General features: G+C 36.9%; 2 long non-coding RNA genes and 1 pseudogene across 2 annotated transcripts; 1 reads left to right on the forward strand and 2 right to left on the reverse strand.

Moving 5' to 3' along the window:
• Positions 1-29,370: 29,370 nt before the first annotated feature.
• On the reverse strand, positions 29,371-30,646 carry LOC111367421. Its single transcript, XR_002697813.1, has 3 exons — positions 30,255-30,646; positions 30,116-30,141; positions 29,371-29,681 (listed from the first exon to the last, which is right to left on the reverse strand). It is a non-coding gene; the product is annotated as an uncharacterized LOC111367421 (long non-coding RNA).
• Positions 30,647-30,698: 52 nt separating this feature from the next.
• LOC111366712 lies at positions 30,699-37,503 on the reverse strand (annotated as a pseudogene).
• Positions 37,504-56,763: 19,260 nt separating this feature from the next.
• Positions 56,764-57,786, forward strand: LOC111366471. The gene is made up of 3 exons (XR_002697658.1): positions 56,764-56,971; positions 57,160-57,332; positions 57,740-57,786. It is a non-coding gene; the product is annotated as an uncharacterized LOC111366471 (long non-coding RNA).
• Positions 57,787-63,225: the final 5,439 nt, after the last annotated feature.

The following is a 63,225-nucleotide window of genomic DNA, read 5'->3' on the forward strand; positions in this document are numbered from 1 at the left end:
AAGGTAAAAAACACCCAAGTAGAGTACATAATAAAAACAAACAATCAAGAGCAAACAAATATGTGATGAAATTATAACATAGGCACAGAACAACATATTAACACCAAGTTAATCAATAAAAGGCCAACGCATATGCAACAAATATATAAATGACGCCACGACTTGGGAGGTGGTGATTTAGTAGTAGTGGGTGGCAAAGTGGCTTTGTTACCTATTCCGTTAAGGACCGTGGATTTTTTGGTACATCACATCCATGCATTTACGATTCATGTCATGGTATTGATACTCCTGAAAGGTGTTCTATTTGCTCGTAGCTCCCGTTTGATACCGGATAAAGCAAATCTTGATTTTTGTTTTCCTTGTGATGGACCTAGAAGAGGGGGTACATGTTAAGAATTGGCTTGGGATCATGTCTCCTATTCGGGGCTAAAATCTTGGAAATGAAAAATTACAAAATAGAATAAGACTTGATATTATTAGAAATGCCCAAAAAATATCATATTCGTAAAAGCAAAAACATAGACGCACTCCTACGAACGTGGAAAATATACCGGATAGGTCGATTTGAATTGAAATTGTTAAGTCATCCATAACTGTTTAGTCAAAACAAGAATTCATTTTGACCAATCTCACCATGCTTATTATATCTCATTCCGTGTTGCTCACACCTCGAGAATACATTCCCTGTCATTGCCCACTTTGCTTCTAGATGGATCACTCAACTCATGTTTAACTAGTAAATCACAATTAGATACAAAGTCCTCAGGATTCCTATGTCACCACATCACTTCTTCTACCTAAGTTTATAATGGTCTCCATCTAATAGAAGTGATAGAAGTGTCTCTCTAACACTCTACCTAGCCAGGGCCTTTCACAGATAAAGGACTCTAACATTTAATCACCTCTCTATTCGTGATCTAAATGGCAAACTCCACATCCCTAGTACATACCACTAATGTATTCCAAGGCATTTATACTTCATATCACCAATAGACACATAATGCACTTACTGCTAATGGATCCCAACCAACTATGCATGCAAATGATTACATCAAATAATCAAATAGCTCTCAAATTTATACAAATGTACACATCAACCACATTGAAATGCAACATTTAATATTGTAACATAATTAAGCAATTACACACATGCAGAAATGATTACACACAAATGTACATGGAGTAACTAAGTTTACTTTTATGAACCTCACTGGGGTTCATCATTCGACCCTATAGCCACATTCGTCCCACCTCCCATCTTAAATTTCTACTTATCCTTCTTCTTGGGATAGTCTCCAATAAAGTTCCCAGCTTTACCACTACTGTAACATCATCTACCACTGGATTTGTCCCAACCCTTGCCTTTCTTCTTACCACATTTATCACTTGAGTCACTACTATCTTGAGCCTTGTCCAAACTCATCTGCTTAAACTTCGTTATGTTCTTTATCATATGTAGATCACTACTCTTATATTCTTTTTCATCCTTAATTTTCATTTCTTTACTCTTAAGGGAATTTATGATAATCACGAGTGTTAAGGTATCCTTACAATACTTAATCGCATTCTTAACCTCCCTATATAAATTAGGCTTAGATTTTATCAAAATAATGGTCTTATATGTTTCAGATAGCTTCTCATCACAGTTAACAATATCCTGAATAAATTTGTTAAAAATATATGAGTTGACATTAAGAACCTTTGAAAAAATATCTTTGAAAACTGAAAAATCTTTCTAGTAGGTACAATTTATTAGGAGTAGATTTGAGCAAAGATAAGTCTTCCAATTTTTTTCAAAGTTCTTTTGTGGTATCAAGTTTACCAACTTTTCTAAAAATGATATCTGACAAGTGTAAAATATTTGAAATGTAAGTAAGCTCATTGGCTTTTTCTTTTTGTTCTTTTGAAAAATTAGCAGAAAAATTCCTTCAATGTCCTTTGAAACTTTTGTTGGACCAAAATATCTCTTATCTATTGTAGCCATATTGAAAAATCACCTTTTTCGTTAAAAATTCTCAAATCAAAATTGTGACATTTATACGAATAAAAAAAAATGCTCAGAATCACAATTAAGCTAAACATAGTAGTCCTAGGGTTATAGACAAGATACACCATTCTAGATTCTCGAGGTTTTGTAAGATTCACAATCTTAGATCAATGGAATATTCAAACGGGTAAGGTTTAGATATTCTAGTGGAATTAACGGTGTAACAGAGAGATAATTTAACCAAACGATTTCACACACTGTATATCATAAAGATAATAAACTGATTTTTATCAAAATACATACTTTCATCACGTAAAAGCAAGTAATTTCTAATTTCCAGCACAAGCAATGTTTACCTCACATGGTAACCCCCAATCCCTTACACATTGAAGCATTAATATTGAAATTTAATCGAGAAAAGCCAATTTACCATAGCGAATCAAATCTAAAGGTACGTAAAATCAAGATATGTGAATCTGTTGTTTTAGGGCCACCACTATTTGCCCTAAAATTTCAGTAAATGTACTGACGTGATTGACCAAAGATCGCAAGACGAGGGTCCAGGGGCAAAACAGTCCATAATTCACTATATAACTTGAAACATAAAGTTATCGATATCAGCACGTTTAGAATGATAAAAACGAGCAATCTGTTCAAAGGGAGCTCCTCAAAATTGTCGCCTCTGACCGTCAATGCCTTAATGCATTACCTTGAAGAAGTGTCACTATTGCCTTAACGCGTCGCCTAGGAAGAAGTGTATTTGCCTACTGAGTGTGGGTATGGCCTTCGTTTCTCCGACCAAATGTAATTATAAAGATTGAACACAAACAGATTTTTCAAGGTCAGTTTGAAACCAAAACTGATCGACACCATAAAAAACCAACACAAAATCACCTACAACTTTATTCACTCCGATTTCTTTTATTATTCACAAAAGAATGCACAAACAAAGGTATTATTGCAACTACATAGGTAGCATCCATAAAGACTGAAGAAAGCCAGAAAAAGAAGAAGCTAAGCCAAACAGTAGCATGAAGCAGAAGAGAAGAACGTAGCTAGGTTATCTCTCAAGGGTTTTGCAATTCAAACGGTCACAATGGGCAAACCAATATATATTAGTTGGGGGGTAGATTTAAGTTTAATGAAACAGGCCCAATTAAGGTCAATAGGCAATTAATAAGTGGGCTAGGTACGAAAGTCGTCCAAGGAGTTAGGAGTCAAGCCACAAGCAACTCTAAATGAATCAAGCTACTTTCGATGGTCCACACTTGTTACAGGTTCGAGTTGTTTCATTTGAGATGTTGATAATTTAGAGATAGATTTAATTAAGTATCTAAATACATAAATGTAGGACGATGATAATTAATTTCTTTGAATAAAGAACTTGTCTTAAAGAAATGAATTCAGCCTTGAATGAATGGTCGTGACTAATGCCAAATTATGCACACGGTTTTGATCACTTTCCCAAGGTAGAGATGAGCAATATTGACCCAAATCAAGTAATCGTTCGCTTTGTTCATCATCGATTAAAGATAGAATTAGGCAACCAACCCATACAATAAAGGAAAAATTGCAGTAGCAATCACTAACCTCTTCAATTTTTGCAGAATTTACCCTATTTTCAATTTGAGCTAGCAACGCTCCTTTCAGGAGTTCAATTAATTGATCAAAAAAATGATTTTCAACTCATTATTAATTATTTTTATAAGGATAAAATAATAACTTTATCTCTTTCTATATAAAAATAATTAAATAAAAAAACATAATCATTTTTCACCCCTACCCTACCTTATCCCCATCCAAACTCCACCCCTACCCAAAACCAAAGCCGGCTACTTATTGCCGCCTANTCATTTTTCACCCCTACCCTACCTTATCCCCATCCAAACTCCACCCCTACCCAAAACCAAAGCCGGCTACTTATTGCCGCCTACAGCCCGTTGATGCCACCAAATCCACAGCTGCCACCACCTCCGCTACCATCTTCACCACTGTCAAATGGAACCCAAATGAAAAATCAAAATCGAACTGTTTAATCTGGAAAGTAGATCCATCTCAAGCTACAACCCCACCACCACAAAGTCGACAAGGAGGGTGATGATTCTGGATTGGTAACCCCGAACTAGACCTAAATTTGCCCACGATGCTCAACCTCGACCTAAGACGCCCGAGTTGATCTTAATGTGTTACGCCAGTTTGAGGTTAGGGTTTCCCTAAGGTCGGGGTTATCTATAATCCAACCCTGCCCACCGACTTAATCTCCAAAAAATAAAAATAGACCCCACCTAAGTCTACTCCTTCCCTGATTAGAACTCTAACAGTATACTTCTAATCAAACTCCAACACCTAGTCCTAAGGGGAAAAGGACTCTTTCAATAATAGAATCCTTCTACAGCTCCCCCACCAACACCTATAAATACTTGGCCAAGGCTCAACATCAAGGTACGTTTTCATTATCTTCAGTTTATAACCTCACGCACTAAATTCTTTATCTGACTTAAGCATCGGAGGGGCGACAAGCACACACCTCATTGCCTTTGTTGCAAATATTCACAGACCGATTGTGTTCATCAAAGTGAAGTTGTACCATCAAGCTTGAGACCTCTCAGGTGATATTTTTTGGTAGCATCATTGGCGCCGTCTGTGGGAAGCGCTACCAAAAGCCATGGTGAATACACGATCAGGTCTTCCACCAGCAAGCTCATCCGCTCCAAATCCTCTCCCTGGAGATCATCCTGTCCCTCAAGAGGAATCATCAGAGATGGTAGCACCGCCACCGGCTGTCATTACCACCGGAGCTTTTGAAGAGCTCTGCCAACAAGTTACCACATTGACTTAGTTATTAAGCCAAAGAAACTCACACCCATCACATACACCAACACCGGATGGCGATCTTATGGCAGCTGCTCAAGCTCGAGCTCCACAAAACATACTTGATAATGGAGTTGGAACCTCGGGTGTACCTCCTATGACCGCAGCATCACGGACAGTAACGATAGAGTCAGGGGAGCTTGCCAGAATCATCCAAGAAGGTATTGCCGCAGGCCTAGCATAGAAATCAAAGGGGACAACAGGCTTTACCCCTAGCACTCCCTTTACTCTTGAAGTACTGCCCTACCCCCTTCCGGATAGGTTCAAGTATCCCAAGACCACTGACCCTATCAACCACCTCAATATGTATACCGATATCATGAACCTACAGGTCGCACCTGGCGCTGTAATATGCAAAGCCTTCCCTCAAACTCTTACAAGCGCAGCTAGAGATTGGTTCTCCACATTAGGGCCAAACTCTATCGCCTCATTCGCAGACTTGGCCGATAAATTCTCCGCTTTTTTCGCAAGCAGCAAGCGAATTAGGAAAATAGCGGCATCACTTATGCAGATGCGCCAGGGACCTAATGAAACATTACGCAATTTCATGACCAGATTCAATAAAGAAAGACTTCAGATTCCGGATCTACATATTATAGCTGCGGTCTCAGCTTTGATATACACTATAAGATGCGAAGCATTTAAGATGTCTTTGTCAAAACCCCCCCCCCAAAGTCAGTAACTGACCTCCTAACTCGAGCTGAGAAATACATCAATATGGAAGAAACTCTAACCCCAAGAAAGGACATTTCACCTTTACTAAGGCCAGATAATAAGAGACCGCGTGAACCCAATCAACGAGACGACAATCCTCGGGTCAAGCAAAGACAAAACCCCTGATCGAAAACTTTTACTCCGTTGAATACATCAAGGTCCAACATCCTGATGGAGATCAAGGACCTCAAAGAGCTTAAGTGGCCTCCCAGAATGCGATCATTACCTGAAAACAGAGACAGAACCAAGTATTGTGACTTCCACCGGGACCACGGACATACCACTAGGGGTTGTTTGGCTCTGAAGCAACAAATTGAGGCCCTCATCAGGAGGGGTTTTTTTGGGCTCTTACACTAGCCATGAAAAACGCCTGAGGAACAAGCAGAATAACATAAAGGAAGGGTGTGGTAGTGAACCACCAACGGCAGGCTCTATTAACGTTATTATCGGAGGAACAGCTTCAGGAGGAGACACCAACAGTGGACGTAAGAAGTATGCCAAATAGCTTCCAGTCTCTTCCAACACGGATCTTGCTCATACGGAAGATATCACCTTCGAGTCCAAGGATTTGGAAGGAATATACTTCCCCATGATGACGCCCTAGTCATATCAGCTATCATAGCTAACTTCGAGGTTAAGAGAATTCTTGTGGATAACGGAAGTGCAGCTAATGTACTGTCTCATAAAGCTTTAGTTTAGATGGATATCTCAGTAGAACAACTCAAGCCTGTTAAAACACTCCTCCAAGGATTTGGTGGCGAGGTCATCACCCCTGAAGGTATTGTTGGATTACCCATGACTTTGGGATCTGAAGATCGACAGGTAACCCATATCGTAACTTTCGAAGTTGTCCGAAATCCGATGGCCTACAACACCATTCTGGGAAGACCATTGCTAAATAAAATCAGAGCTGTTATCTTAACTTTTCACCTGGCGATGAAGTTCCCTACATATAGTGGAGTTGGAATCGTCCGAGGAAACCAAACCATGGCACGCCAGTGCTATGTGACTAGTGTCCGAAAAATAAAGGGCGACGTCATGCAGCTTTCAGAGCTCGAGCTCGAGCTTGAAAATCGTGGGAGACTCGCCCCGGTAGAGGAGCTGGTCGAGGTCGAGCTCGAGCCTGGTAAGAAGGTGACAGTAGGGCGTGACCTTGATTCAACCATCATGGCTAAACTCATAAGTTGTCTCTCCCAAAACCAAGACGTATTCGCATGGACAGTTGAAGACATGCCCAGAATTGACCTCGAGGTTGCAGTACACAGGCTCAATGTAAACCCAGGAGCCAAACCTGTCAAACAAAGGAAAAGACAGTTCGCACCCGAACGGCGCGCAGTCATACGAGAAGAGATTGCCAAGCTCCTTAATACACAATTCATCCGAGAAGTGCAATATCCTGATTGGCTCGCCAATGTAGTTCTCGTGAAAAAGGCCAATGGAAAGTGGCAAGTTTGCATTGACTTCACTGATTTGAACAAAGCATGTCCGAAAGATAGCTATCCCTTCTCCTAGATTGACAGTCTCGTTGACAGCACTTCGGGTCACAAATTGTACAGCTTTTTGGACGCATTCTTAGGGTACCACCAAATACCAATGGCCACAGAAGATCAAGAGAAGACCTCATTCATGACAGATTCCGCCATCTATTGTTATAAGGCCATGCCATTCGGCTTAAAGAACGAAGGGGCTACATATCAGAGGCTAATCAACAAGGTCTTTGCTAATTTAATTGGAAAAACCATTGAGGCTTACGTAGATGACATGGTGGTCAAAAGTAAACAAGTGGATGATCATATCACTGATCTTGAAGAAATGTTTTCCACTCTATGGAAATACAACATAAAGCTCAACCAAACAAAATATGCCTTTGGGGTAGCATCAGGAAAGTTTCTAGGTTTCATGATCACAAATAGAGGAATAGAAGCCAACCCAGACAAGATCCAAGCCCTAATATCTATGGAATCTCCAAAGAGCAAAAAGGACATCCAAAAGCTTATAGGTCGGGTAGCAGCATTGAACAGATTTGTCTCTCGGGCAGCGGATAGATGTTTCCCCTTTTTCAAAGTTTTGAGAGGCCACAAGAGCTTTGAATGGAATGATGAATGCGATCTAGTCTTCCAACAGCTTAAGGAAACTTTAGCTGTACCTCCAGTTCTTGCCAAACTAGAGCCTGGTGATACTTTGTTCCTTTACTTGGCTATTTCTCGAAATGCTGTAAGTGGGGTACTAGTAAAGGAAAAAGGAAAGGTGCAACAACCCATCTACTATGTCAGTAAAGTACTTCTTAACACCGAGACTCGATATAACCTTGCAGAACAGTTAGCTCTTACCTTGATAGTAACTGCTAGAAAGTTGCGGCAATATGTTCAATCTCACCCCATAATAGTTCTCACCAATCAACCACTCAAGCAAATACTTCAGAGGCCAGATGTCTTAGGAAGGTTATTAAAATGGGCGATCGAGCTTGGCAAGTTCGACATAGAATTCAAGCCTCGACCTTCCATCAAAGCACGGGCACTAGCCGACTTTATAACTGAACTCACTCCAAAGACAGAAAGGCCCGAAGTAAAAAACCCGAGCATGACCTCAAAAGCTTGGGAAATATTTGTTGATGGGGCATCGAACAGCTCGGGCTCGGGGGCCGGGATAATTATCATCAGCCCGGACAAGACCACTGAAGTTCAATGTACGCTTAGGTTTAAGTTTGAAGCAACTAACAATGTAGCGAAATATGAAGTTGTGGTCATTGCTCTCGAACTTGCCAGGAATTTGGAATTAGAGCACATCAGAGTCTTCAGTGACTCACAGCTCGTTGTTGGACAGATTGAAGGATCCTTTGAAAGAAAAGATGAGCTTGTACTGTCTAAAAGTGCATGACCTTTAAAGACAGTTCACAAGTTGTGAAATATTGAAAATAGTAAGAGCAGATAACTCCAAAGCTGACACACTATCCAGACTCGTTTTCATGAGGATAGATGGACTCGACAAAACAGCGCACATCAAGATTGTCACAGAGCCTAGCATAAACACAAAGCCGAGCATCATGGACATTGACCATGAGCCTTCCTGGATTGATCCAATAGTTGAGTATATAAGTGATGGAGACCTACCTCCTGACCTCGCGCCGCAAGAAGTATTCGGGCCAAAGCTGCTAGGTATTGCATGATTATAGGGGTGCTGTTTCGACGAAGTCTCACACTCCCCTCTCTGAGATGCCTCAAGCCTTCCGAGTCTCTCCAAGCCCTGATTGAGGTTCACGAGGGAATATGCGAAAATCACCAGGGAGCCAGGGCCTTGGCCTACAAATTAATAAGGTATGGATACTACTGGCCAACTATAAAAAAAGATGCAGCTGAATATGTCAAAAGATGCGACAAGTGTCAGAGGTTTGGTAATGCTATACATGCCCCTATAGAAGAGTTGACCTCTATCCGTTATTCAGCACCATTTGAACAATGGGGAGTTGACATCCTTAGGCCTTTCCTAATGGCCCGAGGACAATTAAAATTTGCTGTGGTAGCAGTTGAGTACTTCACAAAGTGGGTAAAAGCCGAACCCCTAGCAAAAATATCAGAGGCCAAGCTCAGATCATTTATATGGAAGTCGATTATATGTAGGTTTGGAATACCAAAAGTAATTATAACAGACAATGGAAGGCAGTTCGACAATTCACAATTCAGAAACTTCTGTGTCAATCTCAGTATCGACCATTGTCTGACGTCAGTATCGCACCCTCAAAGCAATGGCCTCGCTGAGGTGACAAATAGGATCATACTTCAGGACCTTCGCACCAGGATCAGAAATGCCAGAGGTGACTGGCCCGATGAGTTGCCCTCCATACTATGGGCATATAGAACTTCTCATAAAACAGAAACAGGCGAGACTCCTTTCATGTTAGCTTTCGGCTTAGAGGCCACTATCCCCATCGAAGTCAGTCTCTCCACTTTAAGGAGAGTTGAACTCGACATGGAAGACCGAACAACCGAACATCTTGACTTACTTGAAGAAGTAAGAGAGCAAGCTTCACTGAGAGCTGCTAGTTACCAAAATAAAATGGCAAAGTACTTTAACACTAAAGTCAAGTCCCGAGAATTTAAGAGTGGCGATTTGGTTCTAAGAAGACCAGAGGTAGCTGGACACCCTCCAGGTAAACTTGGACCGGTTTGGGAAGGGCCATTCAAAGTCATACGAAGGATCAAAGGAGGAGAATATATCCTTAGAGATGCTTCAGGAAATTCACTCTCGAGGCCTTGGAATGTGGATAACCTAAAAATATATTACAAGTAGAATAGCAATAGCATCACACAAGAGCTTGCACGCCCGCCTTATTTTCATTTTTTAGTAGCTTGGGTCTATGAACCCTTGAGCATTTTTTGCCTTCAAGTAGCTCGGGGCTATGAACACTTGAGCATTTTTTGCTTTCAAGTAGTTCGGGCTAAGTACCCTTGAGCACCTAATAATATTCAAAGTTTTCTTTTCTTAGCACTATTTAAACTTTGGCGTAACGACGTGCTTGGGGCATGCAGCCAACTCTTCGACATTAGTGTAACGACGTGCTACGGTCATGCAACTAATAAACTTTGGCGTAACGACGTGCTTCGAGCATGCAGCCAACTCTTCAACATTAGTGTAATTACGTGCAATGGGCATGCAACTAATAAACTTTGGCATAATGACGTGCTTCGGGCATGCAACCACTTTAACATTAGTGTAATGACGTGCTACGGGCATGCAACTAATAACTCTGGCATAATGACGTGCTTCGGGCATGTAGCCAACTCTTCAACATTAACGACGTGCTATAGGCATGCAGTATAATACAACCCGAGGTCACGAACCCCAAACTATTTTGCATTTAAAATCAATATCGACCAAGTTCGGGGTCGGGCCTGTCCACATGATAAAGATCGAACCCGACCCCGTCTGCAACCTGGAAACAAACTCAAAAACCTAAAGTTTATACAAGTAAAAGCTCGAACTCATCATCTGAATTGACTTACAGGCCTTTAAGTTCGACCTCGATGACTACATCAAGAATCGAGCTAAGACATGCCTGTGTTTAAGGTGAAAATGTTGATTGAATTGAGCCCCGTGCCTTTCACACAAGACACCTTGAGCTAAAAAGGCCCCAATTATAGCAACTAAAAAGCTCAAACTCATCATCTGGTTCGACCCGCAGGCCCAATGACTACATCAAGAATCGAGCTCGTGCATAGCACCAAAGCGTTGATCGAGTCCAAAAGCGTTGTGTTTGTGTGGTGCATTGAAAACACACAAACACATGTGCACGTACATTCATTGATTAAATTAAAAACAGTATTGTGCACGAACATTCATTGATTAAATTAAAAACAGTAGTGTGCACGAACATTCATCAATTAAAAACAAAGTAATGTGCGCGAACACTGCTCGATGAAATTAATAACAAAAGTATCAGCCCAGTTCAGGCAATATTACAAAATTTTTTAAAACAAAGTTAAAGTCCTAATCGATATCTACAACCCTGACATTGTTCCCTTGATCGCCAGTCCCGGCGTCATCTCCATCACCATCATCATTTTCCTCTTCACCATCGTCCTTGACCTCAGAAGCCGAAAGTTCGAGCTTCCCTGCAAGCTTGTTCACTGTCTTCAAATTCTAGGGACTTTAAATCCTCAGGCATCTTCGTACGAAGATAAGAACGGGCAAGGCGAAGCCCGTAATGGTAAGAGCCCGACCCGTACTGTCCCAACAGGGTCCCAAACTCGTCGGACTTCTTGAAGTCTTCAACAACCTGAGCTCGAGCCTCATCACGAGCCTTTGCCAGCTCTTCCCCAAAGCTCCTCTGGGACTGGAGAAGCTCGAGCTTAAGTTCCTCGACCTCAGCCTTGAATGTCTCCAGATCCTCTCGGGACTTCTTGTGGTTAGCCTCAGTAGTCTTGAGAGCCTTTTTCTACGTCACGAGCTCGCTTTTTAGCTCACTCTTTTTCCTTTAAAACCTCCTCCATTTTGTTCGAGATGTTGATACCATTCAAAGTAAGACCTCACGCTACACTCAGCGTCTGTACAAAGAAGGAAAGGAAGTCCGAAGTCAGTTCGATCAAAGAAGATATAAATAAAAAATACAGTTAAGGTCAGTATCTTACCCTTAAGGTCAAAGCCTCCAGTGTCTTGACCCCTTCATTAATGTTGACCTCCTTCTCGAACCTTTCGACAAGGTCCTTCACCAGGGCACACTCCATGTATTCCTCGAGGGCATGATCTGAAATAGGCTCGAAGCCTGAATCCGCGACACCATAACAGCCCCAAGCTCAATCTTGATATTTCGACTTCATATGAGGCGTTGAGGTCGGGCTCCTTGACATCGAAGGTTGACCCCTAGGAGGCGCCGAGCTCTTAAGATCCACTTCAGGCACCTTAACATCGGCGTGCCTGGCCCTCTTCTTCCCCTTTTTTGAGGCCGGGGCTTTGGACATCGGCCCCTTGGCCTTATGATGGACATTGGCCAGCAAATTGGAAGGATCAAAAGACATCTCTAGATCTGTAAGAAACAAATCGCAAGGTATTATCATGATCTCGACGTCAAGAATACGACAATAGAGCTTAAAAAGTAAAAGACATACCCTCGAGGCCTTTTACATTTGCAAGGTCGAGGGTGTCATCCTCGAGCAAATAATTGATCTTCTTTGCCAAGGGGTCATGGTTAACTAACCTTAATCTGTCCCTCTCTAGAACCTCAAAATACCCCTGACCCTCATTAAACCTATCCTTACTAGGGATCTCCCACCTCGGGCTAAAAGGATGGTCGGGATCCTGGGGCTTTACAAAGAAAAATCCCTCTTTCCAACCCCGAAGAGAGCTCGGGGTATCAGGCGTTCTAAACCCTCCCTTGGTTGACAAATACACAAAACAGTTGAACCCCGACGAGTACTTCATATCATATACCATTCTCAGAAGGTCGAGCCTAGGCTCGATATCGAGGCATCTACATAATATAAAGAAATAAACCAACAGCCTCCAACCGTTAGGGGCCAACTGGCCCGGACACATATAGAACGAAGTTAAAAAGTGGATAAAAAAGGGGTGAAGAGGCCACCGCATCCCAGCCTTAAGGGCATCCCTAAAAAACATCATCTCCCCCTCTCGAGCTCCTAAGATATCATCGGTACTCTCAGGAACCCTAACATCACAAATGGGCATCACCCCGAACTCTCTAGCTATCTTAATAATTACATGTTCTTTATAAGTGGTCGGGTTCTTTGGATAAGTCAATACCTCTCCTGGAGAATGCGAGCTAACAGGAAAGGCCAGGGTGACAAGATCTCGACCTTGATCACTCGGAGTCTCGACAGCCATACTAGGGGCAGTAGGGTTCTCATTATCCCTCGAACTCTTAGAAGGCCTACTACTGTCACTATTACTCGACCCCTTACTGCTACTACTATTACCATTACTGCTACTGCTCGACATTACTCTACTCAAATAATTAAAAACTTAAAGGCTTGAACTCTTACCTTAATGGAGATCGCTCACAACCCACTATCCTTGAACTCGAGCTTCTTTTACAGAGAGTGAAGAGTAAAAAGTGAAAAAGTGAAAATGAATAGTGGGATATTTATAGGGGTCATGGGCATACCAACAGTCACTTAATCTAAAACCCTTAAAATAAGACACGTGGCAAAGATCCAAGTTCGAGCTCTGACAACCAGCCACATGACAGACACGTGACATAGTATATCTCCAACAGGCAAATGACAGGTGTCGAGGTCGATATCAAGCTATGACATCCTTTTTGCATCTCAGTCCGAGATCGTAGACCCTACATGATCTACAGCTTAGATGCACGGGAGGCCTATGATGATTCCGGATTGGTAACCCTAAACTAGACCTGAATTTGCCCACGATGCTCGACCTCGACCTAAGACCCCCGAGTTGATCTTAGTGTGTTACGCCGGTTTGAGGTCGGGGTTTCCCTAAGGTCGGGGTTATCTATAGTCCAACCCTGCCCACCGACTTAATCTCCAAAAAATAAAAATAGACCCCACCTAAGTCTACTCTTTCCCTGATTAGAACTCTAACAGTATACTTCTAATCAAACTCCAACACCTAGTCCTAAGGGGAAAATAACTCTTTCAATAATAGAATCCTTCTACAGCTCCCCCACCAACACTTATAAATACTTGGCCAAAGCTCAACATCAAGGTACGTTTTCATTATCTTCAGTTTATAGCCTCACGCACTAAATTTTCTATCTAACTTAAGCATCAGAGGGTCGATGAGCACACACCTCGTTGCCTTTGTTGCAGGTATTCACAGACCGATTGTGTTCATCAAAGTGAAGTTGGACCATACCTCGTTGCCTTTGTTGCAGGTATTCACAGATCGATTGTATTCATCAAAGTGAAGTTGGACCATCAAGCTCGAGATCTCTCAGGTGATATTTTTTGGTAGCATCAGAGGGTAATTGGTTTTCCAGCACTACCTTGCCTCAATGAATTTGCAGAAATTGAAGCCTAGATAAGTTTAGATGACGAAACCACCACACCATCACCATCACCAGGTCGAGGAAGAGGCTAAATGCATTTCAAATCTGGAGACAAGCACCACCTCCAACTTTAGCGGGAATTCAAATCTCGAGAAAGAACAAAATGCCTCAGAATAATTGAAGCTACTTTGGATAATGTCTCACCATGAATTAGAGCATCTAGGTGAGGCGAACTAGTTGGCAGCAGTGCACGATCATGGGTTTCACTGGAGTTGCTGAATTTTGTTGTTGGGCTGCCCGCTTCTATGGCCTTAAGGGCTGGAATGAGGCTGTTGGCTATAAGATAAAATTTCGATGAATTGGATGCTTGACAGTAGCAATAGCCACGATTTTTTTGGTTTGGGGTGGGGTGATGGGTGGAAGATGAGGAGTTTTATTCTCTTTTTTATTATTTAATTTAATTTTAAATTGATTTTAGAGATAATATACAAACTTACCATTTTATCCCTCTCAATTTGGTAAAAAATAGTTAATGTCCAATTTTCTTAGTCAACTAACAATCAAAGGGATTGTTTCATCCTGTTGGACCCAAGGTGTATATTTATGAAATGTTAGAGAGCTTTACTGAGACAAATTGAAGGTTAAGGCAAAATCTTCAAAAATTAAAAAAATTAAGGATCGTTGCTGCAATTTTTTCAACAATATTGTAATGAGCTCAATTTAGACAAGGTACATTTAGAAGATACTAGTTCGAAATTTTCAGAGAAATACAAGTATAAAATCCAAATTTGAACCATTAGTCAAAGATAAGTGCCTATGAACCAAAAAAAACACAAACATGGATAAAAAGGAATAATATTTCAAAATAAGCTATAAAAGTTTTTATAAGCCAATAAAGTAATAAGGAGAAATTATACGAAACAAAATTAATTAAGTTTTATATTTAATTATGCACGCTAGGCATATTATGAGAGTGACCACGACCACTTAAGAACTATTATAGTTCCTCTATCTCACAAAAATGTGCTTGTTTTCCTTTTTCATATGTTTCAAAATATAAGTTACTTTCGTTGTTGATTTATATTTGATTTCTTAGTTTTCAAATACGCCCTTATTAATGTGTCCTTGTTATTAATAAATATGAATTACTAGTATTTAATTGGAGACTATTCCTCCTACCAAGTTAATCTAACACTCTAGATCTATTAAATCATTAGAGGAGTGTGTTTGGATCTAATAACTTGGTGGCCTCTCTAAAGTACTAATAAAATTTGACGTTTTGATGAACCATTGAAAAAATTATTTTGTTAGATAACAAATATAATTACCATTTCGATACAATGATGAACAATGTAGATTAGAAGGCGAAAAATCGCAAGTCATTTGTCTTGTCATAGATAATTAACAGTTATATTTGGTACGTTATATTACATATTGTTAAAAGATATAACGGACAATTTAAATTTATTTATTTATTATTAATATTGACTAATCTACTCACCGAACAAGTAAAAAATGTCATGACATTTATAATGAGCCAAATGACCATGCTTTGACTTGCAATTGTTTGGTAAGATTTGGTGCAGTTAGTTGCATTGAGGACAAAACATTTGGTGAATTTGGTGGAAATAATTAATAAACTAATAATAGACGTTTTGACTATAGTCAAACCTAGTCAAAGGAAAAGTCTATATGTACATAATTATTGCACATAATGTTGTCCATAAAGTGATGTGCAATCATCCGATTGTTGATGTGAAAGCGTGAGATTTGAATTAAAGGTTGGATCCAGTGCTACATGTAATTATGGACACCATTATATAGACAATTATATACATGTAGCACTTCCCAAGATCCTAATAGTTTCATTAACATATAGTCCTTAAAAAATAAGAGATGATTGGTGTAAATTGTACAGTGTAGGTTCACAAATTTTTTTACAGGCGACGTACTTGACAATTTTGCATTGAAAGATGGTTAAAAAATAAAATGAGCCAAATAGGTGCTACGCTGTAAAACTTCTGCGGACTATTCTAAAAGAAATTGTGAGAATAAAAAAGAGAAAATTGAAAGGGTAAAAGAGAGTTGAGATTGTAAGTGGTTACATATTTGACTATGGGAAGTACTACAACGCAGCACCTATTTGGTGAGATTGAATTGAACTTGGGGTAGGGCCTTTACTTAGGAAGAGTCAATTGGTGAAGAGGCAACTTTCGATAAGACTGAACTAAACTGGGAAGAGTCCCTTGCATAAGGACGAGCCCATTTGTGAAGAGGCAGCCTTTGAGGATTTTCGCACCTCTTCCTTCGAGGTTGTTTTACTTATGTGAAAGGGATGATTCTCCCATACAAACACTTCTTCCATAGTATTTGATCCATCCATTAAAAGGGTATGACTCGTAGGTTTCAATCTTCTGAGGCTAATTTACTTGTAGGGGATTTACTATGCTGTGCAAAGGTTTTTTTTTCATGGTGTTTGATCAATCCATATACGGGTTCGCCTAGTAGGTTTCAAGGTAGACCCCATATAGGTGCTTCATACCTCTTCTTCTAAGTCTATTTTACTTCCTTGTCTATTTTACTTCCTCGTAGAGGATTTACTTTTCTATATAAATGCTTCTTCCATGTTGTTTAATCTGTGGGGGTTACCCTCATAGGTTTCAATGTGAGGCTCATATGGGTACTTCACACCTATACTTCCGAAGGTGGTTTACTTCTTTGCAGGGAGTTTAATATTTTATGCAAGGGCTTCATCCATGATGTTTGATCCATCTACGTAGGGTTTGCCTTGTAGGTTTTGAGGTGGGCCCATATAGGTACTTACACCTCTCCTTTCGAGATTGTTTTACTTTCTTATAGGCAATTTACTCTTCCACGTAAGGGCTTCCTCCATGGTGTTTGATCAATCTATGTAGGGGTTCGTTTCAAGGTGGGCCCCATATGGGTGCTTCACACCTCTCATTCTAAAGGTTTAAGGGGTTTACTTTTTTATACTAGGGCATTCTCCATGGTGTTTAATCCATCTATGTGGGGGTTCGCCTCGTTAGCTTCAAGGTGGGCCCTATATCGGTGTTTTGTACCTCTGATTTCGATGCTGTTTCACTTTTTTGCAAAGGGATTTATTCTTCCATAAAAGGCTTCCTCAATGTTCGATCCAATGTTTCACTCTTCTCCTTTCAAGGTTTTCTTTACTTCCTTGTAAAGGGTTTACTCTTCCATACAATGGCTTTCTCCATAATGTTTCCTCCATCAATGTCGGGGCCTACCTCGTAGGTTTTAAGGTGGACCCCAAATAGGTACTTCACACCTCTCATTTCGAAGTTGTTTTACTTCATTGTATGAGCTTTACTCTTTCATGAATGGGTTTGTCCATGTTGTTTGGTCCATCCATGGAAGGGTTTGTTTCATAGGTTTCAAGGTGGGTTTTATTTTGATGCATTGTACCTCTCATTCCGAGGCTATACTACTTCCTTGTAGGGGGTTTACTTTTCCATGAAGAGGTTTCTTTCGTGGTGTTTGATCCATCCATGTAAGGGGTATGATTTGTAGGTTTCAAGGTGGGCCCTATTTGAATGCATCATACCTCTCATTCTGAAATAATTTACTTCTTTGTAGAGAATGGCTCTTACATACAAATACATCTTTCATGGTGTTTGATCTATCCATAGAAGGGGCATGCCTCATAAGTTTCAACAGTTTAAGGCTATAATACTTGCAAGCGATTTACTCTTTTATGCAAAGGCATTCTTTATGGTCTTTAATCCCTTTATGTGAGAGTTTGTTTCGCAGGTTTCAAGGTAGGCCTCATTTGGGTGCATCATACCTCTTTTTCTAAGGCTAATTTACTTCTTTGCAGGGGTTAGCTTAAAGGGTTCTTCCATAGTATATGAACCATTCATAGAAGTGGTATGCCTTGTAGGTTTCAAGGTGGACCCTATTTGGGTGCATCGCACCTCTCCTTTCATGGGTAATTTATTTCTTTGTATTAGGTGGCTCTTTCATGTAAAGTCTTCTTCCATGGTGCATGATCCATCCGTGGAAGGGGTATTGCATAGTTGAAGCGTTGATCCATAGATAAGATGAGGCCTTGCATGGCAGAGAAGTTGATGCATAAGTGATATGAGGCCTTCCATGGTAATGCACTGATGCATAGGCGAGATGAAGCCTTGCATGGCAGAAGTCCTTATGTATAGGCAAAATGAGGCCTCAAAGGGCAAAACACTGATGCATATGCAAGATGAAGCCTCACATGGCAGACGACTTCATGCATAAGCGAAATGAGGCCTTACATGGCGGAGGCACTATACATAGGCAATATGAAGCCTTGTATGGTGGAGGTGGTGATGTATAGACGAGATGAGGCCTTATATGGAAAAATCCCTAATTTAGAGGCGATATGAGGCCTTACGTGGTGGAGGCGCTAATGTATAGGTGAGATGATGGCTTGCATGGAAAAAGTCATGATGCATAAGTGAGATGACGCCTTGCATGTCGGAAGGTTTGATGTATGGGCAAGATGAAACCCTGCATAGTGGAGGCCCTGATTTATTGGCGAGATAAGGCTTTGCATGTACTTCATGGATGAAGCCTTTGAAAGTAGATGAAATATTTGTGCAGAGACGAAGTCTCGAGTTTGAGGGACGAGGTCTCTTATTTCATCAAATATGACCCATTCTTTAGGGTTCTTTCCTTCTTTAGAGGTTGTTCCCTTTAGAGGCCTTCTCATTTTTTAGGGATTATCTATTCATGGCCTTTTATTTAGAGGCTTCTGTTTTATCAGGGCCTATCCCTTTTAGGTCTTTCAGCTTATGGCCTCTGCTTTAAAGGCTTCTATTTTTTAGGGCCTCCCCCTTTCAAAGGTTCTTTTAGCTCATGGCCTCTTTTTCATAGACCTTTCCTTTTCAAGGGTTGTTATCTTTTTTGGGTTGTTGTATTGATTGCCTCTTTTTCAGGGGTTGTGTGTATTTTCTTGCATTTGGAGGATTGCATAAGGATAATTTGCTAGAAATCTCCTAATATAGACTACTATTTTCACTATCTCTTATATGGAGAGTATAGGGACCCTTCCACTTCAACGATGCACATGTTGAAGTTAGCAATGCATGACTTTGGTCTAGAGGATATCTTTTTCAGGGACATCTCTTGACTTCCTTGAGTGTTTATTTTCATCACTAGCACTCATTTTAATTGGACACCTTTTTTATTCAAAGAGGGGATCTCTTGAATGAATTTTGACCTCAAAACTCTCATTTTGAAGGAGTGTGAACACCTAAGATGCTAAGTTGAACTTCAAATCTTCTATATTTGAGACTTTCACTTGTTCTTTATTCAAGAATAAAGTCTTTTCTTTATTTTTTTTTCAAAAGGAAAGTTGAAGCACTTTTCCTATAGGTTTTTTCATAGGGATGCTCGTGGTTATAATTTCGTTTCCCACAGGCTGCACCAATCTATTGACCTCATTTTCTAGAGGAAGACATGGCTAACACATCTTGGATCTTCTTCAAAGCCAAGCTTTTCCTGCACATTAGAACTAACCTCGAGAGCATTTGGCCAATTTTCGACGGTAAGAGCTGCTTTAAAGGCTTCTATTTTTTAGGGCCTCCCCCTTTCAAAGGTTCTTTTAGCTCATGGCCTCTTTTTCATAGACCTTTCCTCTTCAAGGGTTGTTATCTTTTTTGGGTTGTTGTATTGATTGCCTCTTTTTCAGTGGTTGTGTGTATTTTCTTGCATTTGGAGGATTGCATAAGGATAATTTGCTAGAAATCTCCTAATATAGACTACTATTTTCACTATCTCTTATATGGAGAGTATAGGGACCCTTCCACTTAAACGATGCACATGTTGAAGTTAGCAATGCATGACTTTGGTCTAGAGGATATCTTTTTCAGGGACATCTCTTGACTTCCTTGAGTGTTTATTTTCATCACTAGCACTCATTTTAATTGGACACCTTTTTTATTCAAAGAGGGGGTCTCTTGAATGAATTTTGACCTCAAAACTCTCATTTTGAAGGAGTGTGAACACCTAAGATGCTAAGTTGAACTTCAAATCTTCTATATTTGAGACTTTCACTTGTTCTTTATTCAAGAATAAAGTCTTTTCTTTATTTTTTTTTTCAAAAGGAAAGTTGAAGCACTTTTCCTATAGGTTTTTTCATAGGGATGCTTGTGGTTATAATTTCGTTTCCCACAGGCTGCACCAATCTATTGACCTCATTTTCTAGAGGAAGACATGGCTAACACATCTTGGATCTTCTTCAAAGCCAAGCTTTTCCTGCACATTAGAACAAACCTCGAGAGCATTTGGCCAATTTTCGACGGTAAGATAGATGGTTATGCACACTCCAATGATCAAGCCGCTTTACTAAAAGTAATATTTGGATTTATGACGTGCTCAAGACATAAGCCACTTAAGTAAAATCGAGTTTGAATTCGGGGATTGTAGAGAGCAAAACAGAGATTGCAAAAGTTGTATGTTGATAGCATAAACTTGCATTACCTTTGAATGTCACAATATGTTGACTTTTATAGTAAAGTGAATAAGTACGATCCTTTAGATGAAGAGACATGTTGCCTCATCCTAGTGGTTGAGGCACCTTTTCATAAACATCAATGGTCAGTCCTAAGCTCAGGCGCATTTAATATTATGACATTTTGCAGCCCTAGGCCTAACACATAGGGGCTAGACTTGACATGTTGATTTGATAGAGTGACTGTTACAGTTTGTTGTCAACCATTAATTGGATGATTGAATTGATAAAAAAATTCACATGCTACCCAATTAGCTTTGGTACATGCAACAGAGGATTATGAATATAAAAATCATTACTTTCTAACTAATTCAATTTGATTGTTAGAGATTTGTGCTGATAATGTGTTATAAACTAAAGAGAATATAGAAAAGCCACTAAATTTATGTGTTTTTATTAAGAATCACCCCATATTTATAGGAAAAATTAGGGCTATAAAGAATGCAACAATTATAATGACTAGGGTTGTAGGGGTATAAAAATCATTTATAAATACTACTATATTTACAAACAGATGATAATTTTTTGCATCTATAAATGCCTTGGCGTCCTGACATATTTAAACTAAGTGTTTTAAATCGGTTTTCATTTTGGGGATTGAAATCTTATTTCTTTAGCACTTTCAACTTAGCATTCTTAATGCGTTTGTGGTAGTGACTTGAGTTCTAAATTTTTCAAATTATATTTTAAAAAAAAAATCATTGATTTATATAAAACATTTAGCTTTTATACAAAAACTTGTCACATGACAAAGTGAAATAATTGAAAATCTTTTTGAGATTTTTTTTATTATTAAAAATTAAAATATATAATAAAATATTTTTTGGAACCATCAACAAAGCAAAATTTTAGACTATCACATACCCATCTATAGTCGGGCTTGATATAGAAGAAGTTAAACGAGAGTTTTCAAGACCCAAAGTATTCATGTTAATCTACATGTTTCTTGAGTTTTCGGTGGCCTCTCTTTATTATCTCATGCTTCGAAGTAGTGAGTGGAGTTCCAATAACATTCTTATGCATGAGAAACAAAAAAATATTTACAAAAGTAAGAAATATTGAACAATGATATGAGCATTCCACTATAAATTTACTAAATTTCAGAGAATGGAGCTCAAACAAGAGGCTCTTAGCTCTAGTTGCCTATTTACGGAAACGAGTTTGCTATAAGTACAGATTTTTTTTTTTACAAAAATCATACAAATCAACAATTGGCATATTTTCATTGGAAGATGATAAAAATACAAAAGAAAAGCAGTCATACAGGTGATGTGTTGTACAAATTCTATTTTTTTTTCCTGTACCTGCAGAATTATTCTTACGGAAAAGACAATTGAGGAATGAATTAGTCTTCATAGATATGAATATCCCAATGCAAAAGTTGTATGTTGATAGCATAAACTTGCATTACCTTTGAATGTCACAATATGTTGACTTTTATAGTAAAGTGAATAAGTACGATCCGTTAGATGAAGAGACATGTTGCCTCATCCTATTGGTTGAGGCACCTTTTCATAAACATCAATGGTCAGTCCTAAGCTCAGGCCCATTTAATGTTATGACATTTTGCAGCCCTAGGCCTAACACATAGGGGCTAGACTTGACATGTTGATTTGATAGAGTGACTGTTACAGTTTGTTGTCAACCATTAATTGGATGATTGAATTGATAAAAAAATTCACATGCTACCAATTAGCTTTGGTACATGCAACAGAGGATTATGAATATAAAAATCATTACTTTCTAAGTAATTCAATTTGATTGTTAGAGATTTGTGCTGATAATGTGTTATAAACTAAAGAGAATATAGAAAAGCCACTAAATTTATGTGTTTTTATTAAGAATCACCCCATATTTATAGGAAAAATTAGGGCTATAAGGAATGCAACAATTATAATGACTAGGGTTGTAGGGGTATAAAAATCATTTATAAATACTACTATATTTACAAACAGATGATAATTTTTTGCATCTATAAATGCCTTGGCGTCCTGACATATTTAAACTAAGTGTTTTAAATCGGTTTTCATTTTGGGGATTGAAATCTTATTTCTTTAGCACTTTCAACTTAGCATTCTTAATGCGTTTGTGGTAGTGACTTGAGTTCTAAATTTTTCAAATTATATTTTAAAAAAAAAATCATTGATTTATATAAAACATTTAGCTTTTATACAAAAACTTGTCACATGACAAAGTGAAATAATTGAAAACCTTTTTGAGATTTTTTTTATTATCCAAAATTAAAATATATAATAAAATATTTTTTGGAACCATCAACAAAGCAAAATTTTAGACTATCACATACCCATCTATAGTCGGGCTTGATATAGAAGAAGTTAAACGAGAGTTTTCAAGACCCAAAGTATTCATGTTAATCTACATGTTTCTTGAGTTTTCGGTGGCCTCTCTTTATTATCTCATGCTTCGAAGTAGTGAGTGGAGTTCCAATAACATTCTTATGCATGAGAAACAAAAAAATATTTACAAAAGTAAGAAATATTGAACAATGATATGAGCATTCCACTATAAATTTACTAAATTTCAGAGAATGGAGCTCAAACAAGAGGCTCTTAGCTCTAGTTGCCTATTTACGGAAACGAGTTTGCTATAAGTACAGATTTTTTTTTTTACAAAAATCATACAAATCAACAATTGGCATATTTTCATTGGAAGATGATAAAAATACAAAAGAAAAGCAGTCATACAGGTGATGTGTTGTACAAATTCTATTTTTTTTTCCTGTACCTGCAGAATTATTCTTACGGAAAAGACAATTGAGGAATGAATTAGTCTTCATAGATATGAATATCCCAATTTTTTTTTTTAATTTTTGGTTAGAAGCCATTTTTATAATTGATTAATTTTCATGTAATAAACAAAAGTAGTATAACATATTCAATGAAAGAAAGTGAAGAAAGAACAAAAAAAATTAAAAATTCATAGTTGTGAAGCATTGTAGTATTGGATCGAGATTCAAATCTTGATCCCACTACAAGGCTTTCTTTAAAAATATGTAAAGCAAAATTCAAAAACTCAAAACGATAGTAGAAATTACTAGTTTCAGAGTTTAGGTGGACAATATATATATAAAAGCAAAATTCAAATTGGACTCCGAAAATTTTGGACAGTTAGTATGTAGAATCGTCAGGTCTAAATTTAATTATAGAATCGTTCGGGTTCTATTCCATTTGGTTTAGTTCGGTTTGATTCGGTTTTTTGGATTCGTATTATAATTAAATTTTTTAATATTTACAAAACTACATTAATTCAACTAATGGCATGTTTAATCTTAGCTATTATAAAATAATGTAGTCTAATCTTAAGTATTTTTGCGTTTCTCTAGTTCTTCATAGATTTGATTGTTAAAATCATCGAACTCACAATAATTAAGAAAGGCACTGCCAAGTTTCAATTCGGTTTCTCCATAACGGTAAAAGCAGCACTATAGTAGAATAATAGATTTGAGTAAAACATCTGTCAATTCGATTAAGTTGGGTTTGAACTGAAAATTAAAAATAAGAAAAATCATATTTTTGGATTTGAGCTATATTAACTAGTTAGTAAATTTATTTTAAAAAAATAAAATAATTTGACTTATTTTAAAAAAATAAATTTAAAAAATTAGGGAGATTCAATTCTTATTTGGTTTTTCGATTCTTGATCTAGAACCGAAAACCAAATCAAATCCGTTGGTTCTTGATTTATATACCCGTTCGTGTATTTAATTTAAGAAGAACCGCTCGATTTGGTTCAGTTTGATTTGGATCCGATTCGAAAGTTTTGTCCAGCCCATAAGGTAAAAAAAGTTTTATCATGAACCTTGATATTTGGTTCTTTACAAACACGTTTGTAAATATGAACTTGAATCATTTAAATTATATTTGGAACCCTGCTCTCCTACTCCCAAAAAAGAGAGACTTGATGGAAATCACCTTGGTCCAACCAAGAAAGACATGGAAATTTTAGGTTTAATATTATTATTTATTTATTTATTTATTATTATTATTATTATTATTATTATTATTATTATTATTTTTTTTTTTTTTTTTTACGATATTTCTAGTTACCCATCAAACATTCAACTGATAGAGACATACTTGTGTATGTTATCCCATATTATTTTAGGGGCCAAAGGATTCTTGACGCTCTCAGCTAGCCGAAACTACAATAAAGTATAGTGGAAATGTATCTAAATGACCCTACTCAACAAAAATTCACAAGGATCGTCTTTATTTGTATGTAAAATACAAAAAAGAGAATAGTATTCAGAAGCACTAACTAAAAGCAAATCAATATTCGTGTGACTTCCTATCTACAGAAGGGTGTCTATTAGATATCTATAATCACCTGCTCGCATTGTAAATGAATCACAGTCACCTATCTGAGTCCATCTCAAGCACTGTCTTTTACTTTTGTGCAGTTGGTTCATCATCTCCAGTGTTGGAAATAATACTATGATTAAGGATATTACTCCTCAATCACAATCTACCCATAGCATGCCAATGCCAATCACATAATTGAAGGAGGCTCATTTACATGGTTTCCATTTCATTGTAAATTATTGATTTGTATTCCATTTATACTATCTTGTAAAGCTCTATATAATGCAATACGATACACCACTGAAATTAAGGTGGATTTTAATCATTCTTATGGTATCAGAGCTAAGTGGTTTAACATACATACCACATATCCTGTTCTTCTTATTCTTCCCTTCATGGCTTCTGAAACTTCTGCCACCCTTCTTCCTTTCAATACCTTAATCCACATGATCACCATTAAACTTTCCTCCTCAAATTATCTTCTCTGGAAAGCCCAACTCCTCCCTCTTCTTGAAAGTCAAGAATTATTAGGACATGTTGATGGCACCCTTGTGCAGCCCCCAAAACTTGACGCTACCACTTCTCTCACGCCAAGTGACAAATACCTAGCATGGAAAGCTATTGATCGGCGTCTCCTCAGTTTGTTACTTTCCTCATTCACAAAGGAAGCCATGGCTGAGGTAGTTGGCCTCTCCACCGCACGAGACGTGTGGTTGGCACTAGAAAATGCATTTAGCCATCGTTCTAAAGCTCGAGAACTACGCCTTAAGGATGACTATCGTTCTAAAGCTCGAGAACTACGCCTTAAGGATGACTTGCAATTAATGAAACGCGGCAATAGATCGGTTGTTGAGTATGCCCGTTCCTTCAAAGTAATATGTGATCAACTACATGCAATTGGTTGTCCAGTTCATGGTAATGACAAGGTGCACTGGTTTCTCCGCGGGCTCGGTACTGATTTCTCTAGTTTCTCCACAGCACAAATGACCCAAACTTCTTTGCCCTCATTTGCAGATTTAGTCTCAAAGGCTGAAAGTTTTGAAATTTTTCAGAAATCCCTTGACTTATCTTCTCCAGCAGCGACAGCCTTTACTGTCACAAAAAATTCCACCCATCGTGGTGGCTCTTCTCGTAGTCATCGGGGTCGCTTCGGTGGGTGTGGCAGCAGTTCATCTGGTCGTGGACAAGGACGCTCCAACTACAGCCAATGGCGTTGTCCACCAAGATGCCAGATTTGCAAGATGGATGGCCACTTTGCCGATCGGCGCCTTCAACGCTATGATCGGAATGAGACACCAGTTCACCTTGCTGAAGCCTTCATGAGATCTTGTTCTCTAAATGAAGATGTGGGCTCTGACTGGTATTTGGATACAGGGGCTTCAGCCCATATGACCATGGATCACTCTAAATTGGATCAGGCCCCAAATTACATGGGTGAGGATTGTGTGGTTGTTGGGAATGGTGCCTCACTACCCATTACCCATACTGGTAAAATTTTCCCTACCCCAAATCTACATCTTCTTGATGTCCTAGCTGTACCTCGCCTTACCAGGAATTTACTTTCCATCAGTAAATTAACATCAGATTTTCCTTTATCCGTTACCTTTACTAATAACATATTCACTGTACAGAATCTCAAAACAGGAAGGGTGGTGGCAACCGGCAAGCGTGATGGAGGCTTATATGTGCTTGAGCGAAGTCATTCTACTTTTATATCTGTTCTTAAAAATAAATCGCTTCGTGCGTCCTATGATTTATGGCATGCATGATTTGGACATGTCAGTCATTCTGTTATTTCTCTATTAATAAAAAAGGCCAGCTTTATCTTACATCTTTGTTGCCTTCTCCAACTTTATGTGGCACATGTCAAATTGCTAAAAGTCATCGCTTGCCTTATTCTCGAAATGAACATAGGTCATCGAAAACACTTGATCTTATCCATTGCGACATTTTGGGTCCGTCTCCAGTCAAATCTAATTTAGGATTTGTCTATTATGTCATTTTTATCGATGATTATTCTCGTTTCACGTGGCTCTGAAATCTGACTTTTATAATGTTTTTATTCAATTTCAAAAATTTGTGGAAAATCAATACTCCACTCGAATTAAAATTTTCCAAAGTGACGGTGGTGGTGAATTTACCAGTAATTTCTTCCAAGATCATCTCCGCTGTAGTGGCATTCTTGGAGGTAAATCACCTTTTGAGATTTTGTATGGTAACCCTCCGAACTATGAAAACTTTCACCCTTTTGGTTGTCGTGTGTATCCTTGCTTACGAGATTATATGCCTAACAAATTTTCTCCTCATAGCATCTCATGTATTTTCTTAGGTTACAGTCCTTCTCACAAAGGGTTTCGTTGCCTCGAGCCTTCCACCTCTAGGCTCTATATTACTCGCCATGCTCAATTTGATGAAACTCATTTTCCTTCCATTGCTACCTCTCAAGCTCAACCCATATCCTCCCTTAACTTTTCCAATTTTCTAGAACCTAGCCTAACCCATGCAGATCCACCTCCCCCACTCCCTGACACTCATTCTTCACAACTCACTCAATCCAGTTCTAATCCATGTATTATGTGTACTGATCCAGTGATTGAGTCTTTGCAGGATCCTCATTCTCTTGCAGGTGCCTCTTTACAGACCTCGGTTCCAAGTTCATCTCCTCTTGAACCTGGTGCAGATCCCACACCTACTGCAGTGGTCCCGTTGGCCACTCATCCTATGCTTACAAGCGCTAAAGCTGGCATTTTCAAGACTCGATATCCAGCCAATCTTAGTTTCTTGGGCTCTTCTGGTCTTCTTTCTAATCTTTTTGCATCGACTGAGCCCAAAGGTTTCAAATCTGCTGTTAAAAATCCTGCTTGGCCTGCTGTTAAAAATGAAGAAATTCATGCATTACAGAATAATCGCACCTGGGTTTTGGTACCTCGCCCTGCCAACACCAACATTGTGGGCTCCAAATGGGTATTCCGAACCAAATACTTACCTGATGGATCTGTTGAGTGCCTTAAAGCCCACCTTGTTGCCAAAGGTTATACACAGGTCCCTGGTCTTGACTATACTGATACTTTTAGTCTCGTAATTAAGGCTACTACTGTTCGGGTTGTACTCTCTCTCGCTTTTACACAAAAATTGCCCCTTCATCAACTTGATGTCAAAAATGCATTCCTCAATGGTACTCTTACTGATCAAATTTATATGGAACAGCCTCTAGGATATATTGATCCTCGCTTTATCATCAAATGTAACTAATGACAACTTGTTTTCTCCGCAGTCGTGCACACACGAACATACGTTCGCAACTACCTGCACATACATTGCCTGACCAGGGTTTCGATTTTATGGATCATTTTATGATAATCTGAGGCAAAAGGCAGCTTAAATTCTAAAACAGGGCATGCGGAAAAACTTAGTAATCCCTTAGCTTCACCATGTTAAGCCCCATTGATAGTGCCAATGCCAATCACGTAATTGAAGGAGGCTAATTTACACGGTTTCCATTTCATTGTAAATTATTGATTTGTATTCCATTTATACTATCTTGTAAAGCTCTATATAATGCAATACGATACACCACTGAAATTAAGGCGGATTTTAATCATTCTTATCCAAGACCTGCCATCATCAAATGTAACTAATGACAACTTGTTTTCTCCTCAGTCGTGCACACACGAACATACGTTCGCAACTACCTGCACATACATTGCCTGACCAGGGTTTCGATTTTATGGATCATTTTATGATAATCTGAGGCAAAAGGCAGCTTAAATTCTAAAACAGGCCATGCGGAAAAACTTAGTAATCCCTTAGCTTCACCATGTTAAGCCCCATTGATAGTGAAATTCAATGTAATCTATCAGAGGTGGCATAATGTATTTCCGTTATGCATTTGTACCTATCATGTTAAGTCAAAACTATAAAAACAACCACAACCATGTCTTTCAGCATAAACTTTTGTAAAATGGTTGTCCCTGGAGTCGAGCAGAGAACGAAAAAAGTGTTCCTCCTTTCAATCAATAAAGAAATAGTCAACTGTACTGCAACCAGACCAAGAATACTTCCATTCAGAGGATCTAATAATGATTGCATGATACTAGAAATTAGAATATGAGCATTTATACATGTTACTCTTATTGAAAATGTGGTTTTTGTATGTTAAGCAGAAGTATGATGAATATTCCCCGAGATGAAATGATGATTCATCTATAATCAGGACGATGTGAGATCAAGGCCAATGATGCATAAACAAGAGAAACATAATTAATTGGGATTGAAAGACATAAGGGTAAAAGGTTAAGTAGAAGTACATCTTCCTGCAACTTCAACCGTTTACCAGAAATAGCATTCATCAGAAGCAGCAAAAGGCATGATATGGCGAAAATTAGCATAAATGTGAAGAATGCTTCAACAGTCTATTACGATTGATGCCCAAGGTAAGAAACAAGAGGAAAATAACAGTTTAAAAAGATGGAATGATCGAAGATCAAGGAAACTAATTCATTAATTAGTTGGACACTTCAAAAATTCCCGACTTAATTTCTGCAAGTCTGCACATGTAGTTTGAGAGAAAATTCTGAATGAGTCGGAATGCAAAATAATAATACTAATTATAATTATAAATGGAGAAATGAGGTTGCTTGTTAAGTTCTCTTGCCCCTATTTGCCTATTTAGTATTAGTAAAGTTTACAATAACAAAGTCCTCTTGGAGTTTTCTTTCCAGGAATGCAGATTTCTACTGGCATTTTTGTGATCGCTGTTTTCTGCTTCTGCTGCGTTATAGGAGAAATGGCTTTCTGCACCGTAAACACAATGATTCATGTTATAACACGAAAAAAATTAAGAACTTTGCCTTTACTATGAGAATTTTTGGGTAAGATTAAAAATGTATTCTTGTAAGTAAATAAGTTTTCAAATAAATAATTCCTTTTATTGGTCACATTTAAAACAGTTTACTTCCAAAATAAGTAACTTTTGCATAGAACTAAGAAAAAAGTAACATATCCAAACACCTTCGTTAATTAAGTTACTTAAAGTAGCTTTTATGTTTCCTTAGGCTAAGCCAAACATGCTCTTTATGATAATCACAAGAGAGAGGATATATAACATATAAGTAAAACCAATGAGTTCTATCTTAATCCAATATTGAAAATAAACAATTGGAAATGCTTAATAAAATACCATGAAAAATGTTTTTTCTTGAGGGAAAGATTGAGGGTGATAGAGGTACCTGGTTCCTCTGCATTTCCTTCATTTCTGTCAGCAGAATAGAAGACCAGCAAATATTTGTGTAAATCAGGTTTTATATTATTTAAGAAGAACACGAAGATACGGAAGTGGATATGGAGAGAAATCACATTAACGCTTACCAGTTTCATTCGCAATTCTTGGTTTTCTTCCTTCAGTTTTGCAACTTCTTCTTCCAACTCCGTAGTGTATGCCTCGAAAATGCCAAAACGAAAATGGTTTAATGGAAGTTAAATATGTGCTTTCAACATTATCAAATTTGACTAATGAATATAAATTTACGGTTGGGAAGCTTGTTAAATTTGTGCAAAAATTGCAGGAGTAAAACAAATTGTTACTCTCTTAAAGCACATACTACATTACCTCGTAGCAAATGGAAGCTTTAAACTTCTCAAGACATGTATTCACATCTTGTCACACTAGATCTCTATCACATTACCATTCTGAAGCATAAGATATCCATTCTTTTGTAAAGTTCGAGGGATGCAACATGATAAAAGCAGAATGTCAATGATCATCATAATCTGAAAAGGGACAAGTAAATGAAAATTATTCTCTTAACCTAGCTATTTACTTATTTTATTATCTTTCTCTCTGCAATTAGATTTATCTCTACCTTAGTGAATAGCATTCTTGAACATGTCCATTTTGTATTCTAAGTTTCAAGGAAACAACAAATTGAACCAGCTCATTTTTCTGCTTCTGGTAGCTCCAGGAAAACTATTACCAAACCTTTGCCTAATTCCACGTCTATCTACCTGTCAAGAGAAATGGGGAAAAAGAAAAGGTAAGATGCACTCCTAGAAGGAAAACTCAGAATTGTACAGTCAATAGTTGTCTGGTAATCCTGCATAACCAGAGAGACAACAAATTGCTTAGAATGGATTTTCGGAGCTTTCCATTACATTTTCTGTTAAATCTCATATTCGGAATTCTTAAAACTACTATTTCGACCTGTGTCATCAAAATAAGCATGTACAAGCCATAACTGCATCATATTGACAATTTGAAAATATAAACCTACTTCTTGTACAAATACATTGAGATATTTACCTGCTTTCAAGCCCGCGATCTTGCTGCTGACTCTCTGTTCTTGATCATTCTCTTCTGCCGCCTTTCTACAACTTTATTCATAGCACCAGTTCTCCTACCCCTTAAACCACCATTAAACATATTCGGTACCAGTGACATAGAAGACGCATCTCCATTACTCTTCGCAAGCCCCATCTGATGAAACTGTTGGTTAAAATTTTAAAAGTTTGTATGAAACAGATTTTCCATGAATGATTTGCAGAAACAGTAAAGCAGAAAATAATTTGCAGAAACAGTAAAGCAGAAAATAATTTGCAGAAAATAATTTGCAGAAACAGTAAAGCAGTAAATAATTTGCAGAAACAGTAAAGCAGAAAATTATGTTCGAAAAATTATGGAAAGAAAGAAGTCCAAAATTCGGAAAGGGGATGATCGAGGCGAGAACTAGGCTCTCTGTCCTTAAGACGTTTTTACCCCGTCACACGGTGCTTACGGTATGTGGTAAAGCGTCTCCCAAGATACAACGATCACACTTGCAGAAGCAGCACTTCGACTGCAAGACAACGAACCAGAAAGAATGAAACTACTCTCTGCAGACTGATGCAAGGAAGAAGAGATGTATAATGTATGTATGCAGGAAATCGTGTGTATACTTGTGTTGTATGAGGACTATTCAAATAGAGGAAGAAAGTTGACGGTTTTGGGCAGTTTCCCTCACGCCACTTAATGCACAGTTTCTTCGAACTGATGGGTCGGTTTGTAAACTGTCAAAGGGAGGGAAAAAATTAAATTCAATTTTTTTTTTAAACCGAAAATAAATAAAAAAATTGAATTAATTTCTAGACATTGTCTAAGACTCCCCCCTTTCAAAGACTATTGGTACCCCTTGGGGTCCAAACTCATTTCCAAACTTGAAGCTTATTAAGTGGTTCAAGGTTGTGTTTGCAACCTATGTGGGATTGGAACATTTTTCCAATTCTTTCCCATTTATCCTCTTATTTATTATCCAACTTTCAACCATAATTTCTCATTCATATTGAAATGGGTTTTCACAATTATATATTCTACACTCATCTACTCGGAACGTAGAATTTAATTGAACATTAATCTTGATACATCGAACATCGGGTCCCACTTAAAATTGTGGTCAAAATTGACCCAATAGACCCACCATTTCCAACAATCCCCCACATGAATGGAAATTATCATGACTATGCAATGCAGACACGAACAGAGAGTACATGCGAAAGGATTATTGCATCAGGAGAGGTAGCTTTTGGCCTTGAACCTGCCTTAGTGGAATACTATCGAGTTTACTTGGCTAATCAGTGAACTGATGTCTTGAACTGTTCAGCCGTTGGTGTAAACCAAGGCAACAGTATCCACACAATAACCTTTCTATACAATTCTTAGGTTCTCATAGTTGTGTTCATTTTGGCCCTGAACGATTCTTGGGATTCATAAGTGCTTTAGAGAATTTCAAGCCCCAAATTCTCATAGAAGCGGCCCCACTTCACACTTATATAGGTGATCTCCTATTAAGAGTATTCTGCTATACCCCACTTGGTTTATCCAAGCTATAGGAATCATTAAAAGTTACAACTTATCCTTTTACTTTCTGCAGACAGCACTTTTTATAAAGGGATGGTTAAGTGCTTAACTGAGTCTTAATAACTTAGTTGTCCCATTGAACCAAGATCTTGGGATCTCCAGTCAACAAGGTTGGGTTACCATCATTAAGATTCATGCGTGTTTGGCTTTAATCCCATTCCCTTTGATAGATAATATACTTGATCTCTTGGTAGACCTTTTGTGAGCGGATCCGCGAGATTCTCCTTTGATTTCACATAATCAATGGAGATAATACCATTTGAGATCAACTGCTTTATGGTATTGTGTCTACGACGTATATGTCTAGACTTACCATTATACATGCAATTTTGTGCCCTTGCAATAGCAGACTGATTGTCACAGTGAATACTAATTGCAGGCACCGGCTTAGGCCAACACGGGATATCCTCTAAGAAGTTACGTAGCCATTCTGCTTCTTCTCTAGCTTTATCTAATGCAATAAACTCCGATTCCATTGTTGATCGAGCTATGCAGGTTTGCTTTGAGGATTTCCAAGACACTGCCGCACCACCAAGTGTAAATATATAACCACTTGTGGATTTGGAATCTTTCATATCAGATATCCAATTTGCATCACAATATCCTTCTAATACTGCTGGATATCTCATATAATGTAATCCAAATTTTAAGGTATGTTTTAAGTATCGAAGTACCCTATTCAATGCCTTCCAGTGATCATTGCTTGGATTACATGTGAACCTACTCAATTTATTAACTGTGAATGCAATGTCAGGACGTGTGCAGTTCATTAAGTACATCAGACTTCCGATAACCTGAGAATATCTTAATTGATGTACAGGTTCACTTCTATTTTTTGCTAAGTGTAGACTTGTGTCTACTGGAGTTTTGACTGGACTTTCATCAAAGACTCCAAATCTCTTTAGTACAGACTCAACATAATGAGATTGTGAAAGAACGAGGCCATCTGGTGTTTTAGAAATTTTAATTCCAAGAATTACATCTGCTACACCCATGTCCTTCATGTCAAAATGTTTTGTTAGCATTTTCTTAGTGGAGACAATGATATCATGATTGCTACCCAGGATTAGCATATCATCCACATATAGACATACTAAGACATATGCTGTCGGTGTACTCTTATTATACACACATTTATCACACTCGTTAATTTTAAAACCATTTGACAGCATTGTTTTGTCAAACTTTTGGTGCCACTGCTTTTGCGCCTGTTTTAGTCCATATAAAGATTTAACGAGTCTGCAAACCTTTTTCTCTTGTCCATGAACGACAAATCCTTCAGGTTGCTCCATGTATATTTCTTCTTCTAACTCACCATTTAGAAAAGCTGTTTTAACATCCATTTGATGAATTTCGAGATTATGTAGCGCAGCAATTGCAATAAGGATTCTTATCGAAGTAATCCTCGTTACTGGTGAGTAAGTGTCAAAGAAATCAAGACCTTCCTTTTGTCTATATCCTTTTGCTACCAAACGAGCTTTGTATTTATCAATAGATCCATCCGATTTTAACTTTTTCTTGAAAATCCACTTGCAACCTAGAGGTTTATTTCCAGGTGGGAGATCAACCAACTCCCAAGTATGATTTTGCATTATCGATTCAATTTCACTATTGATAGCTTCTTTCCAAAAAGGAGCCTCTGATGTTGACATTGCTTTACTGAATGTCTTTGGTTCATTTTCGATCATGTACGTTATAAATTCTGAACCGAAGGACGTAGACTTCCTATCCCTTTTACTGCGTCTGAGTTCTTCTTCATTTTCATCATCATTTGCAGTATCGTAAGTTCTTTTCATTGAACTTGCATCATTTTTGTCTTTACGAGGAAAGACATCTTCAAAGAAACTTGCATTCCTTGATTCAATTATTGTATCTTCATGTATATCCGTAATCTCGGATTTATGCACAAGAAAGCGATATGCACTACTGTTATGAGCATATCCAATAAATATGCAATCTACAGTTTTTGGTCCTATTTTTATTTGTTTAGGTTTTGGCACTTCTACCTTTGCCAAACACCCCCACACTTTTAAGTATTTATATGAAGGTTTATGACCTTTCCATAACTCGTAAGGTGTTTCATCCTTTACTTTGTGTGGTATTTTATTAAGAATGTGATTTGCCGAGAGGATAGCCTCCCCCCACAAATTCTGTGGTAGGCCAGAACTAATCAACATAGCATTCATCATTTCCTTAAGTGTGCGGTTCTTTCGTTCCGCAATACCATTGGATTGAGGTGAGTAAGGAGCCGTTGTTTGATGAATGATGCCTTGTTGAGAACAAAATTCTTCAAACGGCGCTCCATATTCTCCACCTCTATCACTTCGAACAATTTTTATTGTTTTGCTAAGTTGATTTTCAACTTCATTCTTAAAATGTTTAAACATTTCCAAAGCCTCGTCTTTGCTTTTTAATAGATAAACATAACAGTACCGAGTGCAATCGTCAATGAAAGTGATGAAGTACTTTTTCCCACCTTTAGTTTGTACGAATTTCAAATCACATATATCGCTGTGAATTAATTCTAAAGGTAAGGTATTTCTATCAACTGAAGGAAATGGTCTTTTGGCTAATTTAGCCTCAACACAAGTTTCACATTTGTGATTAGGATCGAAACTCAGAGAAGGTAGCAAATTTAACTTCATTAATTTGCGAACAGATTTAAAGTTTGCGTGTCCTAATCTTTTATGCCATAAACAAGAAGAATCAACAATATACGCAGAAGTAGAAGCTTCATTCATCTTGTTCAATTTAGGTACAATAGTAAGGACGTTCATCTTGAACATCCCATCGGACATGTAACCTTTCCCAACGTACATCCCATTTTTAGTTAGTACAAATTTGTCAGATACAAATACTAACTTAAACCCATTCTTGCTAAGGAGAGAACCAGAAACAAGATTTTTCCGAATGTCTGGCACATGCAACACATTGTTGAGGACGAGTTCCTTGCCAGATGTCATCTTCAAGGTCACCTTTCCTTGTCCTTCAACCTTTGAACTTGAGGAATTTCCCATGAACAATTGTTCTCCACTGATAGTTTTGTAATCAGAAAACACATTCTTTTCAGCACAAATGTGGCGAGTGGCACCAGTGTCCACCCACCATTCTCTGGGATTTCCAACACTATTACATTCAGATATTACAGCAGATAGGTGCATTTCTTGAACACCTTCAGACAGATTTTTAGTTTCGACAACATGTGCACGGTCATTTTGCTTTTTAGGCTTGCGACAGTCAATTGCACGATGTCCAGGTTTACCACAGTTGAAGCAGTCCCCTTTGAACTTCTTGTTCTTCAGGTTTTCTTTTTTCTTTGGAGCAAAGTTTGAGTGCTTCCTTTTCATGTTCTTCTTTGAACTTGATTCAACAATGTTTGCCTTAGCTTCCATGCTTGGTCCCCCGTTCCTCCTTTCAGATTTCTTAGTATCTTCTTCGATCCTCAAACGCACAATCAACTCCTCCATGTTCATTTCCTTACGTTTATGTTTGAAGTAATTTTTGAAATCTCTCCATGAAGGCGGGAGTTTTTCAATTACTGCTGCTACTTGGAATGACTCACTTACAGTCATTTTTTCAGCATGTAAATCATGAAGGAGTACCTGCAATTCTTGAACTTGGGAAATAACAGATTTAGAGTCAATCATTTTATATTCCAAAAATTTTCCAACAAGGAATTTTTTAGAGCCAGCATCTTCAGTTTTATATTTTTTCTCTAAGGATTCCCACAGTTCTTTTGCAGTTTTCATTATGCTATATACACCATATAGCGAATCATTCAATCCATTCAGTACATAATTTTTGCATAGGAAATCAGAATATTTCCATGCGTCCAAGGCAATAATCGAAGCTCGATTATTTTCTCCTTGTTGAACAGTAGGAGGATCCTCCGTGAGAAACTTTGCCAGGTTCAAAGTGGTGAGATAGAACAGCATTTTCTGCTGCCATCTCTTAAAATCGACCCCATTAAATTTTTCAGGTTTCTCTCCGTGAGGAACATGAGTTGAACCAGAAGGACCAGACATCGTCGGCATTACAGTAGCCACAGTTGGCGTTACAGTCACAGCAGGGGGAATTGCATTGGTCCCAACAGTGTTAGCCATTTCTGTTTTCATAACAGAAGATCAACCAGTCAGAATTTATAAATTAAAATTCTGCAGAATATTAACTTTACATACACAAGAACAGTTTATGGAAATTAGTTTATACAAAACCTAATAGACCCACCATTTCCAACAGAAACGACTGCAGATCCCATTGCAACTCCTCCTGTGCCGGATCCTAAATCAACCATTCCCTGAAGTGTTGCACTTTGGATCAAATTATTATTCATTCCTGAATCATAAACCCTACCAATCCCACCCCTAATTATTGGACTATCGAAATGACCACCATTCGATATACCCAAGGGAGACCTGTAAGGCAAAACAGGCTGCTGGGGAAGAAGTTGCTGTTGCTGTAGAGGCTGCCTTGGTTTTAAATGTGTAGTAGATCTCACCCCATTTACATTCAACTGTGAACTAGTTGATTTCATGGCTTACTGTTTTCAGAAATTCTATTATCCATCACCCTCACATTCCCACCTGCATTTCTACATCCAGATCCCTGAACAAAGATTATTCCCAGTGTGTGCCAAGTTACCAAAGAATCCAATATCATTGGCTTTCCAGCCAACTGAGCATCTTCCCTCACAACCCCAGCTCTCATCAAGAAATCCTCAAGTATCATGTCGTGGGAGCTTGCTCCATGGATCGTTAAATCGGTATTTTTCCGGGCTTAGTTTCACTTTAACTTTCTCTACCAACCAACCAATCCAAATGGCTCCAACCTACAACCAATATATTTACCTTGGTTGCTTCTCAATCTCACCCACAAAGGACAAGAAGATAATGGTGATAATTTATAGCCACAAAGGCAAGAAGATAAATGATGGAGGCCAAAACGAAAAAGGAAGTCACCGGATTTTTTCTTCTCAATGCAGCCGGTTTTTAGGCTTTAAATGGACCAATAATAGGTTAAATGGACCAAAATTCAAAATCATCCAAGAAGTAATATAACTGGGCCGGGTTGAATCTTTGGACTTGGTTGTTGATAATTATTTCACTCATCGACCGAGACTATGAAATATATTCTTACGTTTAGCATCATAACCTGAGATCTATTAGTCATCTCACCCTAAGTTCGTTCTCTTATTGGACTTTTTCCATGTAAGAAAGAGCTAGTCCATACTTGTGATACAATAATCTGTTATTAAAAATTTTCCACTAGCAATTTCAAGACCATTTTTTTAAAACATAGAATTACTAAATTTCCCTACATTTTGGCCATATAATTTCAATTGCAGCAGTTGAATTTGACAACCAGAAGCGCGTTGATGCCATCCTAGGAACATTGACACTGCAAGAAGCTTCTCAAGTTGTGGAATTTGATAATGTGATCAAAGACATTCCCATTATTTCCATTGTCACAACACCAAGCCAGGAAAAAAAATCGCTTTCTTTTATTCAGATGACTAACCGATGTGGTACAAAAAGAATTAGACATTATGAAAAGTAGGACCGGCGCAATCAGAAATAGGCAACTTCCCGATTTTTGGATATATTTTCGAGTTGTCCATTTTTGATGAAATTTTAGTCAAATTTGATTGGAAACGGGCAAATGAACAAAAAAACATAACTTTGCTCCTGATGTAAGCCCAATTTTGGGCAAATTCCTTCATTTAGGCTTTTGTTTAAGTATTTTTTTCCCATTTTTGTTAAATTTTGTTTTGGTCATATCTCTGTCAATTTAAGTCGAATTTAAATTCCATTTATTGGAGAATAACTCTTAAGATTAGGACTTTTAATTTTAGTCATTATCTAGATATTTTCATTTTTGAAAAAAAATCATTTTTTATTTTTTATTTTTCAAATTTTCCTATATAAAGCATTCTAAGCCCTTTGTGGCCGCATTGATTAATAGAAATAAATTTTTTTTGTGAGTTTTCTCATCTTGTGAGACTTGTTCGTCTTTCATATAACCTTCCGCTACGTCAATTGGTATCAAATCTACGTTTGTTCCTTCAACATGCCATCAAGGAGACGTTCAGAAGTAAATGAGATGAATAGACGTGATGAGATCGCACCTTCTTCAATAAGTGAAGTTGCTGACCCATCAAATCATTGCACTTTCGCTACAGCACATTGCATCTGTGGCCTAATCGCTTAAGGATTCTAAAGATGAAAATCCAATTGCGCCACTTGATCATCCAATATATCTACTAGTCTGACGGAAAGACGGTGGACAGGAGGAGAATAGGAGCTGGGAATTAGGGTTTAAGGTTGATATCCCTAAGTTGTATGGTATATTAAGTCAAGAAGAATTCTTGGATTGGGAGATTGCAGTGGAGGAGGTCTTGGAATTTAACGAGGTTTCTGCTAGTAAACGTGTGTCTCTTGTTGCGACTAGATTTCGTGGATGAGCAGCGGTGTGGTGGTAGCAGACAAAGGTGAAAAGATCCATATTAGGGGAGGAAAATATTGCATCTTTGGATAAGTCAAAGTACATGAAAAAGCAATTTTTGCCCTATAATTATGTTCGGATCATGTATCAGGGATTGCAAAATTTACATCAAGGCATGAAGACGGTTGATGACTATGCGACGGAGTTTTACATGTTGATTACTAGGAATGAGGCAATGAAAATGGAGGAACAATTAGTGTTACGGTATGTGGGTGGTCTTTGTTCCCAGATACAAGATATCCTAAATATATTTGATCTTGTGACAGTTTTTAAGGTGCATCATAGGGTGATAAGATAAAGAAGTAGCATTCAAGGCTACATATAGGTCTTTTCACTGCAAGAGATTCTTTCAGTAAACCACAGTGGTAGACAACATGCCTTGGTAATCCTAGCCAGGCTAGTTCTTCTAGAGCAAATCCTGTCCAACAGTCAACATGTCCTGAAGATGATATTCGTTGTTTCACTTGTAAAGGTATGGGTCATAGACAATCTGAATGTCCTAGAAATTTGCTCTAATGATTCTTTGTTGATGAGAGATATGGAGATTATGAGAAGGTGCTTATATTTGACAATGGAGACATTGAAGAAGCAACAGAGGAGGAAGAATTTGTTGTTGGTGATGTGGGTTAAGCATTGGTGGTGAGACGGAGCTTTTTTACTTCCTTCGAGAGTAAGAGTGACTGGTCTTTCAGTTCACATGTACTGTTGGGGAAAAGATCTGAAAGTTTGTAATTGATTATGGAAGTTGTAAGAATTTAGTGGCAAGGAAGTTGTTAAGAAATTGGGTTTGCAAATTGAGAAACATCCCAAATCGTATAAGTTGGCTTGGTTGAAGAGAGATAACGATATTGAAATATCCTTGCATGTTCTAATCAGTTTTTCCATTGGACTTACATACAAAGATCAGGTTTTGTATGATGTGGTGGAAATAGATGCATGCCATTTTTTATTAAGGAGACCTTGACAGTTTGATCGACATTCATTACATGACAGATATACCAACGTGTAAAGTTTTTTGTTTGGGAAAAAGAAAATTATGTTGCTGCCCGACAAGAGCCCAGCAAAAACAGTTGGAGATAGTACAAATTTATTAACCAGAGTGAAGTTTGAGACGGAGATGGTAGAATCTGGTGTGGTGTATGTGTTAATAAGCAAGTCAATTGAACTGAGTAGGATATCCCTAATAGAATTCGTCCGTTGCTGGAAGAATTTCACGAGGTCTTCCTGGAAGAGCTTCTAGATAGGTTGCTACCACTACGGGATTTCAGCATCAGATTTATTACTGCCTGATGCTACTCTTCCTAATAAGAAGCATTACAGGATGAGTCATATTGAACATGAGGAGTTGTACTCACAGGTAGAGGGGCTTTTGGCTAAGGGGCACATCAGAGAAAGTCTTAGGCCTTGTGTTCTTGCTCTCCTTAAGCCAAAGAAAGATGGCACATAGCGTATGTGCATGAATAGTACAACGATCAATACGATTACGGTATGTTACTATTTTTCTATTTCTTGCTTAGATAATTTGTTGGATTAGTGACCCATGCTTATGTGTTCAGTAAACTTGATTTGAAGAGTGGGTACTGGGGATGAGTAAAAGATAGCCTTTAAGATGAGGGAAAGACTATACGAGTGGTTAATCTTGCTTCGGCCTTTCCAATGCACCAAGTACTTTTATGCTCGTTATGAATCAACCTCTTCTCCATTGATCGATAAATTTGTTGTAGTTTACTTTGATGATGTTTGATTTATAATGCTAACAGTGATGATCATGTTTAGCACCTTCGAAAGGTTCTTTCAGTCATTTGTAAGGATAAAATTTATGCTGAGGTAAAGAAGTGTACCTTTCTGACTGATCGGGTTGTATTTCTGGGTTATGTGGTGTCGAAAATGGGATTAGCAATTGATACATCCAAAGTAGAAGTAATAAGTTATTGGCCACAGACTAAGACTGTTACAGAAGTGTGGAGTTTTCATGATCTTGCTTTCTTTTACCGCAGATTTATCGCACATTTCAGTAGTATTATGGCTCTAATTATAGATTGCATGAAGGGTGGCAAATTTCAGTGAACTCCTGAAGCAAAGGCATCTATTCAGTTGATTAAGCAGAAATTGACAACTATCCTAATTTTGGTGTTGCTTGATTTTACTCAGCCATTGGAGTTGCATTGTGATGCTTTGAAAGTGGGTATTGGTGGTGTGCTGAGCCAGAACAATCGTCATGTTGCATATTTCTGTGAGAAACTTTTTGGCCCTCAGTCTCGATATAGTACTTATGATATGGAGTTTTATGCAATAGTCCAAGGGATTCGACATTAGCATCATTATTTGTTTTAAAAGGAATTCATTTTGTATACTGACCACGATGTCTTTTAACACCTTGGTACTCAAGATAAGCTATCTGCTCGGCATGCTTCTTGGATTGCTTATTTGTAGCAGTTTAATTTTGTAATTAGGCAAAAATCAGGTGCCCTTAACAAGGTGGTAGATGTATTGAGTAGACGACAAACTCTTCTGGTAGAATTACGACTGAAGGTCCCTAATTTTGACACTATTTGCGATTTATATGCTACTGATCAATATTTTTCACATATTATTCGAAAGTTGCAGGAGGGTGTGCATTCAGAGTTTATATGGGTTGATCGTTTTCTTTTTCTAGAATATCAGCCATGTATTCCCGAGGGCAGTTTGCAGCTTAAGATAATTTAAGAGTTACATAATGAGGGCCATGTGGGTCGTGATCGAACATTACAGTTAGTTGTTGTTTTTTATTTTTTGCCTTCATTGAGCAAAGATGTCGGTAGGTTCGTAGAGTGTTGTCGAACATGTCATCTCTTTGCAAGGCTACAAATACTGGTTTGTATATGGCCCTACCTATTTCGACCCAACCTTGGAGGGATGTCAATATAGACTTCATCTTGGGGCTTCACAGGACTCAGTGTGGATTTGATTATATTTTTGTGGCGATTGATTACTTCTCAAAGATGGCCCATTTCATTCCCTATAATAAGACTACGGATATAGTTAGTGTGGCATTACTGTATTTTCGTAAGGTCTATCGTCTACATTGACTTTATATTTCTATTGTGTCTGATCCGAATACTCATTTTCTTAGTCACTTTTGGTACAATTTATGGCGTATGGTCAATACACAGTTGGACTTCAGCAGTGCATATCATTCTCAAACAGATGGTCAAACAGAGGTTGTTAACAGTTCCTTAGGTGATTTACTACATTGTTTAGCTGGTGATCACATCAAGTCATGGGATCAAAAATTGTGTCAGGCAAAATTTGCTCACAATCGTGCAGTTAATCGAAGTACAGACTTTAGTCCTTTTCAAGTGGTGTATAACCTTGTTCCTCGTAGTCCTCTTGATTTTGTTCCAGTTTATATTATTTTTAAGATGTATGGTAAAGCGGAGGACTTCATTAAGCAGTTACAGTAGGTTCATTCACAAACTTATGATCATTTGTTGGCAGTTGTTACTAAGTATAAGCATGATGTGAATTTTAAACCTCGCGATGTCGAGTTTGAGGTTGGTGACTTTGTTTGGACGGTTTTGACAAAGGATCGTATTTCTGCTCATGAATATACCAAGCTTGCTGCAAGGAAAATTGGTCCATTAGAGATCATTGAGAAGATCAATTCCAATACATACCATTTGAACCTGAGCAATCACATTCGCACATCAAATATTTTTAATGTCAAGCATCTGGTGCTATTTTGTGGTGATAATTCTTTTGATGATGTTATTTCCTCGCCAAATTCGAGGGCAAATTTTTCTCAACCAAGGGGGAATGATGTGGTGCAAAAGGAATTAGACTTTATGGAAAAGTGAGACCGGTGCTCGCAGAAATAGGCAACTTCTCGATTTTTGGAGATATTTTGAGATTGTTCATTTTTGGTGAATTTTTAGTCAATTTTGTTTGGAAACTGGCCAATGAACAAAACTCCGCGCTTTGTTCCTAATGTAGGCACAATTTGGGGCAAATTCATTCATCTAGGTATTCATTTAATCGTTTTTTCCTTTTTTGGTAAATTTTCTTTTAGTTATTCTCTGTTAATTTAAGTCGGATTTGAATTTCATTTGTTGGAGGATAACCCTTAAGATGAGGACTTTCAATTTTAGTCATTATTTCGATTTTTTCCATTTTTGAAAAAAAAAATCGTTCTTTATTATTATTTTTTTATTTTTCTGAATTTTCCTATATAAAGTATTGTAAGCCCTTTGTGACTACATTGATTGACAGAAATAAAATTTTTCGTGAGTTTTTTTCATCTTGTGAGATTTGTTCATCTTTCCTATAACATTCTGCAATATCACTAACCACATCGACGTGCAAACCTAGTGCATCGCCTCCATTGTTTGTCATTTCCAGTGGCGAAAGGTGATAACAGTTTATGAATGCAGCACCAGTTCACAGCAGATTTCGGGATCATCACCCACCTCTCTGATTCCCTCCAGCTAGTTGACTTGTTCGTTGAACATCATATAGCTTTTCCTTGTCTGTCTTCTCTATCGAATCCAGTAGACTATATCAATCAAGAATTAATTAAGCTCAAAAGCAAGAGTGTCAGGATTTTCATAGTGATGCATTCTTCTTTGGATTTTGCTGTAATTCTTTTCGAAAAGGCAAAGGAATTGGGAATGATGGAAAAAGGTTACGTGTGGATTGTATTGAAGAAATTGCAGGCGTTCTTGATTCTATTCCATCGCCTGTTATGCTTAATATGCAAGGTGTTATTGGTTTCAAGAACAACTATGAGGATACAAGTAAATCTTTCAGAGTTTAGAACCAGGTTTAGAAGAATGTACAGATCAAAATATCCAGAAAAAAAGAATAATCGAGCCACAATTTTTACACACTTCGAGCTTATGATGCAACTTGGATCGTTGCCAAGGCCTTGCATAATTACAAGGAAAGATTGACTCCAAAGAATTAGTGAGGCAGATTTTTCACAGTAACTTTGAAGGTCTAAGTCAAAGAATAAGCTTTAACGATAGTTTTCTTATGCAAAATCCAATTTTTCAGATAGTCATTGTGATTGCAAAAGCTATAGAGAAATAGCATTGTGGTCACCAGAGTATGGTTTCTTTGAGGACCAGATGGAATACGAGGAAATGAAGAAGGAAATTTTGAAGGTTTAGAGGGGAAACTAACTTCAATTTACTGGCCTACCGGTGAGCGCATTGTTCCAAAAAGGATGGACTTTAGCCGGTACGGAGAAACCTTTGAGGATAAGTGCTCAGGCAAGAGGTGCTTTTAATCAATTTGTTAATGTTGTGTTTGATAAGGAAAGAAATGAAACTTCTATTACCGGATTTTCAATTGATATCTCTGAGGCTGCAGTGAAGCAACTTCCTCATCACCTCCCATATGTGTTCATACCCTACTATGATTCATATGATGAAATGGTGGCAGAAGTTCACAACAACGTAGTCATTATAATTATATACTTTAGATTAAAATTCAATTTTTAGAGATTTTAATTTTTTTTCTTGTATTTCACAATCTGAGTAGCTGATACTTGAAATTTCAAAACAGTATTTCCATTGTATATTCTAATTTACTGCTATGGAAAAAATTGAACACAAAAGTGTTTGTTGAATTAAAAAGGGTTGCTGACAACGATATTGCTGCTTCTTTTAAACAAATAAATACTAACTAATTTTGAAATAAAAGAGCCTGGATGCAACAGTAGGTGACACAGAAATAATGGCGGATCGCTATGTTTATGCAGAATTTTCTTAGCCTTATATCGAGTCAGGGCCAGTAATGGTGGTGACAGTAAAACTAGGCCTTCAAGAAAGAAATGTGAATTCAGATGGCGGCCATGAGCATGTAATCATCTGTTGCTATATGGTTAATTGCATATGCTAACAACAACCTGGATATAAGATGGTTATTCGGTAGCTAATAAGTTCCTTGCAATGGTTTTGCATTACTGTTCTCTCTCTTGCACACGGTAAGTTTTCCCACGTCACATACAATGCATGCTATTAGAAGACCCTTCACATGCAGGTGAAATTCTGTGAAGTGGATCACACTAACCACATGGCACATGATTATTGGACAAGAGAGCTTGGTGAGAATTGTGCTAGTTTAGGAGAATTATGGACCATAGGTTAAATTCAATGGTTGGATTTAGACTTTTGGTCAATTTCTCTGTACTAGAGTTGTCTCTTTTCACTCCCTATCATTAGTACAATGTTTGAATTTTGAATTCAAATGTCTTGGTCCTTTCATTGCAAAACTCTTCACTTGGATCATTTGGAGTTAGCAAAACAAGAGAAATGGATAAACTAAGTGGGAGAAGTTTTTTTCTCCGATGAATATTCTTGGTTGTCTCCAGCTAGTTTCTTTGTTAATCCATTGTCATTCCCTTGGATAAGGATGCTTTGATTCGGTGTGGCACAAATCTGAGTTCAACACTATAGCACGCGTTGCTGGTGGTGTTGAAGAAGCTTTGGGTAGGTTTTCCTTACTTTGGAAAGACTATTCCGCATTGTAGTTGCAATATTGTAACCTACACTATATCTCTACAGATTCAGTTTTATCTTGCACGTCCATAATTTCTATAAATAGATCTTGAACTCAACTATTGCAATGCTCTAATACCATGTTCAACCACCTTGTCTGAACTATTAATTCCAGTATCTGATAGGTTGCTGGTTTCAGGAGAAACGATCAGAAGCAATCTATCTCGACTTGTGCTGGTAGCCTGGTTATGTGTAGTTGCAACTGTAGTAGTATGTTTTACTGCTGTCCTGAGTTCCATGCTGACAGTCCCAAAGCTCCAACCTTCCATTTCAGATATCGACTATCTTCTGAGGATAAATGCTCCAGTCGGATGCAATAGGAATTCATTCATTGTGCCATTCCTGATTAATGTTTTACATTTCAAATTAGAGAATATCCGAAAAATCTATTCAATTTATGACTCTCCTTCAGCTTTCGATAAGGGGGAAATCTTAGCAGCATTTTTTGTTGCTCCACATGCTAAAGTATTCCTAGCAAAGTATTGCAAAGGATATACCATGACAAGGCCTACCTACAAACTGAAGTGAAATTGTTTATCATGAGCATCAGAAAAATAAAACAGATTTTAATTCCCACAAAGGAACTGCTTTGTGTTCAGATAGAAATTTTACCTTTTACAAAATTTGCAAACTTCTTTACTTTTCTTTTGTTCCAGCAACCTTGATCTGCCACCAACAATTGTCCAGCCTCCAATGGAATTCTACACAGAGTACAAAATTGTAGAGAGAACTAGGATTTTTCTTGTATTACCAAGAATAATGAATTTTCTTTACAGATCCAAAACCCTAGCTACCTATTTATACAAACCCAAAAAGGCTTGGTCCATCTCCTAACCCGGTCCAAGATTTAATTAACCCATTTAGTTAAATTCGGTCCATGAATTAATTAATTAATTCGGGCCAATAAATAAGTAACCTAGTTAATTGATTTATCCAACGTTTGATAAATTAATTAATTGGTAAGACACAATCTTCAAGTTCTCCTTTTGTGTGTGACCATCAGGTTCCCAATCACGATACCTAGAGATGTGAATTATTATTTTGATCTAATTAAAATGGATAAATTAAAACATTTTTTAATTTATCACCTACTCACGTTTGCAGTCCTAGATTGATATCTAGTAATATGTCAGGGCAATACATGTGACGGAAAATGCCATGCGGTATAATAAAACCAAACTCGTTCATTTACCGTGAAATTATAATCCATTCGTCAATATGATCTGATCAATTACGAGATATGGAAGTGTGTTATTCTCAATTATCGATAATATCTTTCATTCCACTATTAAGTCAATATAAGTTGAAAACTTCTTTTTGACTTCTTAGTATACCTTGGCCAATGATTTCATTTTGATTTAATTAAATGAAATGCAGATCATAATCTCTTACTATTTAAGAATGACGATTCCTCTATTGGTCATTCATAACCTTCATACGATTCTAGACATACTCGAATGATACCATATTAGCGACCCTTGACAGAACAACATCAAACAACGTTATAGTACGACTATCATCATATAAGGCACTACGTCAAAGGACCAATTCCACTACCGAACATTAGAGATTAACTACTGACATTTAGATAATTATCCATGTGGAATCTCTTAGCAAGTCTCCAATAATTTGTTCTATAACAAAACATCCACGTTTTCATTCAAGTGTCACCAAACTTTAGCTTGTGAGATCAACTACTTACTTTACAAGTAAGAAATACCACACGTGATGGTCTATTAGTAATAACAATATTCGTATCTCGTTATTACTTACAACCATGGATTATTTAAGATTCAATCACACATAATTTGTATCTCATAATTACAACTTCTTGTAATTAATAAATTATTGAAACTCGAATCTACAGACTCTATTATTTAATATAATTGAATATTAATTAAATAATAAATCTGCCATAAAATTGCATTAATTATATATTAAAAAAGTGTTTATATCCAAGGTTGATTGGACTTAGGGCATAACACTTGCACAAAATAAGTGGTTTTGGCTTTGTAAGATTGCATTCTCACTTTTCCCTCTATGGTGGTCTAGTGTGCTGTGTTAGACTTAACTCGACAGTTCTTTGGAAAAGATCTTAGTTTCTGTCAAATGCTATATAATCCATATATTTTCTTGTCAGGCTAGCTCCAAACATGGTGGTTTTTGGCTTTATAAGGTAGCTCTTGTTTTGCAAAGCTTTTTTCAAATTTTAAGCTAGTCAAACTTTAATTTCAACCACACATTTCAATGGATCTACAACTTTTATTCACTAGGTACTCGCCAGCTTATAATCTCAAAAACTTTATCAAACAAGTCCAGTTCTCCGATCAGTGTACATGTAGTATGCAGTACTAGATCGTATGCTTTACAATCCATTTTTTTTCTTGTCAGCCTAGCATCAAACTTGGAGGCTTTGTACGATTGAATTCCCACTCTCCTTACAGTATACGGCTGTATTGCAACATTAGAGTGTACTAGATAATATTGTAAATAAGATTTTAGTTTTTTCTTCTTTCTCAATACTCGAGTGACATCTAATCACATTTTTTCTTGTCTCAGGTTTTTCCAAAGGGTTCTCCATTAGCCATTGATACATCAGAAACTATTCTCAAAGTCACACAGAATGGAAAAGTTAACTAACTGGAAAAACACATGCTTTCCTTTTCAAATTACTCGACTTTGTTGACTTAGGTAGCAGAAAACATTGGAAGCTTAGGGCTGGAGCCTGTATCTGGCTTATTCAAGATTTCAGGTTTCTTTTCTACAATTGCAATTGTAATTGCAGTTGCTCATTTAATGCGAAGACAGTGGTAAATTCATGATTTAGTACAAAGATAATTGACAATGAAGAGAGTCTGGAGATGGGCTGCATTGATTCTTACTGAGTGCTACTCAAGATTTGGTTTATGATTCTTCAGGGAAACCACTATGATGGGACAAAATCATCAAACAGACGCAGCTCAAGATCGCATGGGGCAAAAAGAAATCAGCCTGAGCTGCCTACCACTAAAACATATATATAACTTCTATGTGATGGAATAAACAGCCATCAAATAGGTACAATGTATGAATGTCTGGGAACATGAATTCATGTCGTAGTTAGAATAAAAAGGAAAAGGTCATCTCATCAAGAATAATTGATGTAATTCCTTTTTTATCCTTTCGAAGCAATGTCCTGGCTTGATTATGCTGACAATTTTTGTTGAAAAATATGGGTCGTGGGTCGCCCATGTGGGGGGACCCAACCCGCATGTCACAAAAATGGTTGGAGGAAGTGGTTTGGATTTGGAATTCAAGCTTACAACTTCCTATAACCTCTTTAACTCCCTACATAGTTTCTAATATGGTATAGGACAAGGATGCAGGAAAATATAGTGAAATTCGTATGTGAAAATCCACAAAAATTGAAAGGGTTCTAAAATCACTATTTTGGTTTGAATAAAACTCACAATATTAGGTAATTAAATTGTAGATAATAATCCTCTTCTATTTTGATTGAAATTGGGACCATCAGAATGCTAAAATATAGAGAACCCGGGACATGAAATATCAAGGTGATTCAACCACACAAAGATTTTGAAATTTATTATTTCAAGTAAGAATTCTTGAACCAAATTTATGTTCAAGCATTGTGCGATTTCTTTCACTGGTATCGGGGCCTTAAAGGATATTCCTAATATGTTTGGATGATATTTGCAAAGTTTCTAAATTTTTGATTTTATGTTTGTGAAACCTAGTTAATTTACTGAAATTTTAAAAATTTATTGTATTTTTTTTCATTGCTTTGCATAACATTTGGTATGGATAAAAAGGTATTTCAATGAACTTTTCAACCATATAAAGAACTTAAATTTTAGACTTCAAACGAAGAAGTTATGAATATTTTAGTTTTGGATCGAAATCTAAAATTTAAGAAAAACTAAGAAGATGAATAATACATTTTTCCACCTTCAGTCTCTGTGCATTGTGTTTGTGTTTCAAACATAATGTTAAGCAAAGAATTTTTAAATTCTAATCACAAGGGTGAATTTAAGACATTGAAATTAGTGAAATATTCGATAAAAATAAAACAAACAAAGATGGGTAAGCAGTGTCGTCGATGCAAACAAGCACGCATTGAAATCCCTCCAGTGCGTGAAGGCACGTGGGGGTGTAGTTTGCAATTTTTAAAATTACATTTTGATCATTGAATTGTTTAGAATTTGTCAATATAAAAATATTATATTTTCAGAATTGAAATAACGTAGTTTGACCTAAATGACACCTAGAAGGGGGGTGAATATGTGTTTATGCGGAATTTTTACTAATTAATTAATAAATGTAACAAGTCACAATTATTAATATATCCAGATTAATTCACATGTTTTTATTATCCTACGTTGAATTATCGTAAACAAGTAAATTGTAGAAATATAAAGAACACGGTTGTTTGATGACGGAGAAACCCCAATATGGGTAAAACTCCTGGCCCAGCCAGTACGAATCCATTACAAACGAAAATATCTCTTACAATACATCAAACTTAACCCACACTAATTTTTTTGACCTCTTGATTGTCATTTTCCAAAGCCCTCCTAGAATGCGTGATCCTATACCAACTCCCAGCTCCAAGTCTCCTGGATTGCGTGCTCCTACACCAATTCCCGACTCTTGATTTTATCTATCTCCTGTAGATTTCTAAGAACTCCCCGTTCTCCAATGATCGGAGCTCTAATCTCCTTCCTTGATCTTCAAGTCTCAACAAATGCTCTGGAAGGATTGGTTATAATGTTTGATGAAAGTGGATTTGATATTTTTATGTAAGTATACCAGGAGAATGTGGGATTGAATGAGTAGATCAAAGTACAGAATAATTTTTTCAAGTTCAATCCTCTCTGCTTCCCGTTCCTGTATGCATATCTAATTAATTCCAACAACCATGTTTAACTTCTCCCCTAACTGCCTCTTGTCTTTTGTGTGTGTGTGTACATATATATCTCTTCTTTGGTTTTTGTGAATATATATATCCAATTTGGCGTGTTCCTAGAATACCCTAGAAAAAACCCTTCATTACTTTTGGAATCAAACTTGCCTAAGTTTTCTCTATCCCTCAGAATGTAGCACTTGTTGCCAAACACACGAAAGTATTTAACAGTAGGCTTCTTGACCTTCCAGATCTCATAAGAAGTCTTATCGATTTTCGGTCTCAGGAATACTCTGTTCATTATATGGCAAGCAGTTTAATAGCTTCACCCCAGAAATGCATTACTAGATCCATGTCGTAAAGCATGGCTCTAGCCATTTTCTGAAGCACTTTATTTTTTCTCTCAACAATAAATCTGATTTGTCTTTGCATGCATGTGTGTCTAGATTAACTTCAGCAGCCTGCCTTTCTTCACTCTTCACAGCCGCCTTTTCTATGGTTTTTATCTCTTTAATTCCAGCTCTTGAAGGCAGCCACAATGTTTTCTCCAACCCTTTCAACCGCCGCTTGTATCTCTCTCTCTCTCTCTATCCCAAGCAACCCTCGCAATTCTGATAGGCGTATATGTGTATATATATAATCTTGGCTGGCTCCTTTTTTTCCAAACACAAACACAAACCCTAACAACTATAAAATATTGCACATCAAGCCTTGACTTTTAGATATGTTTAATCAAGTCCTTTTTTTTTGTTCATAGAATGCCAATTACAATTTTAGATATAACAATCTCCCCCTTTGGATTCAACAAAACTATACAAATTCAAGTCAAGGGATTACAATCAATCAAAAACAACCTAAACTACCCAGCAATCAAATCACTAAGTCTTGTATTCCTTGTAGTACCTGTTTCCTGAAATCCAAAAACTCACATACCTAGTGTAAAAGCATGTGATACAGGAAATATAACAATTAAATTACTTAATCACAATTGAACATGTTAGTTTGAGACAATGCCAATTAAAACACCAACATCACCAAACATCAAAATTCAAAAAGATAGATGTGATATGAAATATAATGCAACGCTCCCCTTACTGCAAACTCTCATAAATGTACTGCAGTAAATTAATGTATCTATGTCTCTCCCCAGCGACCCCTAGACATAGCAATGCAAAATGCAGAGTATTGTGTTAATCAAACAGTGAAAAACAATGCACATGCAAATGCAGTTGTTTTACATTTTTTTTTTTTTTCAATTACACTTTTCTCCCCCCTTTTGTCACAAATCAGGGAGCTTTAAGCCAGTTAACTCAAGTCAATTAACCATAAGCACCAGATTTTAAGAGACCCTCAGGCTTAATTGCTCGAGTCAAATAGCCCTCGAAGAAGAACATTAAGATATGAGCTTATTTTAATGGGGGGATTATTTTCGGGTTTCGATCTCCTAAATATTTGTCATTTCATGTTCAAAGTCACCCTATTAACATGTGACAGCCATTTCAAATCTCACACATACGTAGAGTCCCACTAACAAATTCATAGTGTATGCGGTGGAAATGGTACATGAAGACACTTATACTACGTACTCCATGATGACCTAATCAATCAATGGAAATAATGCTACAGCTTATTCATTTTAGCTCATACACGATCACAACATAGAAATTTCAGAATTATATATCATGCTGTAGAAATTTCCAATTTTTTTTTAAAATTTTTGTTTTTATTTCTTTTTTTAAACATGAAGGCACCACAGAGTTGTGCTACCTGATTTTTTTTTTTTAAATTTTATATGATGAATTTAAAAACATATGAAGAAGACAAATGCAAACAAAATGAACATGCAATGAAATGAATGCAAAAATGGACACTGAGGTGAATTGTATATGAATATTCCTATGAAATGGGTCAAGGAGGTAGATAAATACCAACAGCCTTCTTAAGTGACTCGAACTTCAGACCATCCAAAGGTTTAGTGAACAGATCGACAAGCTGATTTTCTGTAGCAATGTGTTCAAGGGATACCACATTAGACTCAACAAGTTCACAAATGAAGTGATGACGAATGTCAATATGTTTAGTCCTAAAGTGTTGAACATGATTTTTGGAGATACTGATAGCGCTAGTGTTATCACAGAACACAGTAGTTGTATCCTGATTTATCTCATAATCACTTAACATTTGCTTCATCCAAAGCAACTAAGTGCTACAACTACCAGCAGTAATGCACTCTACGTCAGTTGTGGACAAAGAAACTGAGTTTTGTTTTTTACTCATCCATGATACCAGATTAGAACCTACATAGAAACAACCACCCAAGGTACTCTTCCTGTCATCGGCATTTTCAACCAATCGGCATCAGGATATCCAGCAAGATCAAGATTGGAGTCTCTAGAGTACAAGATTTCATGATCAACAGTGCCATTTACATACCTAACGATTTGCCTCACTGCACTCAAATGGGATTCCTTAGGATCAATCTGAAATCTTGCACACACTCTAACACTAAATGCTATGTCAGGTCTGCTGGCAGTAAGATAGAGTAAGCTACCTATCATACTTCTATACAATGTCTGATCAACACTCTTATATACTCCTATACAATTTCTGATCAACACTCTTACCAGTAGGATCATGACTTAACTTAACACTCCTGCTCATAGGTGTCATTGTGTGTTTTTTTACTATTGAGCCCCAATCATTTTACAAGACCTTTGGCATATTTTGATTGAGAAATAAACAACCCATAGTCAGATTGCTTCACTTGAAGACCAAGTAACTTAGCTCTCCAAGCATGCTCATTTCAAATTTTTGTTTCATACATTCAACAAATTCATGAGCAAGAGAGTCAATGGAAGTGCTAAAAATGATGTCATCAACATAGATTTGTGCTATAGTTATGGTTTCTTCAATATGCCTATTGAGTTATATCTGCACAACCTCATGAAAACCCATGGTCAACAAGATATGCAGTGAGTCTGTCATAGCTCTATGAGCTTGTTTTAGATCATACACGACTTTATTCAATTTGTAGACATAATGAGGAAATTTAGGGTCGATGAATCCTTTGGGCTACTCAACTTATGCCTCTTCTTGAAGTATTTCATTCAAAAAGGAACTAATGACATCCATTTGATATAGCTTGAACCTTAAAGTACAAGCAACCTAAAGAAAGATGCGAATGGACTCAAGACGTGCAACGGAGGTAAATGTTTCATCAAAATCTACCCCCTTAAACCTGAGTGTACCTCTAGGCAACTAGCCTAGCCTTATTTCTCATTATGGTACCTTGGTCATTGGTCTTGTTCTTGAAAACCCACTTAGTACCTATCACATTGCAATCATTAGGCCTAGGCACTAGATACTAAACATTGTTTCGAACAAATTGATTAAGCTCCTCATGCATTGCATTCACCCAACATTCATCTCTAATAGCTTTCTCAACTTTCTTAGGCTCAATATGGGATACATAGCTTGTATAGGTTAGGTTATTCAGAACTCTCTTTCTTAACCTCATACCTTCATCTAGATCCCCAATGATGTTGACCTTAGGATTGTTAGATTTGACCATGGATGATGGTTTTCTAGGAAGCTTAGTTTGTGCACTAAGTGAAGGATTCTTAACAGAAATGTCTATGCCTTTGGGGACCACGGATATTTTGGAATTGATTGTTCTTTATCCTCAGTTGTGGGTCCTTAATCATCACTTAGATCATCTAAATCTACCACATTTTCAACACTCTCCCCCTCAGAGAAAGTATCAACAACAACAACATTAATAGACTCCATGACACTCTGAGTATGCAAGTTGTATACTCGATAGGCTCTATTGTTCCTAGAATACCCTAGAAAAAACCCTTCATTACTTTTGGAATCAAACTTGCCTAAGTTTTCTCTATCCCTCAGAATGTAGCACTTGTTGCCAAACACACGAAAGTATTTAACAGTAGGCTTCTTGACCTTCCAGATCTCATAAGAAGTCTTATCGATTTTCGGTCTCAGGAATACTCTGTTCATTATATGGCAAGCAGTTTAATAGCTTCACCCCAGAAATGCATTACTAGATCCATGTCGTAAAGCATGGCTCTAGCCATTTTCTGAAGCACTTTATTTTTTCTCTCAACAATCCTATTTTGCTGTGGAGTGATTGATGAGGAGAACTCATGTTGAATCCCCTCCTTCAAACAGAAGTTTTTAAGATTAGAGTTTTAAAATTCTTTTCCACGATCACTTCGAACCCTAGAAATGGAAAGATTTTGTTCAACCCTAAGTCTTTTACATAGGGATTTAACTAGATCACAAGTCTCGGATTTTTCTCTTAGTAGCTCAATCCAGGTATATGTAGAGAAGTCGTCTATCCCTATTTTGCTGTGGAGTGATTGATGAGGAGAACTCATGTTGAATCCCCTCCTTCAAACAGAAGTTTTTAAGATTAGAGTTTTAAAATTCTTTTCCACGATCACTTCGAACCCTAGAAATGGAAAGATTTTGTTCAACCCTAAGTCTTTTACATAGGGATTTAACTAGATCACAAGTCTCGGATTTTTCTCTTAGTAGCTCAATCCAGGTATATGTAGAGAAGTCGTCTATCACAACAAAAATATAACGTTTATCTCCTAGACTCTCAATCCTAGAAGGTCCCATTAAATCCATATGGAGAAGTTTTAAGGGTCTGTTTGTCAAGATTTTAGATGTTTGTTTATGGTTTATCCTAAATTGTTTTCCCTGTTGACATGGCTTGCACATAGCATTTTCATTTTGTTCAATTTTAGGTAAACCATCAACAATTTCCTTTTTGACCAATTTTGAACTTTTATAGTTAACATGGTCGAGTCTTTGATGCCAAAGTTCAGTCATATCAATTTAGCACTGCTGCACACATAGTTAGAGTTTGGGAGAGCTCCATAATAGTTATCAAACGTTCTAACACTTTCAATGACAACACCACCTGAAGAGTCATAAACAGTACATCTCTTTTGAACAAAACTCACTTCATAGTTAGCATCACAGATTTGACTAATGCTCAACAGATTGGACTTAAGACCCTATACATAAAGCACATTAGATACAGTAGTAAGTCTAGATATGTTGATGGTGCATTTACCACGGATAGGTGCCGTAGCCCCATCTCCAAAGGTAACTACACCATCATTGCAGTCATTAAAGGTAGAGAATAAGGTCTTATTACCACACATGAGTCTACTATCAAGATACCATATACATTTATTTCGAGCCTTATATGCAACATGAGCTACAAAACAATTTAAATTCTCACCATACCTACCCATATCAGATTTCTTGACCCAAACTTTTCTAGAGGTCGAGGTGATCCTAGTCAATTTTGTCACCATCTCAGTTAAGTGACTAACCTGATTTGAAAGGAAGTTTACTTGACTAAGGATATCTTGACTTCTATTCCTATTTGCTAGCTTACGACACCTAGGTCTCATGTGTCTTAAAGCACCACAGTGATGACAAGTGGGTATGAACCTAAGCTCAAATGCATGTGATTGTTGGTGCTGGAATTTTGGTATAGAAATCTTATGGGCTCTAGTGGTATTCAATTCAGTGACACTCTTGACTTTGGATTCAGGATTGATTGAAATACTAGACTTGTTGGAAGTAGGCATGAATGTGGTCTTGGATGAACTAGTCACGTTGCTATCACTCTTTACAAATTTTAAACTTGCCTATTCCTAGCTGGTTTGTTCATTCCTAACAGATCGTCTAGTTTCTTAGTCCCATTCATAACAGACTGTAGTTGAGTACTAGATTTCTCTAACTCACAAGTTAGTGTCTTAACCTTGTCCTTTAGCTTCTCATTGACACACTTCAACTTACTAAGTTTTTTAGATGAGACCTAAAGATCACTAGTGAGTCTCTCTTCCTCTTCTCAAGCTCGTCTACCTTTTTAAATAGGGTCTTATTTACCTTTTTGATCTTGAGTCTCTCTTTAAACAAAAGTTGATAAGCCTCATGTATATCCGTCTTACCTTTTTTTTTTCTCTTTACTTGGTGTGTACAAGAAAAGGGACGTTTTTTTTGTTTTCCGAATTCTTGATCTGGAAAACGAAATGGAGGGTGGTGAAGAAAAAACAGTGAAAATGAAGTTTTAGGCCGATCGGACCTTCAATTTGGAGCCTAATAAGGTGGTTTCTTCTCCAGTGACACGGCAGAAGGCCGCAGCCGCGAAACAGTTCATTGAGAATCATTACAAGAACTATCATCAAGGTTTACAAGATCGCAAAGAAAGGTGAATTATCATTATTAATCCTTCAATCTCTGAATCAATGTGTTCAATCCTAAATTTATTGCAACAACTTAGTTTGTTGTCACTTAAGTATATCAAGATCGTCGACCCGAATTTATTGCGTGTATGCATATATATGCTATTGTTGGTGAGTTGTGTTATTTCTTTTTAAATTCGGGGTGGGTTTTCAGGCGGTGGGCGTTGCAGAGGAGGGCGAAAGAGGAGCAGGTATCAAATGAGGAGCAAGAGAGAATGCTGAGGAATTTGGAGAGGAGAGACAGAATATATGAGATTGCAGAGGCATAAAGTTGGGGTTGATGATTTTGAGCAGTTGACTATCATTGGTAAAGGAGCTTTTGGTGAGGTATATATTCATTTTGGTGTAGATATTTTTTCACATTTGTTCTGTTTTCCATAAATTGCGAACAGAATGAGTCGGCAATTCACAATATTGGTCTGGTATTGTTCTCTTGGTTAGATCATAAAGAAGGAATTTTGATTCTATCAAACGATTTTATGATAATTTTTTTTCCAGATTTACTTGTTTTTCGGATCAATTACATAAAGTCTAATGGAAGGGATTGTAGTTTGGAGTCACTTTATTTTGGAAGTATACAAGTTTAGTTTCCAATTTGTACTATTAATAAGTTTTATTCAATTTTAAGTAAACGATATAGAAAAATGAAAATGAGGTACTTTGGTGATATATGTAAATATATCTTTGATTATCATATTCTATGACCTTCTATGTGATCCAGTCAAGTGATGCAGGTTAGGTTATGTCGTGCTAAAGGTACAGGAGAAATATTTGCCATGAAGAAATTGAAGAAATCAGAGATGCTTAGTCGTGGACAGGTGAAGATTTTGGACTCCACACAGATTTTTCTACAGTTTTTTCCCCAGAATTTTAGGCCCTGTATGTCACCCATTATTTGGAAAATTAAAGAGTTTTGAATAGTATTTTTTGGAGAATATGTGGGTAAAAAGTAAAGAAATTTTATTGATTTGTGTGTAGAATATTTTATTGTGTGAACGTGTGATGGAGAATGATATTGTAACAAACAATTTAAAATTTTAAAGGGAGACAAACAGGCACTTATCCGTCTCATCCTCAGTATTGTCACTAGACTTCTCACTCTCTACATCCTCTCCAACCTTCTCACTGTCCTTATCTAACTCACTCTTAACTGTAGACACAAAAGCCATATAACCTTTTCATCTTCATTACTGGAGGAATCACTTTGATCACTTGAGTTTGAATCATCATCAGTCAATGACACAGCTAATGCCTTACTCATTTCCTTTTTCAAAATTTTCTTAAAGTTAGGACATTCATTCCTATAGTGCCCAAATCCCTAACACTCATGGCACCTAACAACTTGAGATTTCTTACTAGAATTCTTAGCAGTTGGTTTATCACTCTTCTCTTCTTGAAATTTACTAGGGGCTCCTCTCTTTTTGTCTTGGGGCCATCTCTTGCCCTTTAAAGCTTTTTGGAACTTCTTTACGAAGTAAGCTATTTCCCATCTCTAAGGGTTTCTATGGCAGATGACTCAGACTCTTCTTCTCTAATTGTGTTCAGTGCTATCGACTTATTTTTCTTAGGTTGTGAGATGGTGAGTTCATAGGTTTGAGGGGATTTTATGAGTTCTTCTATCTTAACTGTGTCCAGATTCTTACTCTCTTTAATAGCTGTAACCTTAGGTTTAAATCTCTCGGGCAAAGACCTAAGAACCTTTCTCACAATTTTTTACTCAGGAATCTTCTCACCCAGGTTGAAACCAGAGTTTACAATGTCATTCAATTTTGCATAAAACTCATCAAACAATTCATCATCCTTCATCCTGATTTCTTCAAACCTAAAGGTTGGCATTTGCAATTTTAAAATTTTTATGGTTTTAGTGCCCTCATGCGTAGTCTTTAGAATGTCCCATACCTCTTTAGCAGTTTCACACATTAACACTCCCCTAAATTCTTCGAGAGACATGGCTATAAACAAGGCATAAAGTCCTTTGCTATTCCAATTGCAATCAACTAATTTTTCCTTAGTCCAAAGTGAAATATCAGTTACATTAACAATACCTGACATAGTTGTGGAAGGAGGTTTCCAACCATTTCGTACACTCACCCAAACACGTTCATCTAAGGACTTAAGAAAAGCACGCATCCTAACCTTCCAGTAGGTATAGTTGATTCCATCAAAATATGGAGGCACGGACAGTGATTGACTCATCTAGACAACAATGGGCCAGGACTCGAGTTTTGACTCTGATACCACTTGAAATAACGTAGTTTAACCCAAATGACACCTAGAGAGGGGTGAATAAGTGTTTTTGCGAAATTTTTACTAATTAATTAATAAATGAAACAAGTCACAATTATAAATATATCCAGATCAATTCACATGCTTTACTATCCTACGTTGAATTACCGAAAAAAAGTAAATTGCAGAAATATAAAGAATACAATTGTTTGATGACGGAGAAACCCCAATGTGGGTAAAAATTTGGGCCAAAGCCAGTACGAATCCACTATAAACGAAAATACCTCTTACAATCCGTTAGACTCAACCCACATTAGTTTTTCTGATCTTCTGATTGTCGTTTTCCAAAACCCTCTTGGAATGTGTGATCCTACACCAACTCCCAGCTCCAAGCCCTCCTGGATTACGTGCTCCTACACCAGTTCCCGACTCTAGATTTCGTCTATCTTCTGAGGATTTCTAAGAACTCCCCGTTCTCCAATGATCGAAACTCCGATCTCCTTCCTCGATCTTCAAGTCTCAACAGCTGCTCTGAAAGGATTGGTTATAATGTTTGATGAAAGTGGATTTGGTGTTTTTATGTAAGTACGCCAAGAGAATGTGGGATTGAATGAGTAGATCAAAGTATAGAATATTTTTTTCAAGTTCAATCCTCTCCTCGCATTTTTGTATGCATATCTAATTAATTCCAACAACTATGTTTAACTTCTCCCATAACTGCCTCTTGTCTTGTGTGTGTGTGTGTGTAAAATAAATCTCAACACTAGGCAGGCCTCTTCTGCTTTGGTTTTCTGTGAAAATATATATCCAATTTGGTGGATGCAAATTCTTCATTTATCTTTCTTTTTGCTTTGTCTCTGCATGCATGTGAATATATCTATATTAACCATGGTAGTTTCCACTCTTTAATTCCTGCAACAGCCATCTTTCTTGACTCTTCCCAGCTACTTCAAATTCTGTTTGTTTATGTGTATATATCAACAGCACCCAGCCCCCTTTTCTGCCTCAATTTTCGTGTATATGTATGATATAATTTCAGCCCAAAGTTTGACTCCTAGCTACACGTTATTTTATTCAATTCAGCCCTCAAATCTGCTTTGTCTTTGCATGCATGTGTGTCTAGATAATTAACTTCAGCATCCTGCCTTTTTTCACTCTTCCCAGCCGCCTTTACTATGGTTTTTATCTCTTTAATTCCAGCTCTCAAAGGCAGCCACAATTTTTTTCTTCAACCCTTTCAGCCGCCGCTTGTTCTATCTCTCTATCCCAAGCAACCATCTCAATTCTCATAGGCATATGTATATATATATAATCTTGCCTGGCTCCTTTTTTCCAAACACAAACACGAACCCTAACAACTATAAAATATTGCACATCAAGCCTTAACTTTTAGATATGTTTAATTAAGTCCTTTTTTTTGTTCATAGAATGCCAATTACAATTTTAGACATAACAAGAATGTTAAAGTATTTTTTATGTATTTAAAGTTTAAAATACATTTTTAAAAATGAAAGAAATCATTTTCGACTTAAGTGAAATATGAAAATTTTATATTAAATTTAGAATGTTTATTTAAGTATTCTACTACCTAGTGGGAGGTAATTATAATTTTTTTAAATGCTCCCTTTTTTTAGATTGAACTTTCCATTTGTAATCAATTTCTTGAAAATTATATGTAAGCTGAAAAAATACAATTTTAATATCAAAATTTTTCTAATTTTGAATAGTATCACCTTCTCATGTTCTTGAGTGGTCTTGATCTTAATGTGGTTGTGCAATACGTTATGACATATTCTTGTATTTCATGTCTACTTAAATGTGACTACATTGATGCACATTTTGACATGCAAAGAAAGAATACTAAAAAGTCTATAGATACAAAATGCATCGAAAAGTTAGGGGTTATTGAATCTATAAATGGATCTAAAATATAACTTAATGTAACACGTGAATAATTTTTAGACATATTTTTTGGTGAAAAGTAGAAATATTCTGATGTCATTTCCTATTTGTTGGGACCGTGTTGCAACCGAGACTAAAGTGAGGTTAATTATCTATAAAATAAAACTTAAATAATGTGAGTTTTATTCTTCGATTATATTTGAAATTTTTTCAGAAAAATTAATTTGTAATATCATCATACATGTCATAATTGAATAAATATGCATATTTATGTTTTTATTCTACATTATGAGATGGCCTGATTGAAATTTTATTATATCTGTTAATTCATGAACTATTATAAATGCTAAGATCAATGGAATTATTGAGATTCTTAATTAGACTTATTGATTGTCAGTTGAGTGATAGTTCAATAATGGAAAATTTAGAGAAAATTTCACTTAGAACTATTTAATCCATCAACCAAATGGAAATTCTAAAATTGAAAAATAAATGTAATTCTCACTTAGAACTTATAGATTTTTTGATATGAAATTAAGTTTATGATAGTGAAACAATAGAATGGCGGATGATTATTGGGAACATAACGAACTTTTGACTCTGTGCCTAAAGTTGAACTATCATATACATTAATTAGCATAAAAGCAAAATGGTGCGTGTATAAATAGGCATTGTTTAAGAATAACTATCTTTAAAATTTGATAGACCATGGCATTAAAAATTTATAGATGTTGACCTTTATAAAAGTGATAAGCTAAATATGATAACATTTGACACAATAATTTTTTGGTATATTGGCGGTACAAGACGCTTTAGAGCATCAATCACGTAATAAAAGACCTGGTGTGGGTCATACCACTTTACAGAATAGAGATCAAAAACTATGTCAAGTACAGAAAAAATATATTCTAGTACTTGAGCTTTTGATTTGATAAGTTTTGTTATAAATGATCTTATTTTCAAATTTGATTGAACTGAGGGATAACTTAGTGACGTTCTTAGTAGGTCACAATTTTTCATATTAGGAACTTCAAACCAGTCTCTTCTTAATTATTGTGAACTTTGAAGGTTAACGTGACTTATAAATTGAGCGTTGATTTTCTTTATTGACATTATCCATTGTGTTGAGTTAAAAAAACATGTGACTAAGTTTTGTTACGTATAGAGGACATGCTTGTACAGCAATATTCCAGTTGATATAAGACTTTGGCTCTTAAATATTATATGAGCTATAATAAATATAGGATAGATAGGAGATTAGAAAAAGAACAAAGAAGAACATATCAGATAGTAAAGATATGAAATTGATTTTGTGGAAGATTAACATTATAAAGGTTCAAGTGCTTGAACTATAAGGTTTTGAATCACATAGCTCGAAAGTTTTAAAGCTAAAGAACATTACATTTGAATATATTTCTCTTAGTGTTATTCAAGTGTCAAATACTATATATTAGATCTTATCCTATATGGATAGTGGAGTCAAGAGTTAGAGATCCACTTTTAATGAGATCAAGATATGTCTTTACTCTATTGTCAAGTCTTTGACTTGGTGCACGCGTGCGCACACACACAAATATATGGAGTGATGTTTATATAACTAGTACATGTAACTTATTGTTGCAAAGTGGAGAAACTGATCTCATGTTTCATATAAAGATAGTATGAAAGACTCTACCAAACCCAATCTCAATCGTCTTTATTCTAAAAATGGTCTCTTACTTGAACCTTTATGAGGTAGCTCTGTTCATACACATAATGATGATATTTATTATGGTTCTAGATATTTGTGCAATGGTTTGAGGTTTTGAATTGTGGAAATCATTCGGGCTATTAAAGCTAAACTTCCATGCAGTTAGTCCATCCAATTTTTTTTTTTTTTTTGGGCTATGATTAAGAGAAATAGATATTAAATCTCATTTTTTCATTACATTTATAAATGGATTCACATATTTCAATTGTACTTCCAATTTTCATAAGTTGAAGACATTGAGTTGATTTAGATTTTACTAAAGTCGAGTAGAAAATCAGATTATAAAAGTCAAGACTTTGAGAAATATTTGAAAGCCTGAATATCTATCACAAGAGTTCAATG

The sequence above is a fragment of the Olea europaea genome, chromosome 18 (genome assembly GCF_002742605.1).
Source record: "Olea europaea var. sylvestris chromosome 18, O_europaea_v1, whole genome shotgun sequence".
In the NCBI taxonomy this organism is placed as follows: Eukaryota; Viridiplantae; Streptophyta; class Magnoliopsida; order Lamiales; family Oleaceae; genus Olea; species Olea europaea.